This window comes from Silene latifolia, chromosome 9, assembly GCF_048544455.1.
Source record: "Silene latifolia isolate original U9 population chromosome 9, ASM4854445v1, whole genome shotgun sequence".
In the NCBI taxonomy this organism is placed as follows: Eukaryota; Viridiplantae; Streptophyta; class Magnoliopsida; order Caryophyllales; family Caryophyllaceae; genus Silene; species Silene latifolia.
In genome coordinates, this window is record NC_133534.1 from 155,249,814 (window position 1) to 155,321,902 (window position 72,089).

A 72,089-nucleotide genomic window follows, 5' to 3' on the forward strand; every position below is an offset into this window, starting at 1 on the left:
AAAATCATAGAAGTTAAGCTGAGGAAGAGGCGCAGCATGAGCTGCGTCCCTTTGAAGAGGCGCAACAGTCTTTGCGCTGTTCCCAAGTCATCTGTTCTGACGGATTTTTGGAAACAGAAATTAGTATAAATAGAAGCGCGGATGGAGCCTTTATTCACATAATTCTTCCGTCTCTTCTTCGTCTATTTACACAAAATTATCAAAAGAAATTTTTCATCATGAATACCTTGGAGATCCGCTTGAAGGAATGGACCAACGAATTTTCGAATATGGAGAAGCATGATATGGGTGCTTATAATTTTGGGTCTTTGTTGAGTTTAAAACTAATCAAGGTTGTTAAACCTTTCTTGGATGCTTGCCTTGACTATTGGGACCCGAATTATCATGTTTTTGCGTTCCCTGGAGGTGATATTTGTCCATTTCCTGAAGAAATTGCTGCTATTGGCGGGTGGGATCCTGAACATTTGCTTGCCATTCCTTCTACTTCGCAAGGGTACAAGAGAAAATTTAGAGACTTGCTTGGATTGACTAGACTTGAGGTGGACCGTCTAGTTACCTCGAAAGGCGTGAGAATGTTGGACTTCATAGATTGGTTCATCAACAGAGCCGACCCCACCGTTTCCCATGTTGCTAGGCGAAGGGCATTTGGCTTTTGCTTGTTGCATGTGTATGTCTTCCAAGGGCATGTTGATGAAGACTTGAGAGGCGATCCCCGTCTTTTGGGCCTTGTTGAGCAGATGGAGCTGCGCAGGAGCCCAGCTTGTTTATGCTTAGGGGAGATTATTTTGGGTTTGGATAGTAGGAAATCCAACCGCGATCTACCGTATTTGGGAAGTCCCGTCCTTCTGCAGGTAAAAGAGGTTTTTTTTTTTTTTTTTTTTTTTTTTTTTTTTGATGTCTAATACCTGTTTTTTGGTAGGTTTGGCTTATCGAACGGCTCCGATTGATCGAGCCCCCAGTTCATGTGCTTTCCTATCATGCCCGCTCGATTGCGATGAGGACGAGGTTGTACATTGTGGACTTCACTCGGGTCTGTGATTATTGGAAGAACAACCTGAAGAGCGACAATGGCCCGTTGATTAGGTGGGTCGTACCGTGGTGGCACCTCAAATCTATCACTGGAGTGTCTTCTTTGGATCCCACTAGGTCCGTGCGCATTCCTGGATTGGAGTTTATGGTGTGTATCTTCCCGGAAAGACTGATGAGACAAGCTAGGCTGAAACAGACGATCCCGAGGCTTGACACCGTCCCGCAGACTGCTACGGCGCTTACTACAGAGAGCCGACGAGAGTGGGCTATTAAATGGGCCCAAAGAAACATGTGGTTCTTGAATTTCTCTGCCAATGCCTTGTGGGTGTCGGATTCTTATCTGAGATGGAGAAAGGCTACTACTTCGGAAGAGCGCGAGAGACTGAGGAAGCGCGAGCCTGTTGATTACAAGGTGCGCGAGGGAGAGAAAGAGAAGGAGCAGCACCTGACAGAGGGAGAAGAAGAAGCCGGGTTTCAAGTTGTTCATCCTTCAAAGAAACCAAAGACTACTCCTGTCGCGGAAATGGTGATTGACAAGAATGGAAAGGCTAGGCCTCGAGAAAGACCGTTGGTAATTAGGTCTGAAGTGGCGCAAGAGCGTCCGGCTCGAGATCGTGACAAGAAATATGATAAGAATGACAAGGGCAAGGGGAAGATGGAGGAATAGCCCGAGTCTTTATTTATTATTTGATTATTATTATTATTTATTGTTATAATAAAAAAGGTGGGGTTTTTAGAATCCTAGCCTATTCTTTTTATTATGTAGCGTACTATTATTTATCATAAAATGAATGAAATAAAAAGGTTAAATGGTTATGAAACCGATGTGATTTTCTATCTATTATTCTTGTCGAATTTCAAATGCAATGCAAATGTCCTTCTATTTACATTTTAGACATAACGGGTTGAATCCTGTGAAGGATTGCCTACGTATTCACTTAAAAAAGCGAAATCAAACCCTTGCGCGTAGTTCGAGTAAATGTAAAAGAATAATTGTTCTAAGCAAGAGCTTGTAATGAACGTAGAAAATAAGCATGAGCTTTTGCTTACTCTGAAGGTGCGAATTTAGTTTATTTGATGATACGAGGATGACAAATTTGTCAAAATGCAAGAGCACAGTGACATTAGCTTATTTCAGCTTGGCCAGGGGCCGTTTATTTAGTGCCACAAGAGCGACACGTGGGGTTACGCGAGGAGCGTTTTCGTTCCTATTCTAGGCATAGTACCGTTTTAGTTGGTCAAGGTTTGTTGGGTTTGAAAACTCATTCCCGTCTAGGTCTTTGATACTAACCGCACCCCCTGGGAGTATGGATTTGACTAGAAATGGTCCGACCCAATTAGGTTTGAATTTTCCCCGTGGGTCGACAGGTAAAAGAGCTCTAACCGATTTGAGCACTAAGTCTCCTTCTTTGATGTTTCTTGGCCTAACCCTTTTGTTGAAAGCTCGTTTGATACATGCTTGATATGTTTGGACATTATGTAAGGCGCGTAGCCTACGTTCATCCAGGAGGATGAGTTCTTCATATCTATCCTTCTTCCAATCGGCTTCCGGATTTTGACTTTCTAGTAAAATACGCAAGGATGGTATTTCTAGCTCAACTGGTTGTACAGCTTCCATGCCGTATGTCAAATAGAAAGGAGTAGCCCCAGTGGGCGTCCTGACAGATGTACGATACCCCCACAAAGCAAAGGGTATCTTGCTTGGCCAATCTCTATAGTTGTCAATCATTTTCTTGAGAATTGTGACAACATTCTTGTTTGCCGCCTCTACCGCGCCGTTAGTCTGTGGTCTATAGGGCGAAGAGTGGTGATGCTTAATCTTGTATTTGGCTAGCAATTGCTCGGTCTCAGCTTGGAAATGTGATCCGTTATCACTAATGATTTCATGTGGGCAACCATATCGACAGATGATGTTGTTTTGTATGAACTTTGCCACATTTTTAGCTGTAAGACTAGTGTAGGAAGCCGCTTCTACCCATTTGCTGAAATAGTCGATTGCTACTAGAATGAAACAGTGACCTCCTGTTCCGGCTTGGGTTATCTTCCCGATTATGTCAATTCCCCATGCAGAAAATGGCCAAGGGGATGTCATTGTATAGAGTAATGAAGGAGGGACATGTTGTACATTCCCGAAGATTTCGCAATTGTGGCAATGTCTTACATATTTGATGCAATCGGATTTCATTGTAGTCCAATAATACCCTAGACGCGTGATTTTCTTTGCCATCATAGGCCCACTCATGTGAGGACCGCATTCTCCGTCGTGAACTTCTTCCATCACCTTTCGTGCCTGTGAATGATCAAGGCAACGTAGGACTACACCAATAGGTGTTCTTTTGTACAATTCTCCTTGCATGAGAACGTATTGGGAGGCTAGTAGGCGTATAGCACATTGTCCCATCTTGTCCATATCCTGTGGATAGGTACTATTAAGCTTAAAATTCAGGATTGCTTGGAATCAGGGTTCCTGCGCGATTTCTTCTTCATCGGTGATTTGGTGGACGTAAGCCGGCTCTGACCGTCGTTCGATGCACAAAGGCATTTCCACCATGTGATCTGGCATATTAATCAGAGACACAAGTTTCGCAAGAGCGTCTGCAAATTGATTTTCTTCCCGAGGTAGGTGTAGGTAGGTTACGTGATCGAAGAATTGAGCGACTTGGTCTATTCTAGCCTGATAAGGTGCGAGGCTTTCGCTTCGGATTTTCCAAGATCCTGTAACTTGGTTGATGATCAGTGATGAATCCCCATGTACTCGGAGGTTTTTAATGCCTAAACTCACTGCCGCTTGTAATCCAATGAGACAAGCTTCGTATTCTGCAGCATTCTTTGTCACCTCGAAGTCGAGTTTGACAACAATTGGTGTATGCTCGCCTTCAGGAGAAATGAGCAACACTCCTATTCCGAATCCTCTTAAGTTCGATGCCCCATCAAAGTACAGGTCCCAGGAGTCTACATCGGTTTGGAGTATATCCTCGTCTGGAAATGACCAAGTATCTATTGTTTATGCGTCATTGATAGGATTTTCTGCGAACAATTCGGCGACGGCGCGACCTTTTATAACTTTCAGTGGCACGTATTTGAGGTCGAATTCTGAGAGCATCAGGGTCCATCTTGCTAGACGTCCGTTGAGGACGGGTTTCTCAAAGAGGTATTTGACTGGATCCATTTTGGAGTATATTTTGACGGAGTAGCTAAGCATGTAATGGCGTAGCTTCTTCGTTGCCCACACAAGAGCGAGGCATGTCTTTTCGAGTTGTGAGTATTTGCACTCGTACTCCAAGAACTTCTTACTAAGATAGTAGATAGCTCTTTCTTCACTTCCTACATTTGAGCCAAAGATGGCACCCATGGCCGTTTGATTCTTGTGAGATATAAACCAAGAGGTTGATCTCGTTGTGGTGGCATGAGCACTGGTGGTTTAGCCAATATCTCCTTGATTCGGTCGAATGCCTTTTGACAATCATCATCCCACATGGTGTGGTCTGTTTTCTTGAGTTTCTTGAAGATAGGCTCACAAATCATTGTAAGTTTCGATTTGAATCGACTTATGTACTGCACTTTTCCCAGGAATCCTCTGACTTCTTTTTCTGTTTGAGTTTGCGGCATTTCGATCAGAGCTTTGATTTTGGAAGGATCTATTTCTATACCTCGTTGGCTAACAACTTATCCCAGGAGTTTGCCAGATGTTACCCCGAATGTGCATTTCTGAGGATTGAGTCTCATGTTGTACTTTCGTAGCCTTGCGAAGAACTTGCGAAGGTTCGCAATATGTCCCTCTCTTTCCTTGGATTTGACAATCATGTCATCTACGTATACCTCAACTTCTTTGTGCATCATGTCATGTAGGAGCGTAGTTGCGATGCGTTGATATGTAGCTCCGGCGTTGATCAATCCAAACGGCATTACCGTATAACAATAGGTTCCCCATTGGGTGACAAAGGCGGTCTTATGCATATCTTCCATGGCCATCTTGATTTGATTATATCCCGCATACCCATCCATGAAGGATAGTAATGCGTGGTCTGCAGTATTATCCACCAATATGTCGATGTGAGGTAGAGGGAAGTCATCTTTTGGACTTGCTTTGTTTAAGTCCCTAAAGTCAACACAAACACGGATTCTCCCATCCTTTTTGGGTACGGGTACTATGTTAGCTACCCAGTCAGAATACTCGGAAACTTTGATGAACCCGGCTTTGAATTGTTTGTCAACTTCTTCCTTAATCTTTAGAGCCCATTCTGTTCTCATTCGTCGAAGCTTCTGTTTTACAGGTTTGAAACCTGGCTTAATCGGAATTCTATGTTCGGCGATATCCCTATCGATCCCTGGCATGTCTTTGTAGGACCAAGCGAAAACGTCTTTGAATTCATTTAGGAGGTCTATGAAATCGGCCCTTTCTGTAGAGCTCAAGGTAGTCCCTATCCTAAGTTCTTGGGGTTCTAGTTCGGTTCCTACATTGATGGGTTCGGTGTCCTCTATTACTGGTCCCCCTTCCCCTTCCTGTAGTATTTCTTTGGCTACGTAGGGAGGTATTTCGATCGAGTCTGGGTCTTGGTCATCCTCAGTATCATCGTAAACAGAATTGCACTCAAGATAACACAAAGAGTAAGCAGAACCTGATTTATTCATATCAAAATTTGAGTAAAGTTGAAACAAAGAAGCCAACTGATCCATGGTCAGTGGCGGCAAAGGGAAAGTGGTTGGGGCCTTTCCCGAACTACTGTGACTACTCGAGGCTAAGCTAGGAGAAACAAAGGGAGTGGGGATGACGACCGGAGTAGACTCTCTAATGACTCCTCTAGACTCTGACTCTGACTCCGACTCCGACTCGAACTCATCGTCTTCTGGTTCTCCTTTGAACATCTCTCCTTCTCCAGTGGTGAGCTTGAAGAGTCTTCCTTGATTGTTGGTCCACTTGATTGATTTTCTCCATCTTTTCTGCTGTCTTGTGTTGGTTTCTGTGATTAACGCGGTGGGGTTGAAGCGATCGTCTTGAAGTATCATGGTAATGATCTCATCCTGCGCGGCCCTAATGAATCGATCTTCTCCAAACAATAGGCTAACAGCTTGTTCGTCTAAGCAAGGTGCTTGACGGGTTTTGACGGTAGGAACCGTTTCGGGAGGGATAAAGTATCAATCGTGAAAGATCTCGATTCCGGCTAGCTTCCTCTCGAGATAATGCCAAGGTTCGGGAAATCCGTGAAAGAGTTCTAGACTTCCTTCTTGAACAAAATACCCATTTAAAGTAGGGAGATAGGGTCGCATTTGGACTCCTACGTGCTTACGGTTTTGGACTTGGGCAAGCATTTCGAGAACTTCCTCTTTTGTGGGTTTGTACCCTAGTCCCAGTGGTATCCTCGTTGAGTTGCCTTTCTTGTATGGTGCAAAGGTGTTTCTTCGAGTAGGGTTTAAAGGCATTCCAGGGAAGTATCCCTGGGTTTTGAGTATGTGGTTGACCACTAAGTTGGAGTAGGGATTATAGTATAAGGGTGCCAACTCGCTTTCTATGACACTTACACTTTGGAAGCCCCCAAGTTCGTACACAGGATCCGCAAGGACTTGATTGTTTGACTGTTTTTCGATTATTGCCTTGATGGGTGACGAAGTGATCGTCACTACCTTGCCATTTAGTGGGATCTTGATCTTTTGTTGAAGGGTGGATGTTACCGCTTTGGAAGCGTGAATCCACTGCCTTCCCAGAAGTATGTTGAAGGAAGCTTCGATGTCCACTATTTGGAAGTTAACCTTTCGTTCGATTGGCCCTGTGGCTATGGTTAAGTTAGCAAGTCCTACCACCTTTCGTCGTGTACCATCATATGCACGCACACCTTGATTGGTAGGGGTCCAATCCGACTCTTTCATGCCTAGCTTGTATGCCGTTTTGAGGGGTATGACGTTGACTGCAGAGCCATCATCCACCAAGGTCATTGGCACATTCTTCTTTAGACAAATGACAGTGATGTATAGAGCGAGGTTGTGACTAGCGCAGAAAGGTGGCAAATCTTCGTCTGAGAAAGTAATAGGATTACTTAGCTTTGGTGATTCTTGGAAGACCAAGTTGACTACATCTTCAGGAGTGGAGTTATGTGCTACATTTAGTTTGGCCAAAGCTTGCAGTAAAGCTTGGCGATGTGGGAATGAGCTTGCTATTAATTGCCAGACTGAAAGATCAGCCTTTGTCTTCTGTAATTGCTTGAGCAAATGATCAGTGGAGTCCTCTTCATTGTCACTTGGTGTGATGACGTTGGATGGACCATTTTGAGTAGTGCTTTGATATGGACGACCCGAATGAGTTAGGTGGTCCACATCTTGGTCTTCACCATTTTGGACTATTTCTTTGACTAGGGAGTTTTCAATGAGATACTCGTCCTTGTCATCGTCGGCCCAAACTCCATTGATTGCAGTTAGTTCCCTCATTCTCATGATATTGCTTTCTAGTCGTATGATTTGATCAACTAGTTTATCAACCACGGTGATCACTTCTTGCATAGTAGCATTTTGAGAGAAGGTTAGTGGCACATGCTCTTCGGGTGTTGCGTTGGGATCGCGTAAGGTTGTCACCACATTCTCTAATTCCCAAACTTGTCTATCCACACTCCTTGCCCATGTGATGAAGTCGGCAATGGTAGGGGAGATAGTAGAGTAGAGCCCTTCATTCTCAATTGTATGAATTTGATTTTTGAATGGAGAAATGAGGTGTGAGCAATCTAAGGTAGATTCATCACTTGTGATCACTAGAACTCCAAGAGGATTCTGAGTGTTGTTGGGCTTTCCTCCCGGTGGTATTGGTAGTCGACCGTCCTCAATCATGTCTTGAAGCACGTTTTTTAACTTGTAGCATTTTTCTGTGTCGTGTCCCTTGCCCCTATGGTATTCACAGTACGAGTTTCGTCCCAGAATTTGGATTTTCTTTCGGGTTCGGGAGTAGGTCCAATGGGTTGGAGTTTACCTTGCTTCATTAACCTTTTTAGAGCATTGGAGTAAGTGTCCCCAAGATTTGTGAATTTCCTTGGTGGGGTATTTTTCTTGGATGGCTCGAGAAGGTTAACTTCATCGGTCTTGCTAGTAGAGCCGTATGAACGACTTGTGAACCCTTGATATCCTCGACCTACCGTTTTGGACAAGAGTCCTTTACGGATGTCATCTTCAATCCTTGTCCCTAGTACGGTTAAGTCCTTGAAAGTTTTGATGTTTTGGTATCTCAAATGATTGGCATAGATGGGTTTGAGATTGTCCACAAACTTTTCCACAAGGGTAGCCTCATCCGGGCGTTCAACTAGTTGGGTGCTAGTCTTCCTCCACCTACTTAGGAAGTCGGTGAATCCTTCTTTGTCATTTTGGGTAAGAACCTCTAGAGTACGCATGTTGACTTGGATCTCGGCATTATCCGCATATTGTTTAGAGAACTCGATTGCGGCGTCTTCCCAAGTAGCGACCTTCTTGTGATCTAAGGAGTAGAACCATTGCTTTGGGATAGTGTCAAGAGATGAAGGAAAGATCCTTAAGAACATCTCGGGTTTGATGCCTTTCATAGACATGTAATCCTTGAAGGCACGGATGTGGTTCAAAGGGTTCTCGTGTCCCTTGAACTTAGGGATATCCGTCATATTGAAGTTAGTTGGCAATTTGGAATTGACGGCCTCATACTTGCGATTTTTCTCCCTATAAATGTCATCCCCCTTAAGGTACATCAATTGCTCCTCTAAGTATTGGAGTCTTTTCTCAGCTACAGTCATCCCCATGAGAGGATTTTCATCCTTGGATTCATTGTCAGAGTCACGTAGTACTTCACTTTTATGAGGAGGTAACCTTCCCTCTACGACATAGATACGGCCTTCAATGAGTTCAAGGCGGTCATAGACTTGGTCTTGGGTGACTTGCATTTGGGCTAGCGCGGCTAGGATTCGATCATTACCATCTTGAAGTTGGTGGAGGTTTGTTTCATCACTTGATTCGGGCATCTTGAAAACTGGATAAGAGATCGGCGACGAATCAAAACACGATCGACCATTCTAACACACTTGCTAAAAGAAGAAATTTTTTGACTCGTGAAGTGGGTGTGTGCCACTTGTGTTGAGTGAGCTTTGAAGAAAGACAAAGGTTTTTTGAAAATGTGTGTCCTAGTCAACTATAGTGTAGTTGTAGGAGTGGACTCGAAGTGAGGTTTGGAAATGGGCTTGTGGCCCGGATTTTGACACGACAAACGGACAGAGTTTTGACCGGATTTTGCCCTAATTGAAAGCCTATTTCGAAATTTTTGTTTGAAAACGGGTTTTGATTTTTGAAAAATCGTCATGGTTTTGTTTAGAAGTGGTGATCACGTAAGGTACACACGTTTATACAAGCATTATAACGGGATGCTGAGTGCATTTAAAAGGGTTTTGGTTTAAAGGGTGGGTTGCCATACCGAACCATCAAACACGAAGTCTGTGGAGAGGCTCGTACCAAACAAGAGTAAGGCCGATTCCTAGTCCATTTCCTCAAGTAGTGAAGGCCCTTGATACAAACAAGAGTAAGCATCATGGTATGGATGACGTCAATCACTATCCATCCTTAGGCCCAAATAAGAATTAGGACCGTTTAGACGGGACGATTGGTCGAATGGGTTGGGTTGGGCCTAGGAAGGCCGAATAAAACGGTCTAGGAAGACCAAGTTATGAAAACCGAGAATTGTCTTGTACAAACTATTCCCTAACCTTGTTCAAGTTTCACCCTTGCTACACGTAAGTGTATTATCCCCAGCGGAGTCGCCAAACTGTGGACAGCGGGGGCCCACGGGGGCGCTTGGGAGGAAAAGAGAAACAAGCGTTTGCATTTTTGTATGGAGTCGCCACCAATTTTTATGGGAAATTGGAACCGTTCGAATACCTCGTGTCATGTCAAGACACAAAGTAGTGACATGAACACTAAGCAATCGTTACCCTTAGCATTCTATGTCTAGAATGACTCTCGTGGATGCCAATGAACACGGGTGTTCACAGATATCTGGAGTAAGGGGTGAGGGTACGTATTAAGAAGCTCTTTTGATCGAACACCTAATCCCGCCCGCCTCGATAGCGGCCTCTACTAATGATTAGGGAAATCGTCTATACTTGATATATCGTCGATTATATGCATGCAATGCAACATCCAAGTTTTAATCCTAGCATGTGAGAATTAGACTAAGTCGGTTATCACATAGTTAGCATACAATTGGGTCGAAGTGGGATTTAATGCTCATTTACATGTGAAAACATACAAACAATAAAAGAAATACAACAATTATTAATTACAATAATGAAAATTACAATAATTACAATGGATTTAGCGATTTATGTCGAAAATATCTTTAAAACGGATAATTTGAGAAAAAAGAATAAAGGAACAAAATTAACGAACAGGAATTAGCGTGATACTACGAATAATAGTTATTTAATATGTAAACTAATTACACTAGGTCATGGCAGAAACGGAGTTCGGACGAACTCACCAGAACAGCGTAGCGAGTCAAAGTCCTTTGGAATAGGCGCGCAGATTAAACGCGCGTTTGTTCCTTGGCTCGATTAAAGTGAAGCCGTAATTGCAAGCCGTTAATGTTAATTGGTGAATTTAATGATCGATTAATGATATTTACTCGGATGAAAGTGATTAGCATGTTATGTAACACATGAATGGGTCGTGAAAACAGTAAAACATGAATAAGACGGAATTAAACGAATTAACATAAGATGGATTAATTACAGGAGTGAAAAATATTAACAAGCTAAACATATTAAATCAATTAATTAGGATAGATACGATGGATTAATGACGAATATGTGATAGGTATGACAAAAGACAGATGAAAAATATATCAAAGACGAATTCCAGAAACTCAATATTGATGAATTGAATCTCTACAACCCGGAATTGAATTTAATGACGAAAACCCGCCAATATTGGATTATAAGGGATTTACGTCAGATTTGTGATGATTTAAAACATGTTAATGATGAATAATAAATATACATGTGAATTATATGCTATCATGGTGAAAAATTAACAAACAAACGAAACAAAAGAAAGAATTTGACGAACAATAGAGGACGAACGAAGAAGTAAGGAAACAGAATCTGGCGAGCTCACGAAGAGGCGCGGCGAGAATCGCGCGCCTTCAAGAGGCGCGGCGATTGCTGCGTCCTTTCTCGACAGTTATCTACCGAAATCAGAAAAGAGGTTTTAAAGCATGGTTTTAGAAATCGGTTTTAATGGTATTTTCGACGTAAACCTTACAATTGATGATACAATAATTAAAATACAATAAATGAAAGAAGGATTACACCCTCAGACTTACATGTTGACGAAACGAGAAGGACTAAGATATCGATTAGGGATGCTCGACGCGAATGCAAAGAAAGTGCCCTCGTAAGAGGAAAACGATTAAGTTAATTAAGTTGATTGATGTGGAGTTGGTCAAATTGGTCGGTCATGCAAACGGGGAGGCTGGTACTCAGAAGGATCCGAGCTTATGTGGTCGAAAGTTCAAGCACGTAGACGCCAAAAAGTAAGAACAAAGTCTAGAATGCAAAGGGAGAAGAGAAGGGCGGACACTCGCGTGAGAAATATGAGGAGCGAAGGCTCCTATTTATACTAATCACGTGGAGAAATTAGGGTTTCGGAGACTCTTTGGAAGTGAATCTCTGAAAGATATGAAAAAGATACGAGAAATACGCGAGAAAGGGCACTGGGAAGAGGCGCAGCATCATCGCGTCTCTTGGAAGAGGCGCGACTGGCCGCGCGTCTGTTCCTAGGGGTTTCCTCTGCGGAAGAAAGATTTCCGTGTTTGAGTTATGGTAGGACGGAAATAATTCGGTTTTCCTTAATATCTTATGTGAATATTACGGGAAATTGTTTACCAAAAGATAAAATTAATGAAACATGGAATAGAAATATCTGGAACATTCCAGAACATTCTGACTCGGGATTTAACGGTTATCAGAAAATGGAGACGGTTTTAGGCCCGGACTCCGAATGTACTCTAATTACTGTCAAAACGACCGTATCAGGACGTAGATGACAACTAAAAGCAATCACTTGACGATAATCTTACGAACTGTCATAAATCGTTCCGCGTACCAAACATGCGGCCCAATCATCACCGGGTGGTTTGCGAGAGGTGCAGAAATGAGGTATCTACAATATATATATATATATATATATATATATATATATATATATATATATATATATATATATAAGATTTGGGATCCGGTGAGAACCACCTACATAGTGAGAACCGTGATAACTCCACCTTACGGATTTTTTTTTCCCTAAAAAGTAACGACATATTTGGATTCGGAGTCGAATTTTATGCCTAGATAACATATTTCTTGGTCCAAAAAGTGTAAATTATTGACCGGAATCGAGACGAGAAACACTTTATTAATTTTCATGCACCTACTACTCATTTTTCATGTATCTAAAAATTTTCACGCACCTAGAACTCGTTTTCGTGCACCTAGAGCTTGATATTTTCATGCACCTAGTAATCATTTTCATGCATGTAACAATTTTAATGGACCTAGTATTCGTTTCCGTGCCTCTATAGCCATTTTAGTATACCTAGTTGTATTTTTGTACATTAATTTTATATTTTGTTAATAAAATCAAAACAATTTGTTTAGCTATTATAAAAACGTGCTGGAATAAACTATACTAAGGGTAAATGATCCATCAAAACTTTCGGAATAAGATTTGATGATGATTTAGTAACGGTTCTCACGGTTCTCATTATGTTAGTGGTTCTCACCGGATCCCGACCCTATATATATATATATATATATATATATATATATATATATATATATATATATATATATATATATATATATATATATATATATATATATATATATATATATATATGCAAACCATTGAACCTCACGTAACTCGAAAGAATATGCTGTATCATCTTAATTTATATACACAGCATTGAAAATTGCATAAATCATACGACCAAACGCAATCATATAACCACCGTTGAAGCTAAACAATGATATAAGACACCCACAATGAGAAATAATATTACATCATTTAAAGATATGATGATTCAACCAAATTTTAAAACGAAAAGTAGCTGTAACAGTGCAACTCGATCGAGTTAGTAAGGCGCTCGATCGAGCTGGGCTTACTCGATCGAGTTCATCAACTACTTGATCGAGTAAGTTGAGATCAGAATACTCCCGCAAAATCACGCCTGCAGTTACTCGATCGAGTGAGGGGCACTCGATTGAGTAGCCACAGGTCAATATCCCCCCCTAAAACGCCATGTTTAGACCAAACAATCATAAAAACACTAGTCGGGATGCTCTCCCAACCCCAAAATCCTGCATAAATAGTCTAAAAGTACTCAAAATACAGCCTTAGGGCTGAAGTACAAACCAAAGTATAATAAAGTGCCAACCAAATAAGTACTAACAACTACAATTCCATGAAACGATATATAAAAGAAAGAAAAGGAGTGTCATCACTCCACATCCTGATCATCCATCACCTCGTCACCAACAACACCACCTGATGTGCCTGCTCTAGCTGCATCCTGGCCTGCGACTCCGCCTACGCCAGTATCTGTTCCCACATGTCATGGGGCCAAGCAACCGTAGGGATATGACCAAGGCGCTCCCTAAGTAGACCTCTCCACTCCGTAAGAGTGGAAAACTCCACTGTCGTCCCCAACGCCCCTCCATCATACAGGCTGCGCTGCCTTAGTCCCGATGTCGTGCACATACGCCATCTCATGGAGACTCCGGAGTGTCAAGGTAGTAGACACCCTCTCCGTGAGCTCGCTCACTCTCATATCAGGGCTATAGAAGGGAGGGTAACCGGGGTACTGGTACTGTGGAGGCACAGGCTGCTCCGGCTGGGTCTCAGCCGCCCTCTCCCTCACTCGTCGTGGTCCTCTCCCAACTCCGGGCTGGACATCCTCAGGTCTCACACGATCCCCCTTTTTCGGCTCAAGCATCACCTCCAAGATATCCGAGTCAATGAGGTACAACTGCCTCTCAGGAACCCCCTCATCCTCATCATCAAAGTCGGCAGCCACTACTGCCGCTGGTAAAGGCTCGGTCTCGGGAAGGTGTCACACAAGAAGGCGATACATAAAGACGGTGTTACCTCGAGATGGGTGCCAAAACTGAAGTTCAAGGGACCAATGGAGTTGGTTTCCGAATATGTAATAGTTAATTAGATTTTTTTTTTTAGGAAGGGCATACTAGGATTTATTTTTATGTTTTGCATTTTATTTATATGTTGCAAGCATCGCTAAATCGCCATAACTAAAATATGCATTATCATTTAATCGAGTATAGCGACCGTGTCAATTAGAATTATCGTAGTTCACCGCTTTAGTTCACTTAAAACGTGATAGATAATAAATTGACATGACCTCTCGCTAAAAATAAACAATTGAGACATAGCCTTACCAAAAGTAGAAACCATGAAAACCTATTCCGCGAGGGAGTGCACTCGGCTATCCCGGGGTACAAACCTTGTTACGTAGGGGAAGTGGGTGATAAATTTCTATCCACCGAATTCGTGTTGATGAGGGTTTCATCGGCCATCCCGTGCCCAAGTTAATGTGAATTTGGATCATGGACACATTTATTCGATATTTGGATTGACCTCAACGGAAGTATTCGTGACCGTAGTCGCATGTGTTCCGGGCTATAGATAAATATTAATGTAAATTTTATCGACCAAGAGTTCTAAAAGTAGAACCGATTAAAAGTTAATCCACCGAGTTATATTAATAAGGGTTTCATCGGCTATCCCGTGCCTAAGTTGATATGAATTTGGCTCTTGGAATCATTTATCTAAGTTGGGTAGAGGTCACTAGATAAATGCCATAAAACTTGTTTAAATTATTTTTACGAGTATTATTTTGAAAATGGCATATGATTTTATTCCTTCTATATTTTGTTTTGTAGACCGCTCTTATTTCTCATAACAAATGGCAAATCCAAACACCAACGCCATGCTTATCACTAATACTTCATGGCTCCGATCCTTCATGGATCGATGTAAACTTGAAAAGAATGGGTCAAATTTCTCCGATTGGGATGCCCAACTCAAATTAGCCGCCCAAGGTGACGACAAGCTTCGTTACCTCACCGAGGCCTCTCCACCCGAACCTAATACTAGGTCGACCGCCGCCACTAGGGAAGCATATGAGGCTTACCATAAGGAGTCCGCCGCAATGAAAAATGTGTTGATCTTTGCGATGGAGGCGGATCTCCAAAGGAGAGCCTTTAAAATGGGCACCGCTAATGAAATCTACTCCAAGCTTGTGACAATGTTTTCACAAACTCCGCGGATCGTCCAATATGAGGCGGCCGCGGCATTCTTTGATCTCGACTTCAAAGAGGGCCAAAAGGTTAGCCCTCATGTGCTCAAACTAATGGAGCTAGTCGAGACCTTGAAGATTCAAAAAGTTGAAATCCCCAAAGAACTCATTGTAGATAGGATTCTACACTCCTTATCCAAATTCAAAGCGTATGTTCAATTCCGGGTGAATTTTAACATGCAAGACAAGGACGTGTCTCTTGAAGAATTGCACAAGTTACTTATGCAAGCCGAAAGAGTCATGGGGTTAAATGTCAACCCACCCAAGGATGTGCTTAACATAAGCACCAAGAGTAAGGGGAAGTTCAAAAAGAATGGGAAGAAAGGTAAGAAGCAAGCTCCCACATTCACCAAAGTTAAGACTTATGAAGCTAGCACTTCCAAAATCAAGAAGGGTCCTCTTGATAAATGCCATTATTGTAATGTTGTTGGACATTGGAAAAGAAATTGTTCCAAATACCTTGGTGATATTAAGGCTGGAAAGATCACTCTAGTAGGTAAATGACTATCCTTTCTTTTATGTTTCTAATTCAACGATGGTATTGTGATACAAAGTTGTGATAATGTATCCCCTTTTTATTGTAAATAGAGCCTCCACCAAGCAAGGGCAAGGGAAAAGAAAAGCAAGCTTGAGAAACCATCGAGAAGCTAGGAATAGCTTCCATGAAGCTTCGCTTTTTATTGTCTTATTTTAATTATGTTTTGGATTTTAGAACCTTTTGATTTCCGTGTTCGACATGGAAATGTATTTTGGATATTTGTTGTATTTTGGATAATGGTGGCTTGGTTTGCAACCCAAGTCACCCGTTTTATCATTTTTATTCTTGTTCTAAAATTCGTCTTTACATGCTTGCTCATAGAAACATATGATTATTCACTTAAAGTGATCTAATAGACAACTATAATGATGGGATTCATTATATGACCACAAGCTAAAGACTTGTGTATGATCACTTACAAAGTGATATTGAGTTAATGAACTCTCTTAAAGGAAAGTTAATCACCAAGTACACTTACGAAATCTAAAACTATTAGTCAACCTATGAGATAGTCCTCCTTCTACTTCAAAATCATTATTTGTGTCTCATAAGCTATCTTTGAATCTCTAGTGTACTTATTCTAAAGATAGAGTGGGAGAAAAATGAAGACACAAAGAACACCAAGATAAATTTGTGTAAATGAGATCTACGCAAGGAAGAATGATTTGAATAGAGGTATATCTATTAGTATAGTATACACGAATAGATGAGATCTATGGTCTCGAATAGATCTACATGACAAGAGAGACCAAGTGAAGTAATCAAAAGAATATGTTCTCAAGATAACAAGAATATGTTCTCAAGATAACTACACGAGGAGACCAAAAGAAAGTTTTGGAAGAAGAATGACTAATGTAAAGTCTTAATTGACTAGTTTATAATATCTTTGACCAATAGTTTCAATATTGATATTTACTTAAGAGCCTAAATGAATCAAAGTTACAAGGATTGATATACCGATATTCTCAATAGCTAAGTTAAGTATTAACCACGCAAAAGTCATTACTTAACCTCATTATGAAAATGAATTGGTTAAACCTCTTTCCGAAAAGGGTATTTTGAAAGACGTGTATTAGATTTGACATTTCTACGCATCATTATGATATGAAGTAGTTAGAGATTAAAATCTCTTTCCATAAGGTTAAGATGAGACCACTTCAAAATAGGTATTTTGAAAGGATATGATGGGAACATATATGGTTTTATGTCAATAACTTAACAAAGCAATAAATTTCAAATTTGAAATGTCTCAATTGAGTAGTCAATTGCGAATCATGTGGAATTTAGTGGGAGTTGGAAATCATCGTGTGAAGACATGGAATTTAGTGGGAGCAATCATCTTATAAAAAATTTATAACTCACTACTCATTGAGAATGACGAGCTAATACCTTCTTTTATAAAGGAGTATTTGAGTTTTCAATTCTGGATGAAAATGGACTATGATGAATCCAATCACATCATGAGATGTTGGATAAGTATTGAGATATACACATTGAATCAACGAGAAACGTAGGTTATTCATGTAAATGAAAATGGAATTGCCATTAGCAGTCATGGTCGTTCCTTGAACCTAAGAATGGTTGATCTCATGATTATTAGTTACTAATGTTTCCGCCATTAGAATAATCATGCACATGTCCAAATAATGATTCATATGCATAAAAGCATGATGAATCGTTGGCGAGCCATACAAGAAACGTCATGAATTCTCGAGGAGAATTTGATGAGCGATTTCAGTGTTTGACAAGAAGACTCTGTTGTGTGTCAAGAGGTTGCACATATTGCAGTTCAAACACATGTAAGGATTTATGAAAATCCTAAGCTTTTCAAGCTAAAAGGAGAAATAGGAAGTTTGGAAAGATACTTAGTTGAATAAGAAGTTACTCAAAACTAATTTTTCCTAATATGCTAGGACTGGTGAGAAGTGCTAGGCTAATCATCTTGACAATTGTTGCAAGATTCTACAAAACATATACCTAGTGCATTGTGTGTGGGTGGAGTACTTGATCAGTACAAGTTATATCATTCACCACAAATTCGTTTGTTATGTGATAATCGACAAAGAAGTTCTTTCAAGATAAAGAGCCGAAATCGAGGTTGGGAACCTAGATGTGTACTTGGTAAGGTTCATGCTATGATAGATAACATGAACGTAAAGGAAAATGCGATTAAAAGAAGTTTGAACACATGGACACATGATATGTTAAACTTCTATTGCAATCAACAAGTGTTTACACACTTACGATATGCATCACAAGGTTGTAATACGGTATTGACTACCCGAGTGTGATGTCGACATTTGTCGTTTGAGTTATTATTAACTCACCTTATACTTTGTTACATCCAACGGGTTGTAGAGACAATTGAACCCTGTTTAAGTGAACACGGATTAGCATTGTATTCGCCCATAGTTACTTACTTGAGGTGACGTCTCAAAGTGACTAGAATGTGATACGATTGATGGCAAGTTCAAGTGCCATGGAGTCACATGAGAATGACTAGTCGATCACATAGGCAGACTGTTAGGAACATTTTGTCGGGCCTTATGACCGCTTATAGAGTTCTGACAAATTTTGTATAGCCTGGTCGTGGCGAGAGCTACTATAGTATTCTAATGAGTCGATTCTTTTGACTAAAGACTATTCGCCTAAGATGGCACAGTTTCAGATTAACTTTGATTTGTGTTATTACGACCTTCGTAAATGGGGTCAAATGGGCATATTTTGGGTTATGATGGCTGTGGCTAGTCGAAGGGAATGAGTGCGTTAGGAATTATCCACCCCTTGTTAGGGTTATAACAATATCTCAGGGCCACTCGAGGAGTAATGAACTGGAAATGCGTGGCCACGCTCGGAATGTATCCATGGTGGATAAATCCGGTCAATCAGTTATTCTCCAGATCGAGGAAACCACTCTCGATATGATCACTTGCAAGTACGACCTGAATGACACCTTGCATTGAATGGGAGATAGTAATGGGACAAGTGAATTGGTGACGCACACTTGTCGAGGACAAGTGGGAGATTGTTGGAATACGTGTCCTCCGACAATAATGCGATCACAACTGTTGATCATGATGATCACATGTTTAAATCTCATTTTAAAGAATACAATTGGGAAGTAATATTTTACTGTCAACTGGTCCACACATAACGGTAATGATTGGCTGACTAGAGTTTGACATTACTGTCGTGCGACGGTGGTGATCAGTTGATCCCCTTAGGTCATACCTAAAGGGTAACACTCTTAATTGATCATTTAATTGATTGTATGCCGATACGGGTTAATTAAATTACTTAAAATTCACGGACGATTTTGGAAGTAATATTTACGTGTCTCATTGTAATTTGATTAAATAAGATACGGTCTAAGTAATCGAATTGTTTTAATTACTTAGATGAAATTATTGTTTAAGGAAACAATTGCATTTGAATGAATAAATTATTATAAATACAAGATGTTGTGATTTATAATTGGTAAAATATTTTGGTACAAGTAATTATGAATTACTAAGTCGATTTTTGTATATGACGTATTTTTATTAATGCGTTGATTTTTAATATGTTAAAAATACATAACAATTTATGTGACATGTGACATGTGACATATGGCAAATTGACAAATTGACAAAGATAAAATGGAACCCATTTTACCTTCATATGTGCCGAAAATTAGGAGGGAATATTAGGCATATTTGTGTTAATAATGTTTAAGTGGAAGGCATAATCATAAGCCATAACATATACCCTTACATGCCTACTTTTATGGGTAAGAGAAAATGCCATGAATTGGCCATACCCAACCCCTCCTACCCGGTTTTCCTTGACAAAAGGCCAAGGGTCTTTTGCTCATTTTATCATCTAATTCACTACTTGCAAAAGTTGTGAATTATTATTCATTCATTCATCTAAAATAAGAATTTTAGAAAAAAAAAAAAAAAAAACCTTCCTTCTCCTCCCTCTCTCTAAACCGAAATAATAGAGAGATCAAATAAGTTTTTGGGTCAATTTTTACACAAAATTAATATTGTTCTAGTAATAATAATATTAATTTTATAAGTTGTTATCTTGGTTATAAAACCTTGGGAGGGATTCTCTTCTTGAATCTTTATTCATCCAATTAAGGAGAGCTCAAGAACAAGAGAGTAGGAGAACTCTCTTGTGCCCATTTAAACCGAAATCCTCAATCTAAGAATAAAGATTTCTTCCTTATTTTACTTATAGTTTGCATGCATAAGATAATCTTTTAATTTTATGACTAAATTAAAATTATAACATTATGAATATGTTGAGTATAGAGATATAGATTTCCAACAGAAAATCCCGTCCCCTTGTGTGTGTGTATATGGGGCTGTTAATATAGGAAATGGTCATGGGTGTTAGGGCTCGTTTTTTAGATGGATAGGAGAGTCCCATATCTACCTAGTATAAAAGCTGAGTTCTTTCCTGAATTTCTATTGGTTGCTTAAAATCAGCATTGGTGGGCCCCTACTAAATTTTTGGGAATTAATTACTCTCTCTCCACATTTGCTGATATTATGTTGTTAATTTCCGTCTTCAACAATAGTTGTTATTTATTCGTGTAAATATTATGACTAAAAAAAAAATCTACATCCAAAAACAATTTAAAAAACAAAATTACAATAATTTTCTAGGATAGTTTGACAAAAGATTAGAAATTATAAGTAATGTCGACCCCTACCAAAATTTCATGAATTAATCGCTCTCAGAAATAGAGAAATCCATATATTTGGTGTTGATCGGTCTAAATGAAGTCGAATGATTCAGGCTGCTAATTCAAAAACGATATTGAATCTAAAATCGAAAAATTAAATAAAATTACATTATTACGAAATAAAATATTACAAGTTAGATAAATAAAATCTAAAAATCATAAAGTAAATTAGAGGCAGATATACAAATTATAATCCACTATATTCATCAAATGTTGGACGACCTTTGCGTCCAATTTGTTTTGCTTTACATCAAAACAAGAGAAAAAAAAACAATAATGTAAAAAATAATTGAAAAAAAACAAATAATTTAAACAAAAATGAAAAAATAGGAAAGATCTCTCAGATCGGTATCATACCACTCATCATCGAGATTTAATGAAAACTCGGTAACAATAACTAAATGCCGCCATACCACTTTTTGTGGGGTGGCATTTTAGTTAGCTGCCAATAGTAATCATACCTACCTCAAGGCTTCCTTCTTTTATAAATTCTCAGAATGTCTCCCATTCATCATCGATACAAACGTTTATAAAATCTCAGAATGTCCACAACTGTAACACAATAAAAATCAGAATATATTAATATTAATACTGTAATTCTGTGAAAATACATACACAATAATGATATTAATCATCAACATTAATTATTAACTAAATTTAAGTAAATTAAAATTACAGATTATGTCCACAACTGTAACACAATAAGAATAACTGTAACACAATAAGAATCAGAATATTCAGAATATTAATATTAATACTGTAGTTCATTGAAAATACATACACAATAATGAATTAATTATTAACATTAATTATTAATTAAATTAAAGTAATTAAATTAAAATTAAAATTATAGATTATTAGTTAAGTTATTAAATTACCACTCATCACACCAAATTACCACTACTACCTCCACAATCCACAATCTCCCATTATCAATTAACTACCCCCACACTACCCAAAATCCAGATTAAACTCCCTCCATATAATCTTCAGAAATTTCCAACCACTTATTTCAAAACAAACAACACATTAACAAAATACATTCAACAATGGAACAACCTACCCAAAAAACGATTGCTGAAATTCAAGAAGGAGACTTTAATATATACACAGAAGCAAGGGTGATAAGGAAATGGAAAAAAGACGAATGGAACAATCATGGAAAAGGGAATTTTCAGAAAGTTGAATTCTTATTGGTTGATGAAGAGAAAAATGTTATTCAAGGATTAATCACAAAATCACTTATCAAGAAATACAATGGAAAAATTCAAGGAGGCAAGAAATACAAAATAGGGAGATTACAGTCCATAACCACGGATTCAACCTTGCAACAACACACAAGTGTCGGATCATATTTGGTACGCGGACAACCATTCATGAAATAGAGTGTGGCTCAATTCCAAAGCATGGTTTTAAGTTTGTCTCTTTTGAAGACATCATTAGTAACAAACTAGAAGGAAGGCAACTAATAGGTATCATCATTAACAACTTAATTTGTTAAATGTCGTTTAATCTCATATTAAATGCTTATCACAGTGAATTTGACATTTTATGTGCAATTTAATAAATAAATTTTATATTATTATAGATGTCATAGGAGGAGTAGAGGACTACAAAGCTGTCTTTGTACATAACAACTCCAAAAGAATGGCACTAGACTTGGCAAACCAAGAGTAAGACTCAATTATTTTCGATGTCAAAGTTGATTATTATAGATGTCAAAGTTGATTTCAAAAAAATGTCACATTACTTATCAAAACCATCCTTACCAAATTGCAGCGATACTCAATTATCATTTTGGATGCGGGGACCATACACTAAAGACGGTGAACATATAGCAACAAATCTTCGCTACAAGTCGGAGAAACCAATTATTGTTTTGCAATGCGTGGAAAGGGTAGTCACAAAAGGTAACGTCTACAATGCCAGTTCATTAAAATAAACACTATTTTCCAGATTACTTCAATTTAAATTCACGCTAAATATTTGCATATTTTTTCGAATTATAGGAGGACATATACGTCTATCAACTGTAGACGATGTGAGCAAGATTTATGTTAATCCAGAAATACGAGAGGCAGATTATATTAGGACAAGGTGGGCGCATGCAAAAAAAAAACATATTTTTTTTTAAACATAAAAACTACATAAACAAGTTTACCTCATCTAAGACACCAAATAATGTAGATTAAGAGCAAGGCCTGGTAGATGTAAAGGAGTTGTTGAAAGCAAAAACAAGACAATATTGGATGAAAGTTGCAAGACACTACACGAATTCATGTGTACTGAATTGGTTAGCATTTACATGATTCACGAAAATATATTAATCATTATAATTGGTTTCTTTAGTTTTTGAATACTTACTCAAATGTACAAAACAGCCTGGCAAATATGTGACAGTAGCATAATTGAATGAAATAGACGACACTTTTAGATGGTACCGTAATATATGCCAAAAGTGTACAAGTCCAGTTGGGAAGAGACATGGCAAATGGTACTGCTCAGACGAAAATTGTATAGCACATGAAGATGGCAGCGAAAATAGATCAACAAGGTAAAATCCCATGTATTTTGATTCTACGATATCATTATGTATACATAAATATCTTACAACATAATCATATTTTATACATGCAGATTTAAGGTGAGATTTATAATTAGTGATGATAATGGAGCAAAAGCAAATTTAATCATGTATGATAAACAAATCAAAAAAAAGGTTGCAAAGACTCCTTTGGAATGTTTAGACAAACTACACCAGGTATGATCACAAAATTACATTACACACTAATACTTTTTGTTTCATATAATCTTAATCATAGCATCAAAAGTTCTCTAAATATAAAATATACACAGGTAGGAGATGTCCGAGGAGTGCCACGAGAACTAACTTCATTGTTACGAAAGAAGTATGTACTCAAGTTAATAGTTGACAAAAGGTACAATCTGGAATTAAGCTCAAGGTGCTACACGGTTGTGGACTACAGTGATGAGTTGAGACATATAGAAGCATGGACTGAACAATACAAAATGATACAGGTAATAAAGCAATTTAAATTGTTTATTAAATTTTACCAAATATCAATAATTACTTAGCTAACAATTTTAGCATTTTAAAACCAGGAAATGAGTGCTGCCAGAAGTGAAATACCAGACTCAATGGGCTGTCTTTTGGTAGTGAATTTAATTTTTTTTTTGCATTTAGGAAATACAATCTACTTAAAAGAAGTTAAAATATTAACATGATATGTGCATGAGAAAATTCAATACGAGAATGAAGTCTTAGCCGCCAGCATTGCAGAGGTAAAACATAATTATCCCTTCAAAGATTAATCGGAAAAAATTAATTATACACACTTTTAAGCGATTGTAAAAAATCGGTGAACCATTACAGGATGATAGTGCTGTCAAGGGAATACATAATAATGAATCTGTAGAAAAGCTTTCAACAATAAATATGACACAGGTAAAACAACACTTCTATACTATCTTTGACAGATTTTCCTTAACAATTCCTTGATTTAAAACAATCATTATTTAAAGTATATGTAACAATTGGCCACACGAAAGTGTCGTCACAAGTGAAACACAATCAGATTCTTTGCTGGTATGAAAGTCAATCCAAATATAGTAATTAAGTGCAAAATTAACACAAATTATTATGATCTATTAGAACTTAAACTTATGCAAACAGAAACAAATGCAGGATGCAGAAAATAAAACTGGAAGTAACACGGAGTCATTGACACCGTCAAGTAAGAGGACATTATTTGAGACAGACAAGGACGGAGATGTGCAAGATGAAACATCAGCAAAAAAAGGGAAATCAGCGAAGAATTGAATGGCATAAGAAGCATTAAAGTGCATTATATTTTATTATAGTCCGACGTAATTCAGCAGTAGTTTGGATATTTTTTTTCAACTTTCAAGTTAGTTTGACGTAATTCGGTAGTAGTTCGGATATTATTTTTCAATTTCAAGCATGGCTGTTTTTTTAACACGGAACTATAGTTGTAATTTCTCTTTTTAAAGAAGGACGACACAAGTTTATTTCAGAATTATTTTCCTAATAATTGGTGAATTAGTCAATATCAAAAAAAGGAGACCAAAAAAAAACAATCAAAAACAGTGACAAAATAAAGGCAGCCGTGTTCCAAAATAGATGACAAAAATATTAAGTGACAAAATAAATAGGAGTGTGGGGTTAAAAATGACATTATTCAATTAACAAAAAACTTTTGCAAAATGAAATGATCCCACTAATTACAAGTTAAGTTGCTCATGGTGAACAAAGTCATTAACTACCCCTTTAACATATCCCCACTAACAGTGGTTATTTCCACTTATATATATATATATATATATATATATATATATATATATATATATATATATATATATATATATATATATATATATATATATATACCAAAAACACAACTTCACAATCATTCACTAATTTCCTAAGCTCCTTAAAGATTTAAGAGAAAAGCTCAAGTAATCCACTTAATTAATAGTACAACAAAAAAAAATCAGCAAAGAGAGAATAACAAATAAAAGAAGAAGCAAGGACTCGGGAAGATAACGGCATTAGATGTGCAATAGTTTAAGCAATGGAAAAAGAAAACAACACAAACTCGACACAGAAGCGGAAGAACTACAACAGGAAAGAAACAAGTAAGCATTCATAAGAAGTTTTATATACTTATCTTTCCATGCCTCGAAAATTATATCTCAAACATAGAGCTTCTGTGTTCAGCCATCATCCAAACATAAAAAAATAAATATAAAGCAGAACCTGAAAATTCAATAAAATAGAATACTTAGTTTGGCAAATTCTTCCAATTAACAATAATATATACAAATAAATAATTAATAAAAATAGATAAAAAAGATGAAAATTAGTGACTTAACTTTTGTGAAAATATCCCAAATAAATCATCATTAATCCCTATTCTCTTTATGCTGTAGATGAGGCATTCAAATAAAAATGGTTAGTATGGGTGAATCAGAATATTACATCAACTATAAAAAAAATAAAATTCAACAATTGTTCAATGTAAATGACAGTAATTGTACTTATCTTAATAAGTGTAGGCATACTCTGATTGCTTACCATTTGAAACAACCTAAGAGAAATCAAAACATAATCGTTAGAACAGAAGATTTAAAAATAATTACACAGAATTGGGTCTGTTTTCAAATTATTTAGGATTATGGTTTTGGTCAGTTAAAGTTTGAGTTGAATATCTGGGTATTAAGTTCCACATCTGGGTACTGGGTATTAAGTTTCATATCTGGGTGTTAAGTTCCATATCTGTGTATTAAGTTGGTTGACTCGGGTTCAGAATCGGTTGACTCGGGTTCAGACTCGGTTGACTCGGGGTCAGACTCAAGTTGGTGATTTCATCATCTGGGGTTGAATTTCTGGGTTTCAAACCCATAAATGAGTGTATCATATTGAGATGAACCCATAAATTCAATTGTTAACCCAGAAATTTTCAATTGTTAACCCATAAATTCAATTGTTAGCCCAGAAATTTTCAATTGTTAACCCAAAAATTCAATCAATTATTAACCCAAACCCAGAAAATTCAATTGTTAACCCAGAAATTCAATTGTTAACAATGAACACGAAAATTATGATTATCATTTTCGAATTAACAATGAACATGAAATAACAAATAAATCAAATAAAGTAAACATGCACAAAATTTTCGAGTGATGCAACCAATTTTTTAGGAAAATCAAGATCCATAATCAATTAAACCATGATGGCTAAATCAATAAACCATTACCTTAAATTAAGCGAAAATATTGATAGTAAAAACTATAAATTCATAGATGAGTTTTAAGATAAAAATGGTCAGATCAACCAAAGCCTTCAACAAAAATCATGCTACAATTTGAAAAAGTATCAAGAAAAATTATAATTACAACGAAATCAGCATAAACTTGAATAGTTAAATGAATATGAAGTTTACATACCGAGTTAAGTGAACTGATAATGGCAATAAACGACGGGAAACGAACGAACATAAAAAAAATTCATAATCAGTGATGAACGCTTCAAATTAAAAGTGTGGAGATTGATGTGTTTTTTTCTGGGTTAAGGCAGATCTAAACGAGTAATTCAAAGTTTAGATCTAAACTTTGAATAAGTTGCATATGAAGAGTTTAGTGAGAGGGGAGAGTGACGGCCGAAGAAATAGAAGTGTGGTAATAAGAGGGTTGGTGGGTTATTGCGAGTATATAAGGGACGGGTTATTAGGGTTTCAGTTATGGATCTAAATAATAGTTGGGCCATTGTCACCTATATTATTGCATTGGGTTGGGCTTTATTTTATACTTATCAAAAATATGGCTCAATATTTTTCGGATGCCATCGGATATCGGACCCGTACATTTATGATTTACATAAATACAACTATTTTTGTCTTACTTATATTTTTAATTATTATTGGTAATTAAAATATTAAAAAACTTTCATTTTGTGTATTAGTCATTAACATGGAAAAAAATTATTTAATGGCTATAACAAAAATAACTAATCTAATAGCCATTTCGTATATATTAGCTTCGACTAGACGACAAGCAAGACGAGTGACATCAGTTGTATCTGTGCAAATAGATCCTCAATATTCTACTCCAACCATGCCACTTACTTCCACCACCACAGGTATATAAAATGCCGTCTATTATAAATAAAATATTTAACAAAACGAGTGTAAGTTTTATTACTCTCTAAACTGGTGTTTATTGCATTACTTCACAGGTATCGATAGTCTACCAAATGTAGTCGAACGATTAGTAAGAGACTTATGTTCAACCTTTGGCGAATCATACGACGAATGTAGACCTTCAATACCAGAAAGTCAAGTAGCTGTCACCGGACATGGTAGGTGGTCATTTGCTTTACGCGGAGAATATTCCTTCGGCCAAGAAAATTAATCCTCCCAATTCATTAACGATGGTTATTTTGTTTTAAATTATTATTGAATACTATCTTAACAATTTGTATATAACAATCGTTATTGTTATTACGTGCTTTTATCCTAACTCCGTTGTTTATAACATGACTACTTAGGTATCGATAGTCCACCAGATGTGGTGGAGCGATTAGTAAGAGATTTATGTTCAGCCTTTGGTGAATCTTTTGATGAGTTTAGTGGTTTAGTTTCTGAAAACCAAAAAGTATTCACAGGACGTGAAACGAGCTCATTTCGCTCACACGGAGAATGTTCCCGAAGTCAACAAAATCAATCTTCCCAGGGGAACGACGAAGGTCATTTTATTTTTTGCTAATGATCGATGTATTATAACTTGATTTAAATAGCTATATAAATAATCAAACTATTTAACTTTTCCATATTGTTCTGACATTTAATGTTTCAGTACTCGAAGGATATTGGGATATTGGTGACCCGGAATACGAGTGCACAAAATGTAGAGCGCAAATGTGGTTTCAAGAAAGGAAAAAGAAAAAAACGGGTACTCGATGCTTTAAGTTCTCATTGTGTTGCTCTGATGACAAATTTAAGCTTCCATGGTTAAAAGAACCGCCTCAACTTCTAAAGTCTCCACTAAGTAGACAACATCCATTTAGTACGCATTTTATTGAGAATATCTGGGCTTATAATGGGATGTTTTCTTTCACATCCATGGGTGGGAAGATTGATCATTCCGTCAATCTAGGTCGAGGTCCCTACACATTCAGGATGGGAGGCCAAAATATTCACCTAATAGGAAGTTTGTTGCCGTCAACAGGAGCAACTCCTAAGTTTTGTCAGTTATACATATATGACACAGAAGAAGAAGTTGGCAATCAGGTATGTCATATACAAAACAAATACGTTAGAATATTAGTTTAACGCATTATTTATAAAGAACGATCTTTTCGTATTTAGTTACCCAATATAAATAAACACAGCTTATTATTAATTACCTATGAATGCAGCCACGATACTCCGGAGCGATTTAACGATGAGCTGATTGAATTACTGCAAAAGATGGTCGACTCACATAATCCTGTTGCAAAGACATTTAGGATGGCTAGGGACAGATTGTCTTCCGATGAAAACGTGGATGTGAGTATCAGACTCACCTGTAGAAGAGACAGAGATGGGAAAATGTATAATCGTCCAACGGTTTCAGAGGTAGCAGCATTGATCGAGGGTGATTTAGGTCCAAAGATGGATAAACGAGATATTGTTGTACAAAAGTCATGCAGAAGTTTACAACGTATATCTGAGTTACACCCATTATTCATGGCCCTCCAGTATCCTTTAGTTTTTCCTTGCGGGGAAGACGATTACCGATTGGGAATTTCTCACTCTAAAAATTCTCTTCGAAATAGCAATTCTGAAAATCCGCGTGATAAATTAACACTTAGAGAGTGGTATTCATTCCGTATTCAGGATAGACCACCTTTGTCGATTGAATTTCCAACTCTATAAATCCAAAAAAGCCTATCACCAGTTTTTAGTTGACGAATTTGCATCGGTTGAATCTCATAGACTAAAGTTTTTACGCTACAACCAAGATCTTCTTCGCGTGGAGAATTACAATAATCTTAGAAGAGCTGTTGAACGAGGGGACGTTGAGCCGTCTTCCGCCGGTAGTCGTCTTATTGTTCCTTCTTCTTTGGTGGGAGATGGCCCATATATGAGAGTAAACTACCTTGATATTATGACCATTTGTAGGTGGTTCAGTTACCCTGATCTATTTATCACGTTTACGTGCAATCCCAAGTGGCCGGAAATCACTCGGTTTGTTAGAAATAGGGGACTTAATCCCGAAGATCGTCCTAATATTTTATCTCGCATATTCAAGATTAAGCTCGAAGAGTTGATGATTGATTTAAAAGAGCGCCATATCTTTGGCAGGGTTAGAGCAAAAAGTGCATCTTTTCATCTCATCAGTTTAATATTTGGACATATTTTATCAAGCCGTAATATATAATCTAATATGTTTGCGTAATTCTATCACTGTTGTATATACTTCTGAATTTCAGAAGCGTGGTCTTCCACATGCCCATATCCTTTTGTTCTTACATCGAGAAGACAAGTTCCCTGAAGCTGCGGATATCGATAAAATCATTTCAGCGGAGATCCCCGATCCGGTTAAGAATCATGTGTTACATGCCGTCGTTTGCACACACATGATTCACGGACCGTGTGGAACTGTAAAACCACGATCACCGTGTATGGTTGGGTCTACATGCTCAAAACATTTCCCCAAAAAGTGTACCGAAAGAACAACTATTGGCCAAGACGGTTATCCTATGTATAAGAGAAGTAAAACAGGTCCAAAAATATATAAGGACAAAGTGGCACTTGACAATGGATCTGTCGTGCCATATAACCCGTACTTATTGCTGAAATATCGTGCACATATCAATATGGAGTGGTGTAACCAGTCTAAAGCGACCAAGTATCTTTTCAAGTATATAAATAAGGGATCTGATCGAGTGACAATGCAGTCCTCTTATCGACACCGCAATGACCAATTTCCTGAACAGGTGGACGAGATTAAACGATACTACGATTGTAGGTACCTGTCAGCATGTGAGGCTGTTTGGAGGATATTCGCGTTTGACATTCACTACAGGACTCCTGCAGTCGAAAGGCAGCAGTTTCACCTTTATGGCGAACAGAGCGTTGTGTTTGATGATGAAGATCCTATTGACGAGAAATTAGAGAAATCATCAATGGGAGTGCCAAAGTTTCTATCTTGGATGAAAGTTAACAGTAGTGAAGAGGAGGAGTTGCACATAGAGAAGGAATTATTGTACTGTCAATTCCCAACTAAATTTGTGTGGAATAAAGATCAGCGAGAGTGGACCCTTAGAAAAAAGAATTTTAAGATAGGCAGGTTGCAACATGTGCCGCCGACTTGCGGTGAATTATATTTCATGAGAACCATGTTGGTCCATGTAAAGGGACCCAAAAGTTACAAGGACATAAGAAGGGTTAACGACACTCTCTATGACACGTATAGGGAAGCGTGTTATGCATATGGCTTGATAGGTGACGACAAAGAGTACATTCATGCGATAGAGCAAGCAAGCGAATGGGCCTCTGGATTTTATCTTAGAAATGTTTTTGTGACTTTATTGTTATCTGGGACGTTGTCCATGCCAAATAGAGTCTGGGAGGCAACATGAAGTCTTCTAGCGGATGATATCCTTCACATGCAACGTAATATTCTTCAAAACCGAGGTACTACTTTAATATATTGCTTTCTATTTAGTTCATCTAATTTACATTCTTTGCACATATAATAGTTATCAATACGTTATGATGACACTGCAAACATCATCATAGGTTTGGAACTAACTGATGACGAATTGAAAAATTATGCTTTGATCGACATAGAAGCATCACTCCAATTAAATGGGAGTAGTTTAGCAAGATTTGAAGGGATGACCCTACCCAATACATCATCAACAACACATCACACGAACACGATGGTTATGGATGAGTTGTCTTATGACAAAGAATCGCTCCAGGCAGAACATGCGTCTCAACTATCTTTAATGACTGATGAGCAGACAACGGTCTATAATGAAATTATGGAAGCTATTGCATCTAATCAAGGAGGAGTGTTTTTTGTGTATGGCTATGGGGGGACTGGTAAAACATTCATCTGGCGAACTTTATGTGCTACCCTCAGAAACAAGGGTGAAATTGTTTTGCCTGTTGCATCTAACGGAATTGCAGCAACGTTGATACTTGGTGGTAGAATAGCGCACGTGAGACTTGGCATCCCAATCAATCTCACCGAGAACTCCACTTGCCCCAGAATTAAACCTGGTAATGATTTAGCGGAATTGCAGATTAGAGCGAAGCTCATTATATGGGACAAAGCGCCGATGACTCATAAACATGGTTTCGAGGCTGTTGACAGAAGTTTGAAAGATTTCATGCGTGTTATAGATGCGCGTAATGCAACACTACCATTTGGCGGGAAAGTAGTAGTTTTTGGTGGCGATGTTCGCCAAACATTACCGGTTGTTTCTAAAGGGAGCATGGCTGATGTTGTGCATGCATCTCTTTATTCATCGTATTTGTGGAGTTCATGTAAGGTATGTTCAAAACTTAGTTTCCAAATGGGTACTAAAACGCTATTCAATTAATTTATATTTTCTTTCAATGTTTTAAGATGTGTATGTCTTAAATTTCAGGTGCTTACATTGACTAAAAATATGCGCTTACAAGCCGGAAGTGAAGACACTAATGTAGATGAGATAAGGAAATTCTCGGAGTGGATTCTGAAAATTGGAGATGGATTGGTCGGGGATCCAAATGATGGTGATGCTGAGGTTGACATAGAGTTCCCCGAAACTTTACTTATTCAATACGTGACTAATCCCATTGCCTCCTTAGTAGATATCACTTATCCTGATCTTCAAAATCGGTTGTGGGACCCAAATTGTCTTCAAGAAAGGGAAATTCTTGCACCCACCCACGAAATAGTTGAAGATGTAAATGATTATTTGTTATCTCTTATCCATTAGGAAGAGAGAATTTACTTAAGCTCTGATGAGGTAAGTAGAGATGATAGAACTATGGGCGAGCCTGACCTTTACTCCACAGAATTCTTGAACAGTATTAAATGTTCTGGCCTCCCAACCATGAATTGAGATTGAAAGTCGGTGCTATGGTTATGCTCCTTAAAAATATTGATCAATCGCGTAGGTTGTGCAATGGTACCAGATTAATAGTGACAGATTTAGGGAGACGCGTAATTAGTTGTACAGTGTTGACTGGTAGCCATAAAGGCGATAGAGTGCACATTGCCCGCATTACACTCACTCCTTCAGATTCCAGTAAATTTCCAGTCCGGTTTAGTAGAAGGCAATTTCCCATTGCTGTTTGTTTTGCCATGACAATAAACAAAAGCCAGGGCCAGTCCTTATCTCAAGTGAGCATTTATCTTCCAAGACCGGTCTTCAGTCATGGACAACTTTATGTCGCGATCTCGAGGGTTACAAGCAAACAAGGCCTTAAACTATTAATCCGCAACAGTAACAAGCGTACATCTAATATTACAACCAACGTAGTTTACCTAGAAATTTTTGAGTATTTGTAAAGTTCATATTACTTCTACATTTGTTGGTCAATTTGTATCGTATGGTAGTGATTAGCGTAGTAACAATCGTAATAACATATACATCGATTATTCAATTGTGGATTTTTAAATTGTCACGAGTTTGGAAATTTAATCATGCTCATTTATATGCTTACGAATCTAATTTTAGCGATTGTTACTACGTCCCGTGCATTTTTTGCACGGGTTGAACACTAGTCTTGCTTGAAGGAGGCGATAATTTATATGGACGAAATGGGGAGGAAGAGGAGGATTGAGTTGGTTTTGGAAAGGCATGGAGAGGATAATGGAAGGGATTGTTTTGGTTATTAGAGAGATCTTGTGAGCTGGTTAGGATATGATTTACTTGGGGAATAAGCTAGGAATATATGTTATACGACTAGGGGAAGGAAATGGGCTGAAAGGAGCAAGCTTGGAAGGTGTAGAACACGGGTTTGACCACCCTGTTTGGTGCGGCAAAACAGGGGCTCGGGTGGGGGTTGTTGGTCGGGTTTTAGTGTGGGTTTGGACGTGGGTTTGGGCTAGGATAGGTGTTGGGTTATAGGCTAGGTGTGGGGTGGATGGCTGGCTGGGTGTTGGGTTGGGTTGGGTGGTATTTGTGCGGGTTTGGGCTCGGGAAAGAACAGTGAAAAGGGTTATGGTTTGGGTGCTTGGGACGCGGGTTTGGGGAAGAAAAGGGAAGGGGAAGGTGGTTGCTAAGGGGGGTTCGAACCCGTGACCAATAAGGGTATGGATGTACTAAAGCTACTCCTCAAATCTCGTGCTCAAAGTTGTTCTAAAATCGAGCTTAAAACCGTCTCAAAATCTCGTTTTAAAACCGCTTAAAAAATCAATTATTCGAATTAAAATAAAGCGATAAAACACGAAACCGTCACACATTTTATTTCAAATACATTCAAAATAAAAAATTTGATGAATAATTTACTTTTCGAATAAATTATAAAAGCTTTAAATTTTAAATAAACTCGAAAATATGAAAATCGAAGAAATAAATTTCATTTATTTCGAAATAATTTAAATTTCATTTAAATTATAAAACAATCAAATAACGCTTGTCCCGCGTCACAAAACGGAATCCGCTAACGAGCGATGTAAGTACACATGTGTCCTATCATTATCGGGTGTTTTGTCGGGATTTCTGTAAATTCCAATATCGATGGATACGGGTATCTACAAAGCCCCCACTTTGACTGAGGCTTGGACAAAGCAAAAGTCAAAGTATACCCCAAGTTCCTCTCGACCTGAGGAATCCGTGGGTCATTTATAGTCCTATATACTTGCGTATGTAAGCTCGCCAGCCATAAGAAGAGATCATACCTGAAACTTCGCACGGGATTGACTCTTGCTTTTTTTTTTGCGTATCCGTTAAGACGGAATCAAACCCGCATTGTAGTTCGTCATACCTTGGCCTTGACATTATGCAGTCTTGGCCCAAAACGGGGCTTTCCGAAAGGAGGTTGGTGTCATACTTTGGAGATACCTCTCCCATGATGTCCATACTCTTCTAGTTGCATGTGCATTAGCACACTTGAGCTGAGAGTCTTCACCATTGCTGTCCAACATTTGAGCAAAGTTGTTGTAATATCACTGGTTGCATTCTCCTGGAGAATATTTTCATCTTAATAACCTGACGTGGATTACTTTACTTGGTGGAGACTTCTCCGTTCATCATTATAGCGGTCTCTGGAGCTGAAAACGACAGAGCCCCCAGTTGCATTGGGTCTAAAGTCCTAATTGGAGAGTACCTGCTAAAACTTGGACATACATAATATGAAAGCACATAATGCTATTCCGAACATTCGGCAATCATAGCTAAAACATGGATCGCCCCGAGGCCCGAACTAAAACATTGATTTGGGTTTCTGACCCGATTTGACATATGAAAATGGGCTTCGCCCGGGATTGATATTTCAGTTTGAAAATGGGCTTCGCCCGGAACTGACATTTGAAAAGGGGCTTCGCCCGGAACTAACATTTGAAAATGGGCTTTGCCCGGAGCTAAAATTTAATTTTTAAAATGGGCTTCGCCCGGAATCATTACTTCATTTGAAAAATGGGCCTTGCCCGGAGTCGATTTTCATTTTGAAAATAGGCTTCGCCCGGAATCAACACTTCATTTGAAAATGGGCCTCGCCCGGAATCAATATTTCATTTTGTAAATGGGCCTTCCTCGGGTCTTATTTCAACACTTTCGGTACCTCATATGAACGACCGCTTCTCAAATTAATTAAATTTACCGTCTCATGTGGATTTTTGTCAGCTTGTGATGGTAAATGACCCGGTTTCCTTGTGGACTGGTTCGTGGCTAACAGGGCAACTTGAGTTTCAAGTGCCTTTATAGATGCATCTTTTTGTTGGTGGCTTAACTTCCACTGCTTTGTCAAAGACTACAATTTCGTCTTCAACTCACCTATCTCACTTACCCCACCAGAAGACGAGGCACCTTGATTAGGTGTAGGAAAGGAAGGAGGCTTCTGAAAGCCTTATTGAGTCTTATGTGGAGGGATATATGACCGTTGCTGGTGCGGAAGAGGGGAAGGATTGAGCACATTTTGACTTGTACACCTCAAATTGGGATGGACTGCCCCTTGGTTATTATAATAGGAACCCCCTCCTTACCTGTATTGTTGAAAGGCACAGACCTGTTCCTTCTCTGTAAGACAGCCAATAGTAGTGTGACCGTCGTTGCTCCCATACCTCTCACATGTGACGGTCTCCCCTCTAGAAAGCATGTGAACCGTCTGAGGCTCCCCAGCAGAATGTAACTCCAGCTTATCAAACCTAGCATTCATGGCTTCCAGCTAAGCCACAACTTGCTTATCGACTGCATGAACTGTTCTAATACCATCCCTCGGGTTTCCATACTAAGCACAGTGGTTCGCCATCTCTTCAATAAGGGCCCATCCCTTATCATCGTCAGTGTTCTCTTAGAATCTTCCGTTAGATGACGCATAAAGTATGGCTCTGTGATCATCATACAGCCCATTGTAGAACTGGTTAGACAGAAACCACGGATCAAAACCATGGTGAGGAAGAGACCTCACCAAATTCTTAAAACGGGACCATGCTTCATAGAGAGTCTCATCAGGTGCCTGCTTGAAACTCGTAATCTTTGCCCTTAGCTGATTGGTGCGTGATACCCGTCGTTGTGAGTACCAAAAATAATATTTATAAACCTATTAAAACTAACAGAAGGTAGTGGTAAACGGGTCGAACCACAGAGAGGCAGACGTAATTTCTAATTGTTTAAATTAGGTCTAAGGTAACAATAAGGTGGGGTTTGATTGAATTGGTCTATAGCTAATGAGCAATAAAATAAAGTAAACTAAGGAAACGGATGAAATCAAGTATAAAAAGGGTATTAGGATGGTCGGTTCGTTATAGTTTCGGCGGCAGCATACTAAACAAGTCTAAATCAAACACATGAGGCGGGAAATAAAGAGGTCCTCTCGGTCCACTCTTAACAAATAGCATCTTTCGATCTCGCTATAGGTCCCTAATATCACTAATACTAACTTTCGTCCTGAAAAGTGACTAACGGTCTAAACTTTACCTATCTTTCGATCTCAGCATAGTTTAGTCATTTTAATTGGTGATCTAACAACTGTCCCTATCTCTCAATCTAATGGGTCAGTCATATATTAAGCATTCAACTAGTCGCGTGCACTCGATTCGTCAAATATAACATTTAAATCAATTAAAACGAAGGTAAACCTCAGGTGGTCAGTCGATCGACCAGGAATGGCGGTCGATCGACCAACACGCGAATCAGGCCATGTTCATTATATTGCCGCCTACACTACAATTCCCCTACATCCTAGCACAAACTATTTAGCTACTCATACTAAGGATGATAACAACAATAAAACTAATAAAATAGACAGAAGGATTCATGCTTGAAATAATAGAACAAACGATTAACATAAAACGATGACTACGGTCTCGGGAAACTAACTAGCAATTTCTAGACTATCAATGCAACAAACATGAACTGGAATAAGAGTAAGTGAATACCGAAATTGCAGAAGAATTATAACAGAATGATTGAAAGCACAACGAAAATCCAAAGCGAAAATAGTTTCCCAAACCCTAATTATTTGATAAAACTAAAATGAATGTAAAGCGAGGTCAAAACTTGATGATAACTGAATGATTGTATCTGTCGAACTAGGTTACCTTATATAGAAAGTATATCTAAAATAATTCCTAAACCTAATAACTCATGGGCTTGATAAATCTCGATCTTTTAATTCTCGTCTCGAATAGCGTCTTGGTCGATCGACTGAAGTGACCGGTCGATCGACTGAATAGCAGTGTACAGTAGCCTCTGGAACCCGATGGTTGGTCGATCGACTGAAGGTAGTGGTCGATCGACTGCTTTAGCTGCTACTTGACTTCTATAATCTCGTGGATTTGTGTTTTGGGCCTTGGATTGCGCACCAAGCTCGTTCCTTAAGCGAATACTTCACGTCAAATGGAATGCAGGATACTCGGGGACGGATTTAGCTCGATTTCCGCTGCATTCTTCACATTTCTGCAATAATGTACAAAAATATGGAAGTAGACGGGAATAGGGAGAAATGTAGCATAAACTACATGAATGAGCTCTGAAATGCGTGTAAAATGGGATGTAAAACATCATAAAAATGACACGCATCAAACTTCTCCAAACCAAACCCTTGCTTGTCCCCAAGCAAGAACTAGACTCGATCCTAAAACCTAATGGAACGAGTTCAATCTCAGAGCGAAATGCAATATGTACAGCCTAAACCAATTTAATGTACAACCAACAATCAATTAGCAAATGAATCATGCAAACGAGTTATGGAGTCGTCAAAAACCGCTGAACCGTCAACCAAAGAGACTTATCAAATTGGACTCTCACGGGTCGCTCATATCACACATAAGCACAGGTGAATATATAAGAGGATAGAAATAATTTATTTTGTAGAGACTCTCACCTAACTACGACCTATGAGAACATGCTTGCAGTATAACATGAAAGTAATCTCTATGACCGTACATATGCATTCCAACCAACAAAAGACCATGACACATGCCGAGGTATATATGAGATATGTGAGGTATGGGTAAGAAGAGGCAAAACATTTATGGAAAAGTGGAGGTACAGGTGATCAAGCTAGTACCAAAACGGAACCATATGGCAACATCCACTTCTTGCTCAAAATCAAATGAAACGGTGCTATAGTAAGCACAAATCTCACAGTCTTCAGGTATAAAAGTAATCAACTAACTCCCCATAGGATATGAATAATACATGGGAGCAAAAATCGCCATAAGATAAAGGCTTGAATTTATGCGAATCGATTCTTTCTTTTTTTCTTTCGAACTTCAGTCGATCGACCATAGTTGGCAGTCGATCGACGGCTATGAACAGTACATAACTCTTTTTTTTTCATTTTTCGAATCATTTTTCACTTTTTTTTTCTTTTTCAATTCTATTTCTTTCCTCCTTCATTTCATCTTCCCAACAAAATCTCAAATAAGAGCAAATGCTACCAAAAACTAAGTAACAATCCCAAGAACATGGACTACTAGCTTGACAAAGGAGAGGCTAAATGTAGGATGTAGTAATGGGACAAAAAGGCTATTTTTGGCAGTATGGAGCTTATGGGTAAAATGAATAAAGGAAAACCTCTACCACATGTCTCAACTAACCACAAAACGAATGCAATACAGGTATTAAGCAGATTAAGTTCATATTTATGCAAATTGATTTGACATGTCTCATAAGGAGTACTACTCACATTCCTAAATAAACCGGTCATAGATGTCACCAGTTATAGGCTCTAAATCTCAGAAATATGATGTAGTTTGCCAATTTTCAAAGTCAAGTCTCAAATTCAGCAAATAAATTAACAAAAACTCGTAGGTATGCACTTATACGATTCTACTAATAACATGTTAATCAAGCAAGGCTCAGGCAGGAAACAGATGCAAATGCAGTGTCATCATTGAAGTACTACCGTTCCGACTCGACCTATATGCTAAAATAAACGTGCATTTTATTTGAATTTTTTTGAAATTTTTCAATTTTTTGGATTTTTGTATATAAGAATGAAAAAAAAAAAAACAATGCAAGCAGAAAATGTAAACGTGAATGCAAGCAAATGATATGCGACGCAAAACCCTTCCCCAAACCAAATCGCACAATGTCCCCATTGTGCAAAATCATGTAATGAAGAAAAGAGAAACGGGAATTTGCGAGAAATTTAAACAAATAAAACATGAAGTAAAGACTTAGAAACTCACAAGACTTTAAGCGCGACAAAGAAAGGAAACCTCCCAAACCAGCGTGAGCTAGGAGGTTTCAAGAGCGCAGATGCTACTAATAAGTACCTGAAAAGACAAACAAAGTACCACGCATAAATCGAGAAACCAATGATGAAGCGGTATTATGTGCAAAATTGAGAAAAATAGAAGAAATAAATAGTGACGGAAGATAAAGTGGAGTAGAAAACTCCCTTAATTCCGCAAATCGACCAAACATAGCAGGAGAGAGGTCGTAAAACAGTGCACAAGAGTGCAGGTCGGTCAATCGACCACATCACTCGATCGATCGACCAAGGTGAAAGGAACAGAGCTCCCGAAATCTGCAGACCGGTCGATCGACTATACACCCGATCGATCGATCAAGATACTCTTTAATTCTTATTTCTTCGTACTTGCTCAATTACTTGAGCTAATGAGGTCTAAAAACCTGCAAATGCACAATAATACGCGCCCAAAATTGCGCAAAACCCAAAGTAAAGCCTAAAGCGTATAAAATCCTAAGCAAGCAAAGTAAAATGCGAAGTTTCGCGCACACAAAAGCGATAAAAAGTGTCTAACAAAAGCAAATAAAATGTTTGTAAAACATGTGATCAACTAGTAGTTGATCAAGAACGGCCACGGAATGGCCCACTTCGTCGGCTTCTGGCTACTAGAGGTAGCCTCAACGGTGCTTATCTTATCAGCTGCAGCCTTCTTAGCTTCCACGTCCGTATGGCTCAACGGATTAACATTTTCATCATCTCCCCAGTCAATGACCTCTTCTTGCTCATCAAAGTCCAAGTTGGACTCCCTTGCCTTGACCGGCTCGTCATCAACTTCCTCATCGGTGGCATAGCTAAGGCAACCAAGACCTCCTCGTGTAATGATTGGCTTCTGTGCTGCTGGAGTAACTTGCAATACTTCCTTCCCCAAACCAGCTCCTGCAATACCAGAAATAGACAAATCTTCCTCCAATTTGCTCCCAATCTGGGGCGGAGGGGTTACAACAGGAATGGGACTAGAGATAGGCATATCAGGAAGTATAAAATGAGATTTCTTTTCATAAACCGTATTGCAAGTCACAGGCCACATGGGGTCCTTCTTCTTAGCAGGTTGGGCAAAGACAATAGAATGCTTCCCTACTTTAAAAGTCAAGGTACCTGAACCAACATCTATGACTGCACCAACAGTGTGCAGAAATGGCCTACCCAAAATAATGGGAATATGGGCATCCTCAGGCATGTCAAGTACGACGAAGTCAACAGGGAAGAAGAACTTCCCTATTTGCACGGGGATGTCTTCTAAGACTCCTATTGGCTGGACCGCAGACCGGTCAGCCATCTGTACTGTCATGTCTATCACTGCGAACCTAGTCAATTTGAGCTTCCTAGCAAGACTCAAGGGCATTACACTTATACTAGCTCCTAAGTCACATGATGCCTTCTCAATAGAGAAGGTACCTATATTGCAAGGAACAGAAAAACTACCCGGGTCTTCTAGCTTGTGAGGTGCAGTGTGAGACAAATAAGAGCATGACTCTTTGGTTAATGCGACAGTATGCACATTTTCAAGTGACTTTTTCTTAGACAAGAGTTGTTTCATCAATTTAGCATAGGCAGGCACTTGATTAACTAACTCAAGGAAAGGCACTTGTACATTCAAGATACGAATACCTTTTTCAAATTTATTGAAAGATACCTGTTCCTTCGTCGGCACTAGTCTTTCCGGATATGGGGCTGTAAGAAGTAGCTTAGCCCTCTCCTCTAAATCGCGCATGCCGGTATCCGTGGACTTAGGCTAGAAGTCCACTACTTTCTCCTTGTTGAAGCTTGAACCCTCTTCAGACCGTCTCAAATGTGAACCATTGATCGACATCGGGTCGTACTTCGGAGCCGAGATTGACCCATCAGCACTCGGGTCTTTCCCCAATATTTTCGGGACTGTCGTGCCCCGAAACAAATGATCCCTCAAGTTGTCGGGCATCGGAGGACGAAAAATCTCACTATCAGCAGCGATCTCAGTCGATCGACCAGTGATGTCAGTCGATCGACTGAGTTGAACAGGACCAGAAGCTTCTGTAACCCGCACTTCAGTCGATCGACCGGGTATGTCAGTCGATCGACTGATATACCTGGTAGACGCATTTTCCTTTCCTTTCCTCGTTCCATCTTTGTTTTGACTCGGTTTTGCCTCATCTTTTGCAGCATCATCCTCGACCATAGCAGGCCCCTCCAGGGTGGACCCACTCCTCAAAGTTATGGCATTTAGGGTCTCTTTCTGGTCAGTTTGAGTCGGTAAGTGTCCCGGAGCTCGAGTGGTACTCTTGCATCTTCATCCCGGCCTCTCTAGCTTGGGACTCCTTCAGCAATAAGTTCTTCAACTCGGTGAACTCGGAATTTTGGGATTGTTGCTGCTCCGGCACATAGGGAGGTTTTTGATATTGTTGTTTGTGAGGGGGCACATAAGCTTGCTGCTGCTGCTGTTGTGGAGGTTGAGTCGGATTTAGGACATTCTGGCTACTCCACCTCAAGTTGGGGTGGACATTCGGCTCATAGTACGTGTTTGTCTGCCTATAGTGTTAAAAGGCAGCACAAGACTCAAAGGGGACAGAACAATTCTCTGAGACATGCCCCTCAGGTCCACATCTTCTACAGACGAAAGGACCGTCTGAAACAGCATTAACATGGTACATCCCTCCTTTAGAAGCTCCTCCCAACTCATATTTTTCAAACCTTGAAGTGAGAGCTTCTAGTGTAGTAACAGAGGAAGATTCAGCAGCTCTCCTCTGGTGTCCTCTCGAATTCCCATATTCAGCCTTATGAGTGGCCAAATCATCAATGAACTTCCACCCCTTAGTCTCTCCCATGTTCTCAGCAAATCGACCATTGGCTGCAGCATCCAAAATAGCCCTCTAATCGTCATACAGCCCGTTATAGAACTGATTGCAAAGACTCCATTTTTCGAACCCATGGTCCGGTATGGTTCGCACCAGTTTCTTGAAACAGACCCATGCTTCATAAAAGTTCTCATCAGGCCCCTGTTTAAAACTCGTGATCTGAGCTCTAATGGCATTAGTCTTCGAGGCAGAGAAGTACTTTTTTGTAGAATGCCAAGGCCAATGAATTCCAGTCGGTGATCCCATGAGCAGCTCGATCCAGATCTCTATACCACTCCCTTACAACATCACGAAGATAGAAAATGAACATGGTCTCCTTGGTCTGGTCTTGGGTCACACCGGCCGGCGGGGGTATAGAGCAGCAATAATCAATAAAAATCTCCATATGCTTAGCTGCATCTTCATTTGCAGCTCCCCCGAACTGGTTTCTCTCAACCAGGTTAATATAGGAAGGCTTCGGCTCGAATTTCCTTGCCTCCCCAGGTAGTTCGAATCCTTTGTAGAGATTCGCAGCTGTCGGCTCTGAGTGACTGGCAATGGTTGCTTCTTCAGCCATGACTGGAATTTCTGGAGAAGTGACTGTCTCACCAAGAAGAAATTGAAGCAGGAGATGTAGGTGGATCTTCCTCGAACAGAGCGTTCTCGTAGTAGCTTGACAGAGTACTCAGCTCTTCCTCTGTCGGTAATACCCTTTGTGATCGTCTCAACTCGCGCAAGGATTTCTCGATCTCAGGATTGAATGGTACTAGTTCACCACCCTGTGACCTGCGCATAAGAAGAAACTACAAAAAGAATATAAGAAAAGTTTAAGGAACGAAAGTCCCTTAAACTAAAGAAAGACTAAATAAAAACAACTAAAAATTAGAACAATTGCCTCCCCGGCAACGGCGCCAAAATTTGATACCCGTCGTTGTGAGTACCAAAAATAATATTTATAAACCTATTAAAACTATCAGAAGCTAGTGGTAACAGGGTCGAACCACAGAGAGGCAGACGTAATTTCTAGTTGTTTAAATTCGGTCTAAGGTAACAATAAGGTGGGGGTTTGATTGAATTGGTCTATAACTAATGAGCAATAAAATAAAGTAAACTAAGCAAACGGATGAAATCAAGTATAAAAAGGGTATTAGGATGGTCGGTTCGTTATAGTTTCGGCGGCAGCATACTAAACAGGTTTAAATCAAACACATGAGGCGGGAAATAAAGAGGTCCTCTCGGTCCACTCTTAACAAATAACATCTTTCGATCTCGCTATAGGTCCCTAATATCACTAATACTAACTTTCGTCCTGAAAAGTGACTAACGGTCTAAACTTTACCTATTTTTCGATCTCAGCATAGTTTAGTCATTTTAATTGGTGATCTAACAACTGTCTCTATCTCTCGATCTAATGGGTCAGTCATATATTAATCATTCAACTAGTCGCGTGCACTCGATTCGTCAAATATAACATTTAAATCAATTAAAACGAAGGTAAACCTCATGTGGTCAGTCGATCGACCAGGAATGGCGGTCGATCGACCAACACGCGAATCAGGCCGTGTTCATTATATTGCCGCCTACACTACAATTCCCTTACATCCTAGCACAAACTATTTAGCTACTCATACTAAGGATGATAACAACAATAAAACTAATAAAATAGACAGAAGGATTCATGCTTGAAATAATAGAACAAACGATTAACATAAAACGATGACTACGGTCTCGGGAAACTAACTAGCAATTTCTAAACTATCAATGCAATAAAGATGAACTGGAATAAGAGTAAGTGAATACCGAAATTGGAGAAGAATTGTAACGGAATGATTGAAAGCACAACGAAAATCCAATGCGAAAATAGTTTCCCAAACCCTAATTATTTGATAAAACTAAACTGAATGTAAAGCGAGGTCAAAACTTGATGATAACTGAATGATTGTATCTGTCAAACTAGGTTACGTTATATAGAAAGTATACGTAACATAATTCCTAAACCTAATAACTCATGGGCTTGATAAATCTCGATCTTTTAATTCTCGTCTGGAATAGCGTCTTGGTCGATCGATCAAGTGACCATCGATCGATCAATAGCAAACAAAGTCAAAGAGCCTCTAGAACCCGATGGTTGGTCGATCGATCAAGGTAGTGGTCGATCGATCGCTTTAGCTCGCTACTTGACTTCTATAATCTCGTGGATTTGTCTTTTGGGCCTTGGATTGCGCACCAAGCTCGTTCCTTAAGCGAATACTTCACGTCAAATGCAATGCAGGATACTCGGGGACGGATTTAGCTCGATTTCCGCTGGATTCTTCACATTTCTGCAATAATGTACAAAAATACGGAAGTAGACAGGAATAGGGAGAAATGTAGCATAAACTACATGAATGAGCTCTGAAATGCGTGTAAAATGGGATGTAAAACATCATATAAATGACACGCATCAGTGCGCTGTGGAGGGAAATATCTCTTATAAAAAGCAAGAGCAAGGGTCTCCCAGTTTGTAACCCCCGCGGTCGTACGGTCTAAATCAGTCAACCACTCCCTGGCTGCATCAGTCAAAGAAAAAGGAAACAGAACCTCCTTAATCTTGTCTTGAGTTACCCCCTTTGTGGCGGGAATAGTAGACCAGTAGTCCGTAAAGACCTCCATATGCTTCCTCGGGTCTTCACATGCCACACCTCTATAGAGATTTCTCTCCACCAGATTGATATAGGAAGGACGGATGTCAAATGTATTCCCATCCTCAGTCTGGAGATTGAAAACCTTTGGAATATACAATGCTTTAGGATCCGAGTGACTAGCAATGTTCGGCATCTTTACTGGTTGATCGGCAAAAATAGGTATGTCTTCTACTAATGACTGGTCTTCTGGGAAAAGAAAATGGTATAGCTCGGGCTCAAAAGTACTCAAGTGTTCCATTCGTGATTCTCTTTGTAGACGGAGTCTATGCCTGAACAGTCTCTCTGGCTCAGAATCAGCTGAAACTAACTCAAACCTGTTTCACCTGGGCATACACAACACTATAAAAGAGTAATAAGAACTGCCTCAAGGAATAAAAATTCCCTGAGACGGTTAAAATAAACGAAACAAAGACAGATAGGGCAATTGCCTCCCCGACAACGGCGCCAAAATTTTACAGGGCTGTCGTGTACCTATCAAAAATAAACTAACTAAACTAACTATATAGCTAGGGAAGTCAGGTCGATCTCCTCAGGGAGGCAAGATATCTGTAGAAGTCCGTCTAATTGGTCACAAAATGGGGAGTGTTTAAATTGGTTTCTAAACTAAAAGGCTTAAAGGAAAGAGAAGTAGAGAAAAGAGCAGCAAAGGCAGAAAAAGATGATAAACTATCAAATAAGAAGGGACATGTCAGGATTTCGGTTCACTACGGTAGTCCAGTGACTCAACTACAAATAACTTAGATAAATTACTACGAGACGGATATGAAAAGGTCCTTCCGGTCCACTTTCTATCCTAAAATACCACTAACTTAACATGAAACAAGTTTAGCTACCATCTAACCTATTTACTACATCGTCACATTTCTACCGCAGATCCCCTAATCCCAACATGAAACAAGTTTAGCTACTCATATCGCTATTTATATTATCAAAACTAATAATGATGAATGGAATAAGAATAAACATAATACAACAATAAATAAAGTGCTTAAAGAGAATTATGGCAGAAATTAAATGAAGCAAAACAAACAATTGAAGCAAATGAAATAAAGATTATTATTAGGAATGGCGAAAGAGATTACAGTCGTGAGAATCCGGCGTAAAGAACACACAAATCCAAGCGAAATAACCCCGAAAATAAAGTTACAGTAGAGAAGGGAAAAGCAACGTACTGTTTTTACTGTGAAAGCTAAAAATGATAGATGATCCCATCCCTAATGACCTAGTAAAGTTGCGTTTAAATAGAAAAAAAACTAAGTCCAAATGCTAAAACAAGCTTACGGGCTAATTAAAGCCCACGCCAGAACAAACCACTCGATCGAGTAGAATAAATCCACTCGATCGAGCAAAACTCCAGAAAATCTACTCGATCGAGTAGAATAGTTACTCGATCGAGTAACCTCTCTTTTCAGCACTGCTTGACCGAGTATAAAAGTAATCGATCGATCAACTAAGGATATAGAAACCACTCGGTCGAGTAATAAAACCACTCGATCGAGAATTTTTCCTTCAAATCAGCTCAAACTCGTCACCGACTGTCTCGTAGACCGTGCCTTCACGCATTCCAATCCAGTATCTCACTCTGGAAAGTCCCGTCTCCTCTAAATGTATGCAAAAAGGACGAAAAATGGTACGATTCCACTACTTTCGCGTTCATTTCTACAAAACGAACCAAAGTAGCCAATTCGGGGCTTAATGCAATATAAATAGCACAAAAGTACATGGAAATACGTGCTAAAATAGGCTAAAAAGACTATACATTATGGACGTATCAATACATATGGACCAAAATGGAGGGATTGTAGTGGGTTTATGGATGATATTATTTTATGTGAAAAAATTAAATAATCATCCCTATACTAAGTAGTCTTACATGCCTACAATTTGGAGAAGTGAAAAAGTCAAAGCAAGATGCCATTTAGGCCTTATGCTAGCCGGCCCCTTCCTCCTCTATAATGAGAATTTGTTCTCATTTTTACATCACTGTATTATTCATTCATTCCACATGCATTTTTACTCATCTCTCTCATTTATCTCTAAAACTTGTTTTACATTACATGAATATTGTTCATCAAAAATTCTAATCACAATATAAGATTACTAGTGTAGTAATAAGTATATTATTAGAATTAATTTAAGGATACTACTATATTAATCTAGTTAATTAATATAATAGTTTAAGGGACTTGTCTTGGGTGCAATCAAAGGAGGATCTCTACATTGAGATTTTGGAGGATCATTCATTACATTTAAGCTCAAGAACGAATAAGGAAGGTGACCTTATTTGTGCCCAAATTTTCGAACCATATAACAATGTAAGGGACATTGTTTTTCTTATTAATCTCTTATTTAGTTATGCATGCACTAGATCTAAAGAACACATATTAAAAATTTAATTAGTTCACTATTAGAAGAATCTAATAATATGTTTATGAACCTAACAATTGGTATTAGAGCATAGGATGTTGCTTGCATAATCGATTTATAGTTTTTTCGAGTTATTAGAACTTAATTAAAACTAAAAAATTTGTGATTTATTAGATAAAATCACAAAATATTGATGCATGTTATATATTCTGGTCCTAAAATGTTTGTAGGTCATTTTTTTTATTTGTGGTATTTTATTGCTCATTTTATTGATTTTTAATTAAGTAATTGCATTTTTATGAGTAAAATGAACTTTTATTTACTAAAAATGGTTAAACTTCACTACTGGCCGTGAATTTTTATTATGACCTCACATAGATATTTTATTTATTGTATGTAAAATTTCGTATTAATGTGATTAATATTTCATGATTTATGATTTTTATGTGATAAAAATGGTATCAATGGAGGTTAAATGATTAAAAACGGTTAAACATAGTTTCTGACCTTGAAAAGTTTATATAACCTCACATGCATATTTTACTTATTGTATGTAAAATGTTGTATTAATTTGATTAATATTGCATGATTTATGATTTTTATGAGATAAAAATGGATTAAAAGGAGGTAAATTGGTTAAATATAGTTAAACATCGAAATAGGCCATGAAATTTTAATATGTTGTCACATGGATGTTTTACTCACTGTGTGTAAAATTTGAAATAAACCTGATTCATTTTGCATGATTTATGAATTTTTAGTTTAAAAATGGCATAAATAGTGACTATTTTGGCATAAATAGCTAAAACGAATTACATGACATGAAAAAATTATTTTAGGTTGCATTAATATCCCACTTATTAGATCTAAAGTTGTAAAATTGAATGGATTAATTTTTGTATACTTTAGATGTTTTATTTGATAAAACCGATAAATTGCAATTATATTTTTCTCGAAATAAATTCAAAAATTTTAACCATGATTTTTGACATTATGAGTGTCATGGAATTATTCTAGAATGTTCAAAAATTTAAAATTCAAATTTTGAAATTATTTTAATTTAATTTGGATTTATTTCATAATAGTTATGATTTTAAGGTCAAAATGAGCATAAAATTATATCAAGTTTAATTATTGTCAAAAGTTGAGTGATGACTAATTTTGGAGTCCTAAGAGTGTTAGGATAATTAACTTGAGCTTAAATTTGATTTAAGTATTTATTAGTGATTTTAATAAGTTATTATCACGCATTTCCATAAAACCAGGTTATATAAACGATATAAGTCAGGACTGTTTTGAGGCAAGTTTTGTACGGGGGTAATGGACTAGAAGGGAGTTACTCTGCAACACAGGGGTATAAGTTTCTGGTTCCTGAAGGGGAGAAGGTCTCTTGGTATCCTTTGATTAGAACAGGATGGATAATTCCTTGTCACAGGTTCTTGATCTGGTTGGTAGCACAACAACGACTATTGACTCAGGATAGATTGCAGAAGATGAACATTGTGCAGACTAATGTGTGTTTTCTATGTGGTGTTGAGGAAGAAAGCCACGAGCACTTGTTTTTCAGGTGTGATTACAGTGAAAGATGCAGGTCAATGGTGGCTAACTGGTGTCGCATTGATTTGCCAATGAAGAATTGCGTGGAATGGTGGATTAAATGGTGAGCTCGTGATTTATGCAGGAAGAGAATTGTGGCTATGATCATGATGTGTTTGATGTAGCATGTGTGGTGGAGTCGAAATATTTATCGTGTGGAGTAGTACATTCATAGTCCTAAGCTAGTGGCTAGGCTAGTTAGGAATAAAACTCGTATGCGTATTAGAAGTTGTAGAATAAAGAGTACCAAAAATAGTGTTGAACATTGGCTTGAAATGCTATGTAATGAGGTAGGATGATCATGAAAATGCCTCCTATATAAGTGGTGTAAGGGACTTTAATTTTATTAATGGGAAGCTTACCTTTCCCAAAAAAACAAAAAACCGATATAAGTTAAATAGGGCGATTTTGCACATAATTTGGCATGATAGACACATATTATAATGCTTCATAATTCAATTATTGAATGTCATTTTATTTATATAATTTTGAATTATGTAATTTTATCTTAGTATGGCCTTAATTTTAATCGATATTTCTCGTAATGAAAGGGAATATTGATTCGGTTGTAATTTAATGTGATCTCGTATCACTTTTATTTTTACTAGTTTTACATTACAAATGTATAATAGGAATAGTTTTTTATTTTTATTTTTATTTGTAATCATGGAGTTCTTTCAAGACGGTGCCATTTGGAAAGGTGTTCCGATAAAGACGGTGTTCTTGGGAGGCGTGCCATTTGAAGATTCAGGGGACCAAAGGTGTTGGTTTCCGAATATGTAATAGATTATTTGATTTTTTATTTTAGGAAGGCCATACTAGGAATTTATTATTATTGCTTTGCATTTATTTTAATATGTTGCATGCATTGCCAAATCGCCATAACAACACATGCATTTCATATCGAGTCATCGACCGTGTCAATTATAATTATCGTAGTTCACCACTTTAGTTCACTTCAAACGTGATAGATAATAAATTGACAAGACCTCTCACTAAATAATAATTTATAATTAGCCTTACCAAATAGTATAAACCATGAGTCCCAATTTCATAAGGAAGTAGGCTCGGCTCACCGGGTGCTAAACTTGTTACGTTAGGTACGTGGGTAATAAAATGTTATTACATCGAAATTTGGATTGAGCTCAACGGAAGTATTCGTGACCGTAGTCGCATGTGTTCCGGGCTAAAGATTAATATTAAAGTAATTTTATCGACCGAGAGTTCTAGAAGTAGAATCGATTAAAGAGTTAATCCACCGAGTTAAATTGATAAGGGATGAATCGGCTCACCATGCCCGAATTGATATGAATTTGGATATCGGGATCATTTATAATAGTTGAGTAGAGGTCACTATACAAATGCTTAAAACTTCTTTAAAATGTTTACAAGTATTATTAAAACGATAGATGTTAATTATTTCCTTCATTTCGGTTTTTCTAGTTATTTATACGCAATGGATTCATCTAATACTCTTACACCAATCACCATTTCATGGCTCCAATCATTCGATGAAAAGTGCTCCGAGTATGACAATGATACGATTAGAGAATTACGCTTTGGCATTGGTCAGGATGGAAATCTTTGCTACTTTTATACTTTACCACTTCCACACCTCCCACTCCAATATTAATGTCCGCCTCTTTGGTAAGAAAATCTTGTGAAGAAAATCTCACTAAACCCAAGGCATCCTTGTTTGAAGAAACAAGGAGAAATATTAAATTCAGTGGGAGTTCTAGCAAGAATGTTCTTGCAACTGAAATGAGTAATGATATTATTAAAGGAAAGACAAAGAAGGGTATGAAACCCAAACCCGATAATGAATTGGAAATGGATAGTGAGTATCCACAACCAAAACCAAGAAGGGTGCCCAATCCTACGACGAATGTCATTATTGTAATGTGATGGGCCATTGGAAGCGTAATTGCCCCAAGTATTTGGAAGATATCAATGATGTACTTGACATTCCACTTGGTACTATTTCTTCCGAAATCGTTATTCATATAAATTATACCTCCACCTCAACGTGGGTATTTGATACGTGCAATTTATATAGTATTTTTAGCCTCTTATTGCGCGTATTTCTATGCATTTTTGTACCGTTATGTATTGCAATATGCCCCGAATTGGCTACTTTGGTTTGTTTTGTCTAAATTGCAGAAATGAACCTGAAAGTGGTGAAACCGTACTCTATTCGTCATATTTAGCATGCATAATAAGGAGACGGAACTGTTAGAGCGAGAATTATGTCTTGGAGTGCGTGAAGGATGGTCAAGGAAGTGGTCAAAGACGAAATAGAGGCTATCTTGAAGGAAAAGCACTCGATCGAGAAACATTGGTGTTCGATCGAGTGGATTGGCTGACACGAGAGGACGATCGAGTACTAGTATATGCTCGATCGAAATGCTGATATTAAGAGTTCCTCGATCGAGAGCTTTATTTGCTCAATCGAGAAGAAGAGCTGGAGAAGACCTCGATCGAGTGGTCTGAATTCACTCGATCGAGTGATTTTCTATCTTATGCGGGCATTAGTGACCCGTGTTAGTTTTTTTTTGTTAAAGTCTTTGTTTTCCTATTTAAGCATTCGTTATTTAGGTCATTAATATATTTTGAACTCTTAGAATTTCTCGTACACTCTCTACTGCTTAAACCCTTAATCACTCTTTTTCCTTTAAAATCTCTTGCTTTCTTAGTGGATTGATCTTTACACCGGATTGCTTTTGATTGTAATCATTCTTTCTTTCTTAATCTTAATCTCATTATTTGTTTTCTTTAATTCTTGCTTTCTATCTTTATTATTTCTGCCCTAATCAGTTTAAGCATATTGTTGTTATTTCATTATGTCTTTAATTAGTACACTCTATATGATTATTGTTGACTCCATTAATATTATGAGTAGCTAATTCCTTGATGTGACCATAATTGGCGCATATTTAGCCCCCGAATTAGCCTTGTTTCCATGCTTTTTAGTGCTTATTTGGGTCATTTCTTATCTTTAGTTCTTTGTTTTGCATATTCTTTGAGATTTTGATCCCTTGGTAGGAAAGGAGTAAGAATCTTGCATTTTCATGGCAAAACAAGACTAAATTGATCGAATCCAATGACCAAGCATCAAGGAGAGACAAGATTAGAAGGCCTTTGTACATATCATAGTAGAAGAGCAATGTTGAGGAAAGATCCTTGAGTCCCCAAGGAAATCCCCAAGGAATTTATGAAGAAAAGGGAAGAAAAGAAGAAGTTACTATGCTGACTGACAATCCGAGCGGATTGCCAGCAATCCTCCCGTCCAGCCCCTGCACAATCCGAGCGTCCCGTACCTGAATCCGCTCGGATTCCCCCTCAACAATCCGTCCGGATTCCCCAGAATCTGCTCGGATTCCATCGCCCAAATCCGGCCGTCCCGACCTTATTCCGCCCGGATTTCTTCACAAAGACGGATTGCCTTCTTCAAGCTACGAAAAGAGAAGCCCTTCTCTCGAAAAATACCGGGTCCTCCTTGCTCAACTTAAAAAGTGTAATTACTAGTTTAGCCCTTAGTTAACCCTAATGCATCCTCCCTAATTTTCACTATAAATACCCCATTAGGCTAATTAGAGGGGCATGTTCTTCTTATCAATAATTAGTGTAGTTAATATCAATCAAAACTCTCTTCAATATTGTAATCAATTATTAATCAAGTTTTAATCCAAGTTTTAGTTCTTTAATCTCTCTTTTGTTCATCCTTTATTTTGGGTAATTGAAGATTATTTGGGTTATTATTGGGAGATTGACAACCTCTCAATCTAGCATTCAAGTACTTCTATTATTCTTGCTTTATTATTGGAATTATTAGTAGGTATAATCTCTTAATCCCTTTTTAATTATTGTTAATTACTTTCATTTATTCATCATGTTTCATATTGTTAGTATGATTGACAACCTTGCTAGCATGATCAACATGATAATGAGTGAGTAGTCTCTTAGCTAGGGTTAATGGGTGATTAGGGGAAACCAACATGGGGAATGATTCATGCTTAAATTAATATGCTTTCATGCTTTATTTGCTTGCTTGTTTTGATCTCAACTCATGCACATGTTATACTTGATGAAATGCTAAGCCTATGAATCCTTGCATTTACTATCATCTCCTATCTTTTCAATGAGACTTGTAAGACATAACCCAACTCGAGTCTCATTAGACCATGCATGTTGTTGAGTAGGGAAGATTAAGTCGACTTGTAGGTGTTGTACAATCTAATCGATTCGGCTCCGTAACCCAAACTTTCCTAGGATTGTAAGATATAACCCAACTCAATCCATCACAACAATAATTACTTGCTTATAATTTGAGAACATGTTTGTATGATCATATCCCATGATTCCCCATCCCATGACACCCTAGTGCCTTTAATAAATTGTTTACACCCCTTTTTATTCATCTTGCTTGTTTATTTTCATTGTTATTCTAGTTTAGTAACCTTCTACATCAACCCAATTTGTGACACCCCTTAGACACCGCTAGTTACAATAGAAATCTCATTTCAACTCCCGTCCCTTGGGATCCGACCTTTACTTGCCTCTTTACTAATTGTAGAGTTGCTTGTTAAGCTATAAATTGTGTTTTGATTCGACCGTGACCAACGACCACATCTATTTATTTGTGAATACGAAACGGACCGATCAAAAATGGCGCCGTTGCCGGGGACGGTGTTTGTTTGACTTAGATTTCTTCTTATTGTTATTAGTTGTGTCTTTCTTCACCTTGAGGAAGTAACACTCCTCAAGGTTTGTTCTAATTGTTTTTGAGTTGTTTGATATTTTGCATGTCTAGAAGGTTACAAAGTGATTTGTTACCTTTTGACCGTGAAATCGAAAGAACCTTGACCAACAATAGGAGACTTGTTAGGAGGAATTTGAGAGGTGTTGGTGAAGTTGTTCAACCCACTAGTGAGTTTGTCAATCCTTTCGCAATAGAAGGAGAAGAAAACCCATTACCCAATACCCCACGAAATCCACCTACAATGCCAAAATTCTCGTCACACTCCGTACCCACCGAGGATAATCTACCAAATGGTACTCCTACACCGCAACATCTCACCGGAAATTTTATTGCCAAGTCCGCCTTCATCCAACTAGTTGAGAGGAGCCAATTTGGGGGGATGCCTAGTGAGGATCCTCATTCTCATATGGAAACCTTTTGCGATTATTGTGATGCTATCTCTCAAACGGGCGTGACTCAAGACCAAATTAGATGGGTCTTATTTCCTTTTTCCTTTTTCCTTAATCGGCACCGCAAAGCAATGGTTGAAGGGCCTTGATAAGGCCACCCTTGGAATAGATTCTTGGAAGAAGTTGGCTCTAGCTTTCTACAAAAAATTCTACCCACCGGAAAAGACCAACATGCTAAGAGCTCAAATTACGGGTTTTAAGCAAAGGGATGAAGAGTCTTTGTATGAAGCTTGGGAGCGGTTTAAAGGTATTTGTCGCTCATGTCCTCACCATGGACTTAGCGAATGGTTTTTGGTGCAACAATTTTGGAATGGTTTATATGAAGATTCTAGGAACATTCTCAATATGGGATCAAATGGAATGTTCACCGAAGTTGATGACAATCAAACATGGAACAAGATTGAGGAAATGGCGGTCCATAACTCACAATATAGTAGACCTCGCAAGGCTACTAGAGGAGGAAAGCATGAAGTGGACTCCGTTACTCAATTGGGTGCTCAACTTAGTGCTCACATTGACACAATCAACTTGAAGTTTGAACAAGCTATGGCTAGACTTGAGGAAAACTCAAAATCCTCGAAGCATCATGTCAATGCCATGACGGCATCCTCATCAATCCCATGTGGGATATGTGAGAATTGTGGAACTTTGGGTCATGACCCAAGTGAGTGTAGGGGAACAACCGAACAAGTTAATGCTTTCCAAGCTTACAAGAGTGGTACCCCTTATTCCAATTTTTACAATGAGAACACCAAGTTCCATCCAAATCTCTCATACAAAAGCCAAAATGTTCAAAACCCTCAAACAACATACACTCCACCACCCATGAGAAACCAAAATCAAAGACCCTTTTACAATCAAAACCAAGGTTACCAAAATCAAAATCCATACAATCACCAAAATGACCAAGGTTTTGATGTCCAAAAAGCGGTCCTCCAAATGCAAAAGAATCAACAAGAATTTTTCACCCAAATGCAAAAAGATATCCAAGCAAAGGAAACCACCATCAACAACATTCTAGCTCACACCAAGATGTTGGAAACACAATTGACTCAACTAGCATCTTCAAGCTCACAAAGACAAAAGGGGCAATTACCACCTCAAAGTAATCCCCCTAGACATGAAACGGTTAGTGCCATTCACTTGAGAAGTGGTACAAGGTATGAAGCACCGAAGAAGCAAGTTGAGGATGAAGTTGTGGAAGCTAGTGAAAAGGAAGAAATTGTGCAAAACTCCAAAGATGGAGAATCAACAAAAGAAGAAAGTTCAAAGAAAAGTGAAGACAAGGCCAAAGAGAAGGAGCCCATTGTGATTAGACTTCCTTTTCCAAGTCGTCAAGTCAAGCCCAAATTTGATGATCAACTTGGAAAGTTCTGAAGGAAATGTAGATTCATATACATATTTAACATACTCATATATGTCTAATTAATTTGTCATAAAATTAAAACGGATTTTATGCATGCAAACAATAATATAAAATAGAGGAGAAATCATCCTTACATTGTGATTTCGGTTCTAATAGGGCACAAGAGAGATCTCCTTTCTCTTCTTGTTCTTGAGCTTTTCCAATGGAAGAACAAAGATCTAAGGGTAAGATCTCTCCCTAAGCTTTATACCCAAGGCTTTCTCTTAATTAGAATTAATATTATGAGTACTAGATAATATTAATTCTTGTAGAAAAATGACCCAAAAATATTGTTTGTGCTCTTGAATATTCGGTCAAGAGTAAGGGGATTTTGGAGTTTATTTCTCTAGAATTCTCATAAATTGTAGAGAGTATTTTTCATTTTCTTACACTAGAAAAATAAGAAGCATGAATGAATGAGTAAAGTGAAGAGCTCTCTTCTCTATTGTTGTTGGTGGCCGAAAAAGAGAGCATTGGGTAGTATGCCCAATGCCTCTTGTTTGTGCTCTTCACAAGAGACTAGGCATGCAAGCCTACTCACAAGTGTTATGATTGTGTTTCTATTTAAAAATAAACAACACAATATAAACCATGTACACACACCCACATTTTCGGTTTTGGCATAAAATGGAGAATCCATTTTATTTTGTCATTTGTCAAATTTGTCACATGTAACATGTTACATGTCACATATATTTGTTATGTAATTTTTAACACATTAAAAATTCAACGTATTAATAAAAATACGTCACATACAAAAATCGACTTAGTAATATCATAATTACTTGTGCCAAAATATTTTACCAATTTATAAATCACAACAGATTGTATTTATAATAAATCATTCAATTCCGATTGTTTCTTTAAACAATAATTTCATCCGAGTAATGATACAATTCAATTACTCAGACCGTATCTCATTTAATCACATTTCAATTTGATACGTAAATTTTTACTTCCAAAATCGCCCGTCAATTTTTCAAGTAATTTAATTAACTCGTAACGTTATACGATTAATTAAATAATCAATTAAGAGTGTTGCCCTATAGGTATGACCTAGGGGTCAACGATCACCACCGTCACACGACGGTAATGTGTCAAACTCTAGTCAGCCAATCATTACCGATATATGTTGACCAGTTGACAAGAACAATATTACTTCCCAATTGTATTCTTAAAATGAGATTTAGTAATGATATTTAAATCATGTGATCGCACTATTGTTGAGGACACATTTCCCAACAATCTCCCACTTGTCCTCGACAAGTGTGCGTCACCAATTCTCTTGTCCTATTACTATCTCCCACTCAATGCAAGGTCTCTTTCAGTCGTACTTGCAAGTGATCATATCGAGAGTGGTTTCCTCGATCTGGAGAATAACTGATTGACCGGATTTATCCACTCTGGATACCTTCCGAGCGTGGCCACGCATTTCCAGTTCATTACTCCTCGAGTGGCCCTGAGATATTGTTTTAACCCTGACAAGGGGATGGACAATTCCTATCGCACTCATTCCCTTCGACTAGCCACAGCCATCATAACCCAAAATATGCCCATTTGACCCCATTTACGAAGGTCGTAGTAACACAAATCAAAGTTAATCTGAAACTGTGCCTATCTTAGGTGAATAGTCTTTAGTCAAAAGAATCGACTCATTTAGAATACTATAGCAGCTCTCGCCACGACCAGGCTATATAAATTTGCCAGAACTCTATAAGCGGTCATAAGGCCCGACAAGGTGTTCCTAACATCTGCCTATGTGATCGACTAGTCATCTCACATGACTGTATGGCACTTGAACTTGCCATCAATCGCATCACACTCTAGTCACTTCGAGACGTCACCTCATATAAGTGACTATGGGCGAATACAATGTTAATCCGTGTTCACTTTAACGGGGTTCAATTGTCTCCACAACCCGTTTGGATGTAACAAAGTATAATAAAAGAGTTTTAAAATAAAACTCGAACGACAAATGTGATTATCACATATGAATAGTCAATGCTTGATTACTATTTCATATTCGATAATCTAATTTGATCTTGTACGTAGTTGTTCATTTCAATTCAATTGAAATGACATGACTCATCATGTTTAGCCTTTGAGAAGGCTTTGGTTAGTAGGTTTTATCAACCTTTTGTACCTTACTCAACCTTACTACATACTTGTTTTCCTTTGTAATGTATACATTTGCATTACAAAACTTCCTGAGTACGTGTCGAGATCCAATCAAGACATAGGCCCTCTAGCCTAAGAATAGCTCCCACTGTTTTCACAGTGTGCGAGACTCATCTTTCTTACACATCTCATGATCGCAAGTGTACTTAATTTCCGTTATAAAAATCTCTCATTGTTCTTTATTGCCTAGAACGATTCTAGAAAATCTACTTCTTAATTAACATTGCCACAATGGTATCTTAACCATCCTAGTGTGTTTTGATTATGGTTTTGTCGGAAACCATGCGCAATCTCAATTGTCAATTGTCACTTGTGTAACACCCTTACACAAAATTGCATCATAAACACTTTGCTTTACTTCCTTAATGCTTCTGCAAGCACTTAAGGGTAATCTTTATAGCTTACTTGGTAAAGATTACTTAAATTCGATTTTTGAAAACAATTCATCATACTCAAGGTATATGAAGTGTTATACATCATTTCTTTTTAATTGATTCGGCAGCGGAAGCAAATGAAATCAATCAAATATGTTCAATTTAATTGAACTAGTCATGAATCTTATCAACATAAGACTTCTTACTGACGCTAATATCATGTGGATTTATCTTCATAAATCCGGATATTCAAGATGTATTATAATACTCCAAAAGTCTTAAATCATTCTCAATGATCAATATGTCATCCACATATCGGACTAATTAAAAATTTCGTAACTCCCACTAAACTCCATGTATAAACACAACTTCTTGACTTATCGAGAAATGTTTTATCACATGATCAAAATGTTGATTCTAACTCATTGATGTCCTACTTAAGACCCTCTCTTAAGTTTCACATTATCTCAGGATTGCAAGAATCTACTAAACTCATGACATGTATTGAATACATTCCTTCTATTGAAGAAGTGGGTTTTAGATTTACTCGCTATGTATTTCATAACCTCATAATGAAACACAATCCCTAAGAAGATCCTAATAGACTTAAGCATTTCAATTAGTGCAAAACCCTTTGCAACTAATCTTGCTATGAAATATCTCTTTATTAGTGCAAAACCCTTTGTCACTAATCAAGCCTTTTATTTCGGATTTTCATGGCTCTAAGCCTTGTATTGAGTTGTGACTTAAACACTCTTATGTAAGTCATATGTTCATTACTTTCCAGAAGTAATCAATCTTGAATCAAACAATTTCTTTGTAAGTTATAAGCTCTTTACTTTCTTAAAAGTAACATGAATTCATCATTTTTAACAAGTGACGAATTTAACCTCCTAGGTTTTAAAGAAACAATGTCTTACACAAAGCGTCTCATGTAGCCAAGAAAGACCAGTTTCTTGCAACATAACATTCTCTGTGGCATTCTTTGTGGCTCTTGAATAATTTCTCCCACTCTGTCTTCTAAAAATAAACTTGTATTTTAGAAAGACAGTTTCACGAGCCGCAAACTCGTCGTACTCGTGATAATTGAAAGGGAAAAATGAGCATTTGTTTCTTTGTGAAAACTTACAAATATGGTACATTACCATTTCATATCTCATATGATTCGATTTAGTGGAAAAAAAAAAATTTAGACAAAAATGATAAAATCCCCAAAAGGATCAAGTAACTCAAAGTAACTTGATTGAAGTCGAAACCATATCGAATAGCGTTTGAATTCATATCCAATCACACATTATTCCATAACGTGTGCTAAGAGAGATTAATTTGTGATACAATATCACATTTCCTTTGGCTTATATCAAAGTCTTCACTTTGATAATCCCATCACGACTAAATCGTGATTCCTTGAACTCTTTGAAATTCTTCAAAGATTTCTCTATTTACCTTATTAAGTGAACATACTAGTGTCAACTTAAATCGTTGGTAAAAGAAAATGATCAACCTATTTTGGATAAATGATTTACAATCTCGATCTCCTTTTTCAACCAAAAAGGCACGAGATATCTTGCTTTGAATACAAGATACGCATATACCATTAACAATCTAATGGTTTCAAGAGTACTCGATAACTCTTTGCGTTCATCATTCCAAAATTTAAGGTTTAATCTTGGGTTACCAATTTGAATCTTACATCTACATGATATATCATTCTAGTTTGGTTTAGAATATGATCACCTTGATAATGGGCTAGCCATACATCAAATCGTGGTGTATAGGGTCACAAAAGTGAAAACCTCTTTTGTATCTTAACAAGTTTATATTCTTATTTAGAGTTTATGCACTTAATAGTCATAATTAAGTACAACTTTAAATCCAAAAACTAGATTGAGTACACAATTACTCTATCTCTCGACATTATTGTTGCTAGTCGTCATATTCTAATCATCCTATGTATCAAACATAATGATGAAAACCTCCACTGGTTTCTAATATTGACGAAGTAGTACTAGCAAAATTTATGTTTAATCAAATAAACATTTTAAAGAAGAATGTCCCATTAGATGTCCCACAACTAACTTGTTGATTCTTCAATAATTTGGGGTAGTTTCCTTTCTCGTGTCTAACATTTAAGACAATGGAAACCATATCGGTCGGGATTGATAGGTTTAGCATCGTCATTCTCAACAACTTTACCTTTAACATTACCTTGTATCAATTCCTTTTACTTCTTGAACCTCGTCCTCATCTTAACAGTTTAAGAGAATGCTCCCACTTATTTCAATGAGCCTTTGCTTTGAGAAGCAAAATTGAATTCACGAAGATCACTTCTTCATTTGTTCGTTTTAGTCTTAAAACTTTCATTGAAGTGGTTGCGTTATTTTGGTCAATTACGAATTCTGAAAATCTAATCACCAAAACAATTTATCGCTTCAAGGTACTTAATTCAATCAAGTATATGAATAACAATCCATTGCAAGTAGATGTGTTAGTCAAAAATCAAAAACCTGTTTGATAATGAATAACTTTAATCTATACTCTTTACAAGAGATCCTTAGCAATGGTTCATTTGAGGTTTTTAGAAGCAATTTCAAATTTGTCTTTAGTTACGTTGTTTTAATGGAGATTTGTATCAAAATCGAAATGATATCGTATATGAATTGTGGTAAAGAAATAGAACAATATAAAAAACGGAATAGTGGAAAACTTAACATTCATCGTTATATTAATACTTGTAAAACAAGTATAGCATTTACATAGTGACCTCTACCCAACTATGATAAATGATTCCAAGATCCAAATTCATATTAACTTGGGCACGGTAGGGCCGATTCATCCCTTATCAATATAACTCGGTGGATTAACTCTTTAATCGATTCTACTTTTAGAACTCTTGGTCGATAAAATTACTCTAATAATTATCTATAGCCCAAAACACATCCGACAAGGGCACGGTAGGGCCGATTCATCCCTTATCGAAAAACTTTTGTTGAGTTCAATCCAAATTTCGAATAAATGTGTCCATGATCCAAATCCACATCAACTTGGGCACGGTAGGGTCGATTCATCCCTTATCAACATGAATTCGGTGGATTAACATTCATCACCCACTTCCCCTACGTAACAAGGTTTGTACCCCGGTAGGGCCGAGCGCACTCCCTCGCGAAATAGGTTTTCATGGTTTCTACTATTTGGTAAGGCTATGTCTCAATTGATTGTTTTAGCGAGAGGTCATGTCAATTTATTATCTATCACGTTTTAAGTGAACTAAAGCGGTGAACTACGATAATTCTAATTGACACGGTCGATAAACTCGATAAAAGAAGATGCATGTTTTAGTTATGGCGATTTAGCGATGCATGTGACATAAAATAAAATGCAAGCATAAAATAAATAAATCCTAGTATGGCCTTTCCTAAAATAGAAAAACTATTAATCTATTACATATTCGGAAACCAACTCCATTGGTCCCTTGAACTTCGGTTGTGACACACATCTCGAGGTAACACCGTCTTTATGTATCGCCATTCTTGAAGAAATCCGTCTTTTGGAACTCCGGAATGAATAAAATTACATAATAAATTACATAATTTCCTATTATACATTTGTAACTAAAATAAAATAAATCTATTAAATTACAAAACGGTGATACGAGATCACAATAAAAATTACAACCGAATCGATATCCCCATACATTTCGGGAAATATCAATTAAAATCTAAGGCCATACTAAGTAAAATTACATAATTCAAAATTACATAAATTAAAATTATGACAATCATAAAGGAAAAAATGCAGCATTTATAATATGTATGAACATGCTCAATTTTATGCTAAATCGCCTTTAATTAGCCAATATCGTATATTACTCGGTTTTTAGCGATTTGCGTGATTTCAACATTTTATAATCACAAAAATACATAAACTCATATTTATGCATAAGTTAATTACCCTAACCTCTTAGGACTCAAAATTTAGTCTTCACTAATAATTTGACCATAATTAACTTTTATTTACTTAAATTGTTCATAAATGGACAAAAATTACAAAAATAAGCTATTAAACTTCAAATAAATCACAAAAATTTCAAATAAATTCAAAATTTGAAATTTAAATTCATGAACATTCTGGAAAAATTCCATGACACTCATAATGTTCAAAACCTTAGGTTAAAAAATTTCGAAAATTTTCCGAAAAACAATGTTGCGGTTTATCGATATTTAATAAAATAATCATAAAAACATGGAAAAATTATTTTCATTAACTTTTCAATTTTAGATCTGAAAAATATAATAAAATGCAACATTAGACGTTTTTCCCAAGTCATAGATTATGTTTTATTAATTTTTCACTAATAATGTCACTATTTATGCTATTTTTCTTCAAAAATTCATAAATCATGCTAAAAGACTTCTTTATAGCCAATTATTTTACACACATCTTGTAAAATTGCATGTGACAACATATAAATTTTCTATGACCAGATTCGAAATTTAACTCATATTAACCTATTTTTCTCTTAAATCCGAATTTAATAATGAAAAATTCAATTTTCGAGCATAACAAGTGCAAAAATTATGAAAATTTACAGGTTATCTCAAAATAATATATGTAACAACATATCCAAAAACCAAGTGAAAATTCGAAGTATAGCTAATTTTCGACCAAAAATGACATTTTTACTCATAAAATCACATTTAAATGTCATTATTATTAAATATGAACAATAAAAATCCGAAAAATTAACCAAAATATCCTAAAACACTTTAGGACCAGAAATATTAACATGCATGTAATTATTTCGTGATATATCATAATAACACAAATTTTACAAGTTTTATTTTGTTATTCATATAACTCGGAAAAACTTTTAACCAATTTGCATGCAAACAACCGTGGCTCATGATACCGATTGAAGGAAATGTAGATTCATATACATATTTAACATACTCATATATGTCTAATTAATTTGTCATAAAATTAAAACGGATTTTATGCATGCAAACAATAATATAAAATAGAGGAGAAATCATCCTTACATTGTGATTTCGGTTCTAATAGGGCACAAGAGAGATCTCCTTTCTCTTCTTGTTCTTGAGCTTTTCCAATGGAAGAACAAAGATCTAAGGGTAAGATCTCTCCCTAAGCTTTATACCCAAGGCTTTCTCTTAATTAGAATTAATATTATGAGTACTAGATAATATTAATTCTTGTAGAAAAATGACCCAAAAATATTGTTTGTGCTCTTGAATATTCGGTCAAGAGTAAGGGGATTTTGGAGTTTATTTCTCTAGAATTCTCATAAATTGTAGAGAGTATTTTTCATTTTCTTACACTAGAAAAATAAGAAGCATGAATGAATGAGTAAAGTGAAGAGCTCTCTTCTCTATTGTTGTTGGTGGCCGAAAAAGAGAGCATTGGGTAGTATGCCCAATGCCTCTTGTTTGTGCTCTTCACAAGAGACTAGGCATGCAAGCCTACTCACAAGTGTTATGATTGTGTTTCTATTTAAAAATAAACAACACAATATAAACCATGTACACACACCCACATTTTCGGTTTTGGCATAAAATGGAGAATCCATTTTATTTTGTCATTTGTCAAATTTGTCACATGTAACATGTTACATGTCACATATATTTGTTATGTAATTTTTAACACATTAAAAATTCAACGTATTAATAAAAATACGTCACATACAAAAATCGACTTAGTAATATCATAATTACTTGTGCCAAAATATTTTACCAATTTATAAATCACAACAGATTGTATTTATAATAAATCATTCAATTCCGATTGTTTCTTTAAACAATAATTTCATCCGAGTAATGATACAATTCAATTACTCAGACCGTATCTCATTTAATCACATTTCAATTTGATACGTAAATTTTTACTTCCAAAATCGCCCGTCAATTTTTCAAGTAATTTAATTAACTCGTAACGTTATACGATTAATTAAATAATCAATTAAGAGTGTTGCCCTATAGGTATGACCTAGGGGGTCAACTGATCACCACCGTCACACGACAGTAATGTCAAACTCTAGTCAGCCAATCATTACCGATATATGTTGACCGATTGACAAAGAATAATATTACTTCCCAATTGTATTCTTAAAATGAGATTTAGTAATGATATTTAAATCATGTGATCGCACTATTGTTGAGGACACATTTCCCAACAAGTTCATGGAAATTGTGAAGAATTTAGAAGTCTCAATTCCTTTCACGGAATTAATCAATCACGTTCCGGCCTATGCGCAGTATATGAAAGATATCCTCACAAAGAAGAAGTCGATCTGGAAACTTGAGACTATCGCCTTCACTAAGGTGAGTAGTGCAATACTTCAAGGGAGTTCACCTCCAAAGTTAAAGGATCCGGGAAGCTTCTCAATACCGTGTACCATTGGCGACACAACGATCAACAAAGCCTTATGTGATCTAGGGGCTAGTGTGAGTGCCATGCCGTACTCGGTAAGTAAAAGTTTGGGGATGGGAGAGCTTAAATGCACCAACATCACACTCCAAATGGCCGATAGATCGACGAAGACACCGTTAGGGATATGGGAAGATGTCCCCGTGCGAATTGGGAAGTTTTTCATCCCGGTGGACTTTGTCATTGTTGATATGGAGGAAGATTCCAACATTCCAATCATCCTAGGAAGACCTTTCCTACACACCGCCGGTGCGGTGATTGATGTGAAACATGGAGAGCTCACTCTAGAAGTGGGAGATGAAAGCATAACTTTTAATCTTGACAAGACTATGAGAGCTCCTCGTTTGCATGAGCCGTGTTTCATGATTGATCATATAGCCGAAAAGATGAAAGGAAGAAATCGGAACTCCAATGGAGGAAGAAAGTTGAAGATGCTCCATTCAAAGAGCAAGTGAATTATGACAAGGAGAGCTTGCAAAGCTCATCAAAATCAACCAAGGAAGAAGAGGATGGCCTCATTGGCCAAGAGAAGAAATTGGGAGAGTTGTCTCCATCTAAGCAAGAGATTTTCAATGATCAACTCAATGAAGTTTGTGGTCTTTGGGACGACGAGTTTGAAGGGATTTTTAATCCCTACATTGGGCATGCCATCGATCATGATCAATAACAAGGGCCACGGTCTATTGAGGACCTCTACCATAATAATGAACAAGCTTTTGATTACTTTTTCAAGGTGTTGAGCAACATCAACAACACCTTGAACATGCCCCCTTGACATCTCATCAAGAATGAGAGTTTGGTGGAGTCCTCCCTAAACCACCACTTGTAAATATTTCTAACTCCCTAACTTACATTTCAATTCTTGTATTGCATTTTTGTCATCTTTGGATTTTTATTTACTTTGATCAAAATAATTGTCATGAAAGAGAGAAGTGAGGGAGGGACTAACAATTTCAATTGATGTGTAGTGCTTTACCTTAGTGTGGGGATGGCAATTTCCTAGGCTATCCATGCCTTAGTAGTGCCCCCACAAAGAAGAACACAAGACTTGAAAGAAAGAATGGAAGAATGATAAAGGGAAAGCGCTGTGCACGGGTGGAACTGAATCCGTGTACACAAAGGAAGAATCCGAGCGGATTCCCAAGAATCCGAGCGGATTCCCAAGAATCCGCCCGTCTTATGCAATCCGAGCGTCCTGCAGAAAAGACGCCCGTCCTGAACTGAGCTAAATTTTGAAATTTTCTTGACTGTTAAAGAATCCGAGCGGATTCCCGAAAATCCGCCCGTCTGCGCAGAATCCGTCCGTCCGGGAAAAAGACGCCCGTCTTTGCAACCCGAGAAAAACAAGCAAATTTCTGCGGGAGAAATCCGTCCGTCTTTGGAGAAATCCGCCCGTCCGTGTTCAGCAAATCCGAGCGGATTGTACCAAATCCGCCCGTCTTTAGGCGAGCTTTTGCAAAGGTAGAAGAAGCAGAATCCGCACGGATTGAGCCTAATCCGCACGGATTTCCCCTGCAGTTTTGAAATTTTCGGCCTTTTTAAAACCCCTCCCACCTTCATTCATTCATTCATTCATAAACACTACCCACAACATCAAAACCCTCATCCCCTCCATCATAAAAACAAAAACCCTCAACAACATTCAACAAAAACAAATCAAACCACCCTTCCAACAACAAATTAATCACTCCTTCTTCAACAAAAACCAAAACCCAGAACAAAATCTTCAACCTTTGAGTCGATTTTTTTTTTCATAAAGGCAAAGCCTTTCACCTTCAAATCGATTTGGGCATCCTAAAAATTGAAGATTTTTCACTCTTTTCTTGGTTAAGCTCATCAATGGCAAGGACTAAGGGTGCAACAAAGGCAACAAAGGCACCAAAGGCTAAGGCACTCTCACAAAGGCAAAAGGCTCTTCAAACAAAGAAAGCTTTGGCTATGGTGGTGGCAACACCAAACTTGGAAGTGCAACAACAACAACAACCTTCTATGGGACCATCAACACCTTCTACTCCGGTAATTAATCAACTTTTGCATTATCCGGAGGTAACTTTTATTTCCGATACCCATAGAAATACCTTTGTCAAGTTTGCTATGAAATCTATTCAATCCACCAAATTCATATGTAAAGATGCCTTGGAAAAATTGGGTGTTCTTGAACAAACAAAAGCCTTTTTCAAAGCCATGGGGTTGGAGAAATTGTTTGAAACAAAGGAATTGACATACCCCTCCCTTGTCTTGGAATTCTTAAGTTCTTTAAAAGTCACCAAAGTTGAGAATAGAGAAAATCTCGAGTTTCGTCTAGCTAATGTTAGTAGACGCATTACCTTTACTTTAATTGGGTGAAATTTTGGGTCTTAGTGATGAATCAAGTTATCTTAAGCATTATGGAAAGTATGACCCCGAGCCTCTTTGGGAGGCAATCTCCGGGAAGAAATTTGAGGATTTTCATGCATGTCGTGCTCTTTTGGTCCATCATCCGGGCATAAGAGTATGGCACAAGGTTGTGGGAAATACCATAATTGCTAGGAAAGACACCAATCATTTCACAAGACTTGACTTTATTCTCCTTGAATCGACTTTGAATATCGGAAGAATTCATACCAAGCCTTACAATTCTTTGAGGCTCTTGGTAGAAAGATGGCTTAATGTTGATAATTGGAAGAAGGGCACAACCGTTATTGTCAATGGCGGCCTAGTCACACTCCTAGCCAAGCACTTTGATCCTAATTTCAATGAGGATAAGAAGTACAAAGCAAAGGAAGGTGGCCATCTTATTGATATGCATATTATGATTCACAAGTTCAAGTGGGTTGCTCATAACCCCCTTGACACTAAATATGGATGGTTAACTAGTGAAGCTAGATCGTTCACCTTGCCCTCGAAGATTTGTCGCCTAAGCGTCCACCGGACCAATTATCTACTTCCCCTTTCCGAAGAAGCCGAGTATATCATTCAACAACAAAAAGGTGATCTTGAAGCTCCCTCCTCTTCCATTGTCATACCACCTTACCCCTTTGAGTATGAAGAGTTCAAACCGGAAGGAATTGAAATTGGGAAAGACTATGTGACTCTCCTCATGCAAGCAATGCACAAGCAAGCCCATGAAGATCGGAAAAATGCGTATTTGGCTCAATATCCACCCCTCCTACATCTAGCTAGGCAAGGACTCCTTGATCCATCTTGCCCTTTGCCTAGTTGGGCGGATAGAGAAGTCTTATTTCCGGGTGCATCTAGGGACGTGGGGGGAGACAATGAGGTTGTTGGAAATGATGAAGAAGTTGATGATAATATTGAGGAAGAAGCAAGTGAAGAAGAAAGGGATGGTGAAGAGGAAGATAAGGAAGAAAGTGAAGAAGCAAATGACAAGGAAAGTGGCAATGTGACCACTTCTCATGAGGGAAGTGGTGATGATGATAGCATGATGGAAGACTAGCAAGCCTTGGAGACTCCTACACTCCCATGGTTTGTGTCTTGTCTCTTTGTATTTTATTTCATTTTGATCATTGTTGGAGTAGTCCTAGCAACATCAAAGGACTCACACCTCTGTACCATTGAGGTGTTCTTATTTTATTGTTCCCATTTGTAAAATCAAAAATGACAAACTAGTTTCATGCATAAGCATAGTGTATGCATGAACTATACCCATCCTTGGACATTAGCAATAGTGTCTCACTCGGTTTGGGGAAGTTAATGCATACGCAACGGGAGGTAATCTAAATTATCCTCTCCGTCATAACAAAAACCATGCATCATGTAGTGTAACTTAGTGTAGAATTGCATTTAGTGTAGAAATCATGCATCATCTTTGCATAATTTCCATCATTTTGGCCATTGAGGACAATGCCCATATTAGTGTGGGGATGGGAATTCTAACATTTAACTATTATTTCAAAAATCATAAAAATTGAAAAAATTTGAAAAACCCAAAAACAAGTTCATTTCCTTTGTATATATTGTCTTGTATATATTGTGTTTGTTTTATCCTTGTTCACATTGATTGACTACGCCACATCCGAGACATGAGGATATTGAAGACCGCATGGTATGATCTTTCCAATCTCCTTTTTCCTCTTTATGTTAATGACTATGTGGCTTCATTTTGATTGATGCGGTACAACAATGTGAACTTAGGACTTGCATTTAGATTGTTTGTCATATTAGTTGGTAGAATCATATGCATTAGGATGTTTATATGGTAGTTGCATCATGGCATGTAGTTTGCATGTTAGAAAATTTTGCGAAACCGTCTACTTGGGAAGCTTGACAAGTGTATATAGGCCCTAGTAGATGCTTTTTCTTCTTAAGACTTTGCTTGTAGAATACTTGTAAAACACCCTAGGATGTGTCATGCTAGTATCTTTTGACCCATGGATTAAGGCCTAGTCAAGAGTACCTTGTGGTGTGATAACTCCTTGGCTACCGTTTATTCCAAGGTGACCCTTGAAACCATGCATACAACCATCATCCATGTTCTACCACATTTTTGTCATCAAAGGGAATGGGCACAAAAAGAAATCAATTTGAGTTCAATGAAATGAAAAGTGAAAGAAAGTTTACAAAAATGCATCAAAAGAAAAGAGGAGCAAAAATAGACTCCTAAGCTTCAAATACAAGGCACCCTCGTTACTAATTGGGGTGACTTTGAAAATGTTCAAAAAGAAATGCAAAAAAATTGTCAAGTATTGAAATGCCAAAAATCAAAAAGAAATGGCAAAGAAAGTGTTCTCAAATGTCAAATGCCACAAGAAATTGGGGGGAAAAACAAAAACAAAAGCAAACTCCCAAAATGAAACTCAAATATCTATCGATCCCTTTATCCATCATATCCATTTTTGTGCATGGTAGAGAGGGGACGACCCTTCTTCTTGTCTAGGCAAGAGGGGGAATTCCGCGATCCTCCAGTGTTTCTAACACCATAGGGAGACTACTCTTGACAAAAGCATTTAACAATTGAGGACAAAGGTACCCTAGCTTGACACATTTTGGAGGTGATTTATTGGTATCCTTCTAGGCTTAGTAGTTTGAACAAATTGCATCTATGAAGGATTGTGTACCCTTGAATTGCTTCCCTTGTAGATAATTTCCGCCACTTAGATGAGGAAAGTGGCTATTCTTTTGTAGATGCATCCATTACTTGATTTTGTGTGCTTAATGATTGGATGTGTCGCCATTTTGGCAAGACCCACCTTGCCTTGCAAGAAGGCATCCTACCTCATGGTTGTCTTGTTGTGAGTTGAAGGGGCGGAGTGAGACCCGCTAATTGTCTCATATCGGCTATATTATTAGGATAGGTTAGTATTGGCCCTAGTCTTTGTCACCTCTTTACTCGGGACGAGCAAATGTTCGGTTTGGGGATATTTGATGTGACCATAATTGGCGCATATTTAGCCCCCGAATTAGCCTTGTTTCCATGCTTTTTAGTGCTTATTTGGGTCATTTCTTATCTTTAGTTCTTTGTTTTGCATATTCTTTGAGATTTTGATCCCTTGGTAGGAAAGGAGTAAGAATCTTTCATTTTCATGGCAAAACAAGACTAAATTGATCGAATCCAATGACCAAGCATCAAGGAGAGATAAGATTAGAAGGCCTTTGTACATATCATAGTAGAAGAGCAATGTTGAGGAAAGATCCTTGAGTCCCCAAGGAAATCCCCAAGGAATTTATGAAGAAAAGGGAAGAAAAGAAGAAGTTACTATGCTGACTGACAATCCGAGCGGATTGCCAGCAATCCTCCCGTCCAGCCCCTGCACAATCCGAGCGTCCCGTACCTGAATCCGCTCGGATTCCCCCTCAACAATCCGTCCGGATTCCCCAGAATCCGCTCGGATTCCATCGCCCAAATCCGGCCGTCCCGACCTTATTCCGCCCGGATTTCTTCACAAAGACGGATTGCCTTCTTCAAGCTACGAAAAGAGAAGCCCTTCTCTCAGAAAATACCGGGTCCTCCTTGCTCAACTTAAAAAGTGTAATTACTAGTTTAGCCCTTAGTTAACCCTAATGCATCCTCCCTAATTTTCACTATAAATACCCCATTAGGCTAATTAGAGGGGCATGTTCTTCTTAACAATAATTAGTGTAGTTAATATCAATCAAAACTCTCTTCAATATTGTAATCAAGTATTAATCAAGTTTTAATCCAAGTTTTAGTTCTTTAATCTCTCTTTTGTTCATCCTTTATTTTGGGTAATTGAAGATTATTTGGTTTATTATTGTGAGATTGACAACCTCTCAATCTAGCATTCAAGTACTTCTATTATTCTTGCTATATTATTGGAATCATTAGTAGGTATAATCTCTTAATCCCTTTTTAATTATTGTTAATTACTTTCATTTATTCATCATGTTTCATATTGTTAGTATGATTGACAACCTTGCTAGCATGATCAACATGATAATGAGTGAGTAGTCTCTTAGCTAGGGTTAATGGGTGATTAGGGGAAACCAACATGGGGAATGATTCATGCTTAAATTAATATGCTTTCATGCTTTATTTGCTTGCTTGTTTTGATCTCAACTCATGCACATGTTATACTTGATGAAATGCTAAGCCTATGAATCCTTGCATTTACTATCATCTCCTATCTTTTCAATGAGACTTGTAAGACATAAACCAACTCGAGTCTCATTAGACCATGCATGTTGTTGAGTAGGGAAGATTAAGTCGACTTGTAGGTGTTGTACAATCTAATCGATTCGGCTCCGGGACCCAAACTTTCCTAGGATTGTAAGATATAACCCAACTCAATCCATCACAACAATAATTGCTTGCTTATAATTTGAGAACATGTTTGTATGATCATATCCCATGATTCCCCTATGATCCCATGACACCCTAGTGCCTTTAATCAATTGTTTACACCCCTTTTTATTCATCTTGCTTGTTTATTTTCATTGTTATTCTAGTTTAGTAACCTTCTACATCAACCCAATTTGTGACACCCCTTAGACACCGCTAGTTACAATAGAAATCTCATTTCAACTCCCGTCCCTTGGGATCCGACCTTTACTTGCCTCTTTACTAATTGTAGAGTTGCTTGTTAAGCTATAAATTGTGTTTTGATTCGACCGTGACCAACGACCACATCTATTTATTTGTGAATACGAAACGGACCGATCATTCCTTTTATTTCAGGATTAGGGAATCCATGGTAGGATTGTGACGATGTAGCGAATAGAGTAGACGATTAATTTGTGAGAATCTGTCCCCATAGCAATTTAAGTGTAATATCAACTTAGTTGAGTGCACGCTTCTAAGTTACCTTTAATCTGGTTAATTTTACTCTTGGATCGGAAGATTGGATTAAATAGACTTACTATGAACATCAGACTACCCTAATGAGGATGGAAGTTAAATGAGTGGAATTCTAGGATAGAAAGTGGAACAGAAGGACCTTATTTGTATCCTTCTCACAGTAGATTGTCTAGGCTATTTGCAGCTAGTCGATAGACTACCATGGTGAACCGAAATCCTGACATACTTTCTCTATTTGATCATCTTTATTACATTCTCTAACTTTTATTACTCTTGCTTAATTTCTCTTTCCCTTGATATTTTAGTAGTTTAGAAACCAAAATCAAAACCCCACTTTGTGACCTAATAGATGGACCTTTAGACAAATATCTTACCTCCCTGTGGAGATGGAACCTGCTTATCACTAGATTCTTTGTTAGTTTTAATTCGGTTTATTTTTGGTACAAAAACGACAGTACCAAATTTTGGCGCCGTTGCGGGGGAGGCAATAGCCCTATCAATTTTTCGTTTCGTTTATTATTATCCGTCTCAGGGAATTTTCTTCCTTTAGACAGTTCCCACTTTATTCTTTCAGTATTGTGTATGCCTAGGTCAAACAGGTCAGAATTAGTTCCAGCTGATCCTGAGCCAGAAAGAATATTTCGGCATAGACTTCGTC

At 37.7% G+C, this 72,089-nt stretch overlaps 2 protein-coding genes and 2 non-coding genes across 4 annotated transcripts; 3 read left to right on the forward strand and 1 right to left on the reverse strand.

The window, feature by feature from the left end:
• The first annotated feature begins 27,192 nt into the window (after positions 1-27,192).
• Positions 27,193-32,182, forward strand: LOC141601796 (uncharacterized). Its single transcript, XM_074422099.1, has 9 exons — positions 27,193-27,343; positions 27,440-27,562; positions 27,752-27,949; positions 28,060-28,493; positions 28,674-29,062; positions 29,367-29,550; positions 29,678-30,820; positions 30,950-31,750; positions 31,850-32,182. Exons 1-9 carry the CDS (start codon positions 27,193-27,195, stop codon positions 32,180-32,182), a joined length of 3,756 nt encoding a protein of 1,251 aa, XP_074278200.1.
• A 98-nt stretch (positions 32,183-32,280) lies between these two features.
• LOC141601797 (uncharacterized) lies at positions 32,281-32,757 on the forward strand. The gene has a single exon (XM_074422100.1). It carries the CDS (start codon positions 32,281-32,283, stop codon positions 32,755-32,757), a length of 477 nt encoding a protein of 158 aa, XP_074278201.1.
• A 3,036-nt stretch (positions 32,758-35,793) lies between these two features.
• Positions 35,794-35,899, forward strand: LOC141603766 (small nucleolar RNA R71). Its single transcript, XR_012525620.1, has one exon. It is a non-coding gene; the product is annotated as a small nucleolar RNA R71 (small nucleolar RNA).
• An 18,050-nt stretch (positions 35,900-53,949) lies between these two features.
• LOC141603076 (small nucleolar RNA R71) lies at positions 53,950-54,056 on the reverse strand. Its single transcript, XR_012524972.1, has one exon. It is a non-coding gene; the product is annotated as a small nucleolar RNA R71 (small nucleolar RNA).
• Between the last annotated feature and the right edge of the window lie 18,033 nt (positions 54,057-72,089).

What these genes read in the sequence shown, in the direction of transcription:
- LOC141601796 (XM_074422099.1), top strand. Translation starts at nt 27,193, where the DNA reads ATGGCTATAACAAAAATAACTAATCTAATAGCCATTTCGTATATATTA. An exon ending in AAATTAACACTTAGAGAGTG is followed by an intron (nt 29,063 to 29,366) that starts GTATTCATTCCG and finishes GACCATTTGTAG; the next exon opens with GTGGTTCAGTTACCCTGATC. An exon ending in AGCGCCATATCTTTGGCAGG is followed by an intron (nt 29,551 to 29,677) that starts GTTAGAGCAAAA and finishes TCTGAATTTCAG; the next exon opens with AAGCGTGGTCTTCCACATGC.
- LOC141601797 (XM_074422100.1), top strand. Translation starts at nt 32,281, where the DNA reads ATGTTCTGGCCTCCCAACCATGAATTGAGATTGAAAGTCGGTGCTATG.